The sequence below is a fragment of the Anastrepha ludens genome, chromosome 3 (assembly GCF_028408465.1).
Source record: "Anastrepha ludens isolate Willacy chromosome 3, idAnaLude1.1, whole genome shotgun sequence".
NCBI lineage: Eukaryota > Metazoa > Arthropoda > Insecta > Diptera > Tephritidae > Anastrepha > Anastrepha ludens.
Window position 1 is genome coordinate 76,059,899 of NC_071499.1, and position 72,089 is coordinate 76,131,987.

Genomic DNA, 72,089 nt, shown 5'->3' on the forward strand with positions numbered 1-72,089 from the left:
ATGGCCTTTGAAATAAAAAATTCGAATAATAAAAATAAAAAAAAAGTTTCTTTGACATCTCATATACAGATTTTTTTTTTATATATCAATATAGACCTGCCTTTATATCAAATAAGAAAGAAAATTTCCTCAATAACTCACACACAGATACCATTTCCACATTGATCCGCCTTTATTGGGAAGCCCTACGCTATCTGCGCCCCCAATTTTGAACCACTTGGCTACTGCTGATCCGAGACGAGAAATCTGTTTTCATTTTTCTTTGCTCCTTAATGCATAACGCAGGACTATATACAGGGTGCGTACGGTATTTGACTACATGCATATAGGTATGTATGTGCATATAACTTGGCGAGACCATTATTTTTACTTTTCCTGTTTTTCTTATTATACTTAGTGTACTAAAATGAAGAGACATGCAGTTATCGTCGCAATATTTGCAACTCACACCCATTTAGAAATCACAAATTTTGTCAAGTGCACGCGTTCAGTCGTTTACAAAGTTCACCGTGAATTAAAAGCATCAGACGGCGATGCAGAGTCTGTTGCAAAACGCAAAAAACACGAGCAAGAGACTGTCCGATCCGCAGAATTTATGTGCAAGCGATTATTGAAGAGGATCCTTCAAAATCAATGAGGGTACTTGCGAGTGAGCTTAATGTTTCTGAGGGTCTTATCCGTCTAGTTGTCCATGAAGATCTCCGGTATAAGTTCCACGTTATCCGCAGAAGATATTTTATATCGGGGCAAATATGAGTAAAGCGAGTAATCTGATCGGATTGCCTTCTAAACAAAAAGAAATACCCTGAAGCGCCAGAGAGCTTTAAACTTATGACCATCTAACCCCCAGACCTTAATCTCCTGGATTACTACGTATTGGGTGAAGTTGAGCGTGAAACCAAAAAGCGTCCTCTTAACACCATTTCTTCTATGAAGGAGGCAATTAATATCGTTATGACCAATATGAATAAGAACCGTTTGATTCGGGCCGCAATAGTTTCCAAGGAGGCCATTGCATAATGGAAATTTCATTGAATAATTTTGGAGATATACAATGTTCTATAACAAATGCTTTAAATTTCATTAAATTTTTTTCAAACTTTCCGTATATTTTCCGTAAAATACTGATCATCCACTATGAATTCTGCGTACGAGCGTTAATACTTAGGTTTTGAAATATGGCTTTACCAGAGTGAATATATAAAATTTTCAAAGTAAATGGTCGTCTGTCTTTTTCCGAATAATTGTGCATGCCGCCACTTTGTCATTCCGGCAACGTATAATTATCAATTCTGAAGGGTATAGCATAAGTACCAGAAAAGTGGGCAAAAAGTATGGGGAACCAATTGCGGAAGGCGAATTATTATCGGAAAGTGTTGAAAAAGAGTAAAAAAAAAATTACGTAAGGCGAGTAGTTTCACCATGACAGTTCAAGCTATCCTTCACCAACTCAAATAAGTGAATTGTTGAGCATTTAGAACCTCGAATTTGGGGGTCATCCACCCTACTGTTGTGATTTATCACCAAATTACTTTTTCTTATCCAAGTAAACGTTTTTCGACGCCTATGGTTGATATGGCTGATAAGTCAAATGTGCAAGTATATCGTCGTAGCATCGTGGCCACTGCGGTCACAGCTGTTAACTTCACTTTACGATCAAAATAGAAAAAATCCTTTTCTCATTTATAACTTAAAAATTAAGCGGAGCAAACTATTTTTGGTGAGCAAAATAAATATAGAGCACGAAGCAGTAGTATAAAATGGTATTTTCATATTTTCAAGGTAGTTACTTAAGTTAGTTACTTAATGATTTTTTTAGCTCTGCTGTAAAATTTTACTTTACGTTAAGAGATTTTAACACGGTGGAAGCGATATTTTAAAAACAAAAAAGCCAATTCCGTTGTCTACATCATTATCCTCCTCAAAAATACCAATTCTCTTATTGGCAATAGCGAATATCAATCCTCTATACCACATGTACTATTGCTGTACAAAGTTTCTGAAATAGTAATAACAAATTAATGAAGTGCCGCAAAACTAATCATCCAAATTTCTGTTTAAAAAACTTTTCATCAAATTAATTTGAGTGATAAACTTCTTTATTTTGACCTTTACGCACTCCATTGCTTGTGTGTTTGTATACTGCAGCTGTTTAGCTCTCCAGTGTAAAATATGATTGACGTACGATGCCATTTGCAAAAACTATAAATCTTCTGAAGGGGTAATTAATTTTGCGCCACTTTGTATTCCAATGGCGGAAAAAAATTGTCTAGTGCGCAAACTTTTGCAGTTAAAGTTTCATTCCATGCATAAAGTCTTATATTTCACACAAAACTAGTTTTGTTGTTCTGGACGGTAATTTTTCTAAAACATTTTTGCTAGCTCTGGTATTCCACAAATAGTGTTTTGGGTCCTTTTATCAAAATTTATTAATTTTTTTTATTATTATGACGGGACTTCGCACAGCGTCCTTAAAAATCTGTTGTCCTCCATTCATGGATTCAAAGTATTTCTTTGAGTCCAATTTCATTATTTGTTCTATATTTTAGAGTTATATTTCCTCTTCAAGTAAAATAAGTTTATTATATTAGTTTTAATGCCATTGGACCCTGTTTTAAACAGTTAAGTACATTTAAGCTGGTGACTTATTCCTGGACACTTATTCCATCTACTAATGATTATCTTTTAATTCAAGCTGACCTTGCAAGATTGCTTTTGTGGTGTTATCAGAATCGTATGTTTCTTAACATTAAAAAATATCATCAAATGAGCTATTCAAAATAAATAACACCTCTATTGATGTCCTGCCGCATTACCGATACTCGCTTGGAGTCTCTCAAAGAGGTTAGTGAGCTTGTGATTTTTGTTGCTTCGAAGTTTATTTGATCTACGTACATGCATATACATATTACGTTGAAGCTAAATCATTTTAAATACCTGATTTTGTGCGATTCTGTAGCTTCATTTTTTCTGAATTTTTTCGATGGAAATTCGAGTATTGAATAAATACACAGAGAAGAGGAGAATAATGTATGCTCTACTATAAATTTGATGTGGCGCAGGTGTGCGCAAGAGTCCTGTCACATTCAGATGCAATTGTCACGAACTACTCAGCAAGCTTCCTAAGTCATGTTATGATGCTTGGTGTAGGAAGTCATAAGTACTAGTACGAGAATGACTGAAATTGCATTAGTTGAAAATTACCAATTAGAGGTGAATGAAACATAAATATTCTGCTTTTTCTTACTATAAATAAGGTTGCTTCAAAAGTGAGCGAGGCATGAAGTTAATATAATATTAGTTAATTCAAAAAATCACACTTATCATTATTTCAAAAATTGGCAGTCAATCGAAAGATAAACTAAAAGTTTAAGGGTATTGGCAAAAATGTTATTAAATAGCAGAACTTAAATTTCATTATAGGCAAATTTTTAAAATAAGTTTTCATTCAACCATTTTTATTTAAATGCTTTTTCAAGTCGTTCAAACGAAGTGATTTTCGCCATAAGTCGGACTAGACTAAATTTTTCTGCCTTTGATGAACTGGTATCTAAACTGATTTAATGCTGATGCATGACAGAAGTTAAATTCAATTTTATAAAACGTTCATTGAAAAAAATTAAAATCATATTAAGTCGAAAAACCGATACAATTTTTTTTATTATTATTTTTTTTTTTTTTTTATTGGAGGTTGAATTAGTTTTAAAGGTGACACACAGATGGCGCTATTTATCACTTTATCGCGTTGGCAATACTGAATATATATTCATGATAAAGCCTCATCCCTAGGCTTTGTTTATCAGTATCTGTCATTTCGCTGAAGTATAAACAACGCAGTGTTTTCGTGCTCCGAGTATGTCAACTTTCGTGCCGTCGAAACGCAATTTGCGGGAAGCTTTGCTTTTCTGCTTCAATTTGAAAAAAAATACAGCCCAAGCCCGTGAATTGCTGCAGGAGGCCTACCCAGACCATACTCCGTCGATTTCAACATGTGAGTACTGGTTTCGACGATTCAAAAGTGGTGATTTTCACACCGAAGACAAGGAGCGTCTTGCCCAGCCCAAAAAGTTCGAGGACGCGGAATTGGGGGAATTGGTAAACCAGGACTCGTGCCAAACCCAAGAAGAGCTTGCTGAATCATTGGGCGTTGATAAATCAACCGTTTGCAAGCGTCTAAAAGCGATGGGAATGATCCAAAAGCAAGGACATTGGGTCCCGTACGAGTTGAAGCTGCGCGACGTCGAACGGCGAGTTTTTACGTGCGAATTGCTGATCGAGCGACAAAATCGGAAGGGTTTTTTGCATCGGGTGGTGACTGGCGGCGAAAAATGGATCCACTACGATAACCCAAAACGCAAAAAATCATGGGGTTTGCCCGGCCACGCATCAACGTCGACGGCCAAGCAGAATATTCACGGCAAGAAAATCATGCTCTGCATTTGGTGGGATCAGGTCGGCGTCGTATATTTTGAGCTGCTCCAACCGGGCGAAACAATCACGGGGGATCGTTACCGACTGCAATTGATGCGTTTAAGCCGGGCATTGAAAGAAAAACGGCCGGAAACGGTAAAAAAGCACGACAAGGTTATTTTGCCACATGACAACGCTCGGCCGCATGTTGCTCAACCTGTCAAAAAATACCTTGGAACGCTTGGCTGGGAAGTGTTACCCCACCCGCCGTATAGTCCAGACATAGCTCCCTCCGATTATCATTTGTTCCGGCATATGAGTCTCGATTTGGCGGACCAGCGGTTCTCCTCGTACGAGGCTACCAAAATATGGGTTGAGTCATGGATAGCCAAGCAGCGGCCAGAATTTTGGAGAAACGGCATCCGGAAATTGCCCGAAAGATGGGCGAAAGTTGTAGCTAGCGATGGCCAATACTTCGAATAAAATATTTTGTACCGTTTTTTCACATCTTCGAAAAAAACCTTTAAAACTAATTCAACCTCCCATATTTTGATTTACAATACAATATTTTTGAAGCTTTCATCTAAAATTTTATTTTTTTAATTCAACTAGTCCGGAACTAGTGATTTTCGGAATAAATTTAGCTGGTGCTTTTCGTGTTCAAAAACATTTTTTTTAATTTTTAAATCGAAAAACCAATTCATAAAACAAAAATTTTTCTTTTTATTATTTTGTTCATATTTGTTTCACAATAAAATATTTTTGAAACTTTCATCTATAAACTTTCATCTATAGTCCGAAACTAGTGATTTTCTGCACAAACTTAACTAAAGTTTTTCGTGTCTAAAAAACTTTATTTTAATTGTTTCAGTTTTAAGTGGAAAAACCAATTCATAAATAAAAAACGTTGGCAATGGCGAATATCGCAGACGATGGAACGATGAGCTGTATGAGCTTTACGACGACATAGACATAGCGCAGCGAATAAAGATCCAGCGGCTACGTTGGCTGGGTCATGTCGTCCGAATGGATACAAACGCTCCGGCTTTGAAAGTATTCGATGCGGTACCAGCTGGTGGTAGCAGAGGAAGGGGGCGGCCTCCTCTGCGTTGGAAAGATCAGGTGGAGAAGGACTTGGCTTCACTTGGTGTGTCCAACTGGCGCCGGTTAGCACGAGAAAGAAACGACTGGCGCGCTTTGCTAAACTCGGCCAAAATCGCGTAAGCGGTTATAGCGCCAATTAAGAAGAAGAAGAAATAAAAAAAAAGTTTTTTTTTTATTATTTTGTTTAAATTTGTTTCACAATAAAAAATGTTGGAACTTTCATCTATAAATTCTTTTACCATTGCAACTAGTCCGAGACTAGTGATTTTCGGCACAAATTTGACTAAAGTTTTTCTTGTCCATAATGAACTAGTTGCTTAACTGTTATAATGCCGCTGCGTAACAGAATTTACATTCGGTTCTTATGAAATGTATAATTATAAAAATTAAAAATAAAATAATGATAAGTCGAAAAAAAAATTTAAAGAAAGTAAATTTAATGTTTTAGTTCATGATAAAAAGTGTTTTAAGTATTTATCTATCAATGTTTTTACTAGTCCGAAACTAAAGGTTTGCGCTACTTATTGGACTAGCTTTTTTTGTGCCCATTATGAACTAGTTCCTTAAATGATATTGTACAATGCTAACACATCATATTAAGTAAAAGAACAAATTCATAGATGCGATATAAAGATTCAGAGTAACATTTTTTTGTACACTCTCATATTATATATACATTTTTATTTACTTTTTCAACTTGCCCAAAACCAGTGACTTTCGGTACAAATTGGACTAGAAATGTTTGTGTCTATAATGATTACTAATTCATTAACTGCCCTAAACCATGGCATGTTAAAAATACTATTTACTAGCAGTGAAAAAGTTAGAGGAGTGGCTACTTCAGTTGCAAAGAAAGCTGGTCGTAAGGTAATTCGGAATTAGTAGATTTGCCTGCAGGAATATTACTTTCTACATACGTATGAATTTCACTGACCAGCTTATGTTACTAGACTTATTTAACTGTCAATTTGTAATATTCATGGTTCATTTGAAATGCTACACGAATACATATAAACACAAATGCATGCAAATGGATTGTTGTCCAATTATTGCGAATCCATATTTATTTATTATGTCGATATTCTGTCAAGTGCCTTATTTATATATGTTACTGATAATGAAACCTACCTTCGAACTATAGGTACATACCATATGCACGTGTTTGTGTGTGTGAAGCCTATAGGAGTAAATGCATGGTATCGGATTTGTGCACTCAAGTGAAGTCATATACTTAATAGGTAAGTGCATTGGTTTGTGGGCACAATCAGCAATTCAAATCTAAATTAACTTCCAGTTAATCACTTTTGCAGATCATTGAAGTGTAAACCAAAGTCGATTGCAATTGAATTTTAAAGGCTTCTAGATACTTTGAGACTTTGCTAAAGTTGAAAATTTGAAGCTAAGCCTGTCTTATGGTAAGAGAATCGTGCGTTTGATTTATGTACAAAAACTATTCATTTGTACTTCTACACTAACGAATATTTATTTTCTTAACTTCGTTGGTTCCAATCAATGTTGCAAGATTCACAATTTTAACTTTGACAGCCTGTTTTTTAGTTAGCTCATAACACAAATTACAGTTTTTTCAAAATTTCAGAAACTCTCTCGCCCAATTCATCGTTACGATGTATCGTTAACGATGTAATCGATATCGTCTGGCGTAATAGAAAAACATTTACTTTGTACGTTTGCTGACCTACATACATTTAAGCCCTTGGTCGATCCAACTATCCAATCCTGCTTCTGGTATGTAAGTAAGTTTGTAAGTAAGTGCGGTATAAGTACATATACGACCCACCACACATTTAACTATTTATGTTTTTGAACAAAATTAAAATAAAAGAAACTGTGAAAAATAACCAAAGTAAAAAATATAATTGAAAAATTAGAATAATTTCATTTCAGCACTTTTCAATAATTTCCGGTTAATATGAACCCTGTATTTTAAAAAATGGATCAGTTCATGGGCTCACATTGCGCGTAGAGCACACTGTACCCTCCTCCTTTATCGCCAGAGAGAGAAACCTGAATAATATATGCATTTGGCGTCTTCGTGAATAGATCTAACTGGCCTGTGATCTTGTGATGCCATGTATTACGGCGGCCGCCGTAGCCGAATGTGTTGGTGCGTGACTACTATTCGGATGTGCGTGGGTTCGAATCTGCTTGCATGAAACACCCAAATCGTAGGAAAATTTTTTATCCTATATTCCGAATGTGTTTCTGCAATGAAAAAGCTGCTCATAAAAAATATCTGCCATTCGGAGTCGGCTTGAAACTGTAGGTCCCTCCATTTGTGGAACAACATCAAGACGCACACCACAAATAGGAGGAAGAGCTCGGCCAAACACCTAACAGAAGTGTACGCGCCAATTATTTATTTATTTATTTATATATATATATATATATCTAATCACAAGATCTGAGTCAGTTAAAACGAAGTGGTCATCACTTGCCGATGAAGTTCATTCTTCTATATGACTTTTCTTTGAGGAATAACGTTTTAAGTGAGTTGTTTGTAGTTTCTATTGTATATATATTACTTCTTTTAAAATATATTATCATTTCTAATACCTTTTTCAAGTTCTGGTTTTTCCTGCTTGACATATGTTACTCTCCCTTTGTTTTCATCGTAGACTTTTTTAAAGTCTGCTTGGATGGTGATGGCGGAGAAGAGCTGATTCTTATTTTTCCTCTACTATTTCACGTTTGCTTTATACGGTTCGAAAGCGGGGGCATTATATTGCCTTGAGGCATTATGTGAGACCTTGATCTTACCCCAGATGGTGTAGAAGGTTCGCAAGAAATGGGGTTTGGAGATTGTCGTTAATATCATTGAAAAATGTTTCTTCACCGTATTGGAAGAAGTATAAGTTTTGCAAATGGCATCGTACTTCAATTCTGAAACAACACTAACTGTGTAACAGATTCATTTGACATTTACTCAAAAGACTTTTTCATAAACTAAAAAACATCTTACCGCTTAACATATTTAATACCCTTAAAAGCTACATAACTCACAAACACTTCTTCATAAAATACGACGATGAATGCTCTGAAATCATGCCAGTGACAGCTGGAGTACCTAAAGGAAGCGTATTGAGCCCCATATTATACCTAGTATACACAGCAGATATACCAACGCCAACTACTCGAGGGACCCCATTGCCTACATTTGCAGACGACACCGTTTTAATGCCAGCAGGGAAGAAACAGCAACAAAAATATTGCAAGATACGCTGTCAGCTGCAACACTTTGGTTTGAAAAGTGGTGCGTCGAGGTCAATAAAGACAAAACAGAACATACAATATACACGAAGGGAGAATTCAAATTAACGAAGAAGATATAAAAATACACTGAAATGCAAAGTATTTAAGGATCGCGATAAATTCAAAACGCACATAGAAACAGCAAACAATGAGAGAAAACCAAATTGCGACCAATTTACTAGCTACTAGGAAAACAATCAAACTTAAGTAACCCTAAAATATGGGAGAATGCCAGTAAATCAAACCTACAAATTATACCGAGAAGTCCATTTAAGATACTAAGAACAAACACAAACGCAGATTGGTATGTAAGAAAAGACGTTATTCACCACATCGGCATAGACACAGTAAAGAGAAGCAGCAGTAAGCATATCTTCCGACTATTACAGCACAAAAACCAAAAAATGAATGTAATAACGGGAGTGGTACTTTACCCAAAAATACTAAAGCGCAAAACACTCCCAGATCTTGCTCATATTTTAATATAAATATAATTGTAGAAATCAATGCTGCATTGGAAAAATTATAACTTAATACCACTAAAGCCAATAATGCTCTCTTGCAAGGGGAAGGGTCATTTTAACTCAAACCCCTTACACCAATTACGTACTTTTAATAAAAATATTAAGTAGGGGAATAAGTTCATAGTGTTTTTATATTTTCTTTTTTCTTTTATTTTACAACGCTTTGTTTGCTGTTTGGCAAACGGTAAGTATTCATTCGATAGAATTTTTTCTGCTCTACAAAATTATGTTAATTTTATTTTTGAGTTATTTAATTTTTATTAGTTTTATGGCATAGAAATAGAATTCCTAGGATGCAAAAATATACCATTTTGAACACCTGCTCTTCTTTGCTTTTCATCGAGGCAAAAATGGCAACTTACACGACGATGACACGTCCCGCAGAAAAAGGTCTTCCGAATTCAATCAAGAACGTCTCAAACCACTTTTGAAGCAGAACGGTCGCCAAACCAGTTATGAATTGGCGGAAAAAATAAACTGCAATCATAAAACGATGCTCAATCACCTTCATTCAATGGGATTTATAAAAAAATTAGGAGCCTGGGTCTCTCACGAGCTCAACTAAAAGAACAGAAAAAAATCGCCTTCAAATTGTTTCTCTGCGTCTCGCCCGCCATCGAGCAACACGCGATCATAAACAGCGCTTTTTGTACCGAATCGTCGCGGGAGATGAGAAATGGTGCCTATACATAGAAATGAATCAAAGAAAAGAGTGGGTGGCTACAATAGATAGGCAAAAGCCGAGAGTCAAGCCGGATCCTCATCCAAAGAGGATCATGATATGTGTTTGGTGTGGCTGGGAAGGCATGGTGCACTGGGAAATGTTCAAAAAGAATGCCACGGTCAACAAGGAGCTCAGCTACACCGCGTGAATGAGGCTATTCGACTGAAAAGACCAAACCATACTCCTTCACGACAACGCCAGGCACCATATCACACAAGTCGAACGGGAGGTTCTTCAGCATCCACCGTATTCTCTGGAACGTGCACCGCCCCATTACTATCTTTTCTGCTCCCTGTCAAACCATATGAAGGGTATTACCTTCGATAATAAAGAGGCACAAGAACTTCTTTGACCCCAGACCAGGCGGTTTTTGGCAGAACGGCATTAATAATTTGGGATGAGGTTGTAAACAGCAACGGCGAATATATAATTTATTAAATTATTAATATAACTATGTTATTTGTTTAAGTAAAAGGCTTCGGTAAAAACGCTACGAACTAATAGATTGTAATTTATTATGGAAATAAAATTTATGGTGGGTTCATAAAAAAAGTTACTGATCAAAAATTGTTAAATTTTCAGAACTACTTCAGTCATTGATGTATAAGCGGAAATATTTTTTGCAGTTGTTCCAGTCGCGTGACATTTAAAAACAAATAAATTTCGTCACATAAAAGTTGAGCAGTCGTCATTTGCTTTGTACTTGAAAAAAATAAAAAATTATCCTCTTTATGGCATCCGCAATAAAGAACCTTTTCAAAATTTTGCTGCAATTCACTGCCCCATTAAAAAAAAAAAATGGCTCCAAATATATTTAAGTTTTTTGCTGCTCCAGTGTCCAACCTCTTAAACGAAATATGCACTTACTGTATAGCAGTGAGCACTAAAATGTGATTGGCCTTCTAATTTTGCAGCAGAGTGTGTTAAAGAAAGTGTTGGTCTTTATGCAAGCAAATTATAGATATGTAGAAATACATGTATGTATGTATGTATGTATGTATGTATGAAGAATATGTACTTTCCTATATGTGCATATTTACTACTCCTAAATATTTATATGCTCGTTCAAAATGTCTAAAGTGAAAACATAATAGTTTAAGAGTCATGCAAAGGCGAAAACAAACAAAAAACACCACAGTGCTACATTTGCCATTACGGAGCTTTTCAGTACTTTTGACACTGCAATTGAGTAACAGCTGATCCATTTGCTGCATAAGTGAATTTAAAACTAAAATTTTCTGCGCCGAAGTCAACAAAATCAAGGAAAATCGATTTCGTAAAAACTTGAAAACTCTTGAGTTGCTTTGCTTCGTTTGGTGGATGTGTTGAGTTGTAAAAGCTGCAGGCTCTTTTGCTTTTTTGCATTTGGTCTGCGTTGCGCTGTTCATGCATTTTGCGGTAGTGCAATGGTGCTTGCGTTTTCTTACTGATCCAGTTTTAGTCTGTAATTCGTTTGCTCTTTACTTGGCTTAGATTTCTTTTACTACTACTTGCTATTTCTTGGTATTTTTCTCTTCTTTTTTGTTTTTTATTTTTTTATTTTCTTTTACGTCTCTATCTGCATCACTGTCTGTGTCAAATTTTCGCTTGCGTTTCTGTCCTTGCACAAGTGTTTGTGCTCGTCCTGGTTATCGCTGTCTCTCTGTTTCTCTGTCCATCTGTCACCGTCTCCGTCTCCGTCTACGTCGCGTTCACGTTCGCTGCAACAGTCATTGTAGTGCAGTGAATTTAAGGCATTGGGTAGTGATTCTGTTCGAAATCTTTCTGTCGCTCCAGCAGCGCCTTCTTTGTGGTCTCCAGCCGGCGATCGGTGATAGCCACAAATGGCAATCTTTGCTTGCGTCCCGTGGCGCCGGTACCCACCAGACGCGGTGACGCATCAATTACCCGATGATAAACGAAGGAGCTGATTGTGCGACCCACTCCGCCGTTCGGTACACCACCCTCTGCACCATCTCCGTCGTCGCTACTACTGCCCCCACTCGGCGTCACCGTAATCGCTGTTGCTGCGGTTGTCAAGCCATTACCATCCATATCGGCACCTGCCGCATGCCACAAAAATGTTGGCGCCGTAGTGCTCGTCGCGGTTAAGGCGGCTGCAGCTGTTAGTGCTTTATGCGCGTTCGGTTTGTAAGCGCTGAAGCGGGACAATGATTTGTGATGATTGCCACCAATGCCAAGACCAAGACCGAGACCATTGCTGTCTCCTCCACCACCGTAATTGCCAATTATTCCACCACCTCTGCCATAAATATTGCTCCAACGATTACTATGAAGGTCATCGCCCGCTGCCGCCACAAAAGCAAGTTTGCCACGACTGCCGCCGCTTGGCGCAAATTGTGCGCTACGACTGCGTGGCTTTCCAATAAAACTGCCAGCAATAGCAGGATATGAGGGCAAACGGTAAATAGCTGGCTTTGGTGTGCTCGGCGTTATAGGCAAGTGTTGCATTGGTTTGGGTGTTGTTAATTTTTCGATTTGCCATGTCATTTGCGCGCTTCCTGTCAATTCGTTTGCATTCGATTTATTTTCGATTTCCTTTGGCCAAATGTCAACGTCGGCATCATCGGCAGCATAAGCATCGATGTCTGTATCTGTGTCTGCATCTGCATCTGTGTCTGTCGAAATGCTAACATCCTCGTCTGGCAGCTGGTTAGTTGATTGCGCTGCCTTCTCAACAGTACTACGAATATTTGCCTTATTCTGCACCTTTTTCGTTGCAGAGCTATCTTCTTTATTAGCCGACCCACCTGCTAGTGTGTCTGGTATCTCTGTAGTTGTCGTTGATGGAGGTCGTTGCTGGGCAAATAAATCTTGATAATGATCTAAGTCCTCTTTTCGGTTATTGTTGTTGCTACCGCTTACACTGCTGGTGCTCGTGCTGCTGATATCACGATTGTGATAACGTTTGCGTTTCTCTTTTAGGTAATCGTCATCGATGCGTACTCGACCCACACCATTGCCACCACCGCCGCCAGCGCTCCGACTGCTCGCATGTGGTCCCGGCTGCAACAATGAACTCGACCAGCTGCGCATAATAGCGGGTGGGGGTCGAGTCGGTGGCGCTAGAGTGCCTTCTAGCAAATTCAGTAACTGCTTATTCCGTCGATTGTACTTCTTGATGTACGGTGGCAAGTTTGCATCCTCGTCGTGACCATTTTGTGCCTCCTCTAACTCAGCAGCGCTCTCGTAGTCATCGTCATAGTCTTCATCAGCGTCATCCTTCATCTCTGGATATAGCTCGGGGTGTGCTTCGCGGTAATGTTCATCATATACTTGGAACTGCACGCGTGCTAAGTGTGGCCATTTGGCGTAATAACGTTCTAACTCCTCCAATTCGGTAATCTGATGGCCCAGTTGTTGCGCGCCACTACCAACAGCTTCGGCTTCTGTTTGTTGCTGTTGTTGATGCTGTTTTGTGTACGAAGGTGGTGGTATGGGCGTTTGCACCATGCCCATTTCCACTGCTGCTTGTGTGGCTGAGGCATGTGGGGATGGTGGAGAGAGTAGACTTGTCGGCAATATGCGTTGATATGGATTGGATGTATGTTGTTGCTGTTGTAGTTGGCGTGTGTCAGTTGATTGATAATGTTTACCATGTTGACGATGCTTGTGATGATTGCCACTACCACCACGCCGATGTTGATGTATGCCATGGTGTTGTTGTTGTTGTTTATATGCGTGCATATGCGGGTGTGGGTGCTGACGATGATGTTGTTGATGCTGATGTTGATGGTGATGTTGGTGGTGTTGGTGCTGGTAGTGATTGCGCTCGTAATGATGTGTGTGCTGTGCGTCATGTTGCTGATGCTTTTGCTGTTTGTGCACATTTTGTTTTTGGTTGCTTGTCGCCTCCCCACGCAGGTGTTTACCTTCATTGCTGAAGACTTTAATGCCATTACGCAGCACTGGGCTTACACGCTGATACCAGTTACTATTGTCTGCTGCTATCATACGCTCCATGCTGCCTCCATGCGCACGCAAACGCTCCTCTCGTTGCTTTGCCCCCGCTACATCAGCATTTTCTTTACCCTCTCCATTCCCATCTATGGTTTTGTTGTTTGCCTCGGTTGCTGCCGTACCCTCCGTATCCTCTTCATCTCTGGTTTCTAGGTAGTAGTTTATTTGTCCTTCATAGAAAGGATTTGCGCCTTCTCCACTCCGACTGCTACTGCTGTCTATGGTTGCAGCTACCGCGCCACCATTTCGATTGCCTACAACAAATATTGGTGATGCTGGTAATCTACGTGATTTTTCCGCTTCAATTTTTCTCGCATATTTTCTTAGCTTCTCAGCATGTTTTTGCGCTCTTACAGAAATGGGCTCTTCTCTTTGCTGTTGCTGTAGCTGTAGATGTTGCCGTTGCCATTGCTGTTGTTGTTGCTGTTGTTCCTGATCTTGTTTACGATAGTAATCGGTGTAGCTGTTATTTGTCATTTTCGCTTGTGTCGAGTTGATTGTGTGCTCTGCACTCATTGCAATCACATTTGCCTGAGCCGACAACGCTGTTGATATTTCAGGCACCGCTGTTGTTGTGGCCTCAATTGCTATTCCCATCGCTCCAGCTGTCAACGAGGACATTGTTGCATAGCTCAGGTAATCTTTGTATTTCTTCTTGTACATTTTATGTCCGTAGCGCCGACTATTGCGGCGTTGTGCCTTGTAGTGTTCAAATGCTGACATATGGGTGGCATAGGATTCACCAGCGTCAGGCGTTTCGTCTGCCATTGAAATACGGTTGCACATTTTGTTGTTACCATTGCACATTCATTGTGTAAGCCATTGTAAATTTGTAATTAGAAATTGGAAATTATTGTATGTTGCCGTTGGATCGCATAAAAGAGGAAGAGCGCGAAGGAGAGAAAGAGTAAGAAAATAGAAATATACAGAATAGCTGTTGTTAATAAATTTACTTCAAGTGTTGATTGTATTTCGTTTTAGACGATTGTTGCAACAGGCAATTCGATTTATTATTCTTACACACATGCATATGAACAAACAGACGTAGAAACACATACATACATTTAATCAGAAAAGTATTTGCATTGGCTACAAGTGTTGGCTTCGCTTTTCACTCGCTGATTAGTTTTCGTTCAATATTAAAGTCTTTTATGAAACATACATATGTACATCATCGCATCATATTCTGCCACATAATAAATAAATACTTGCTATAGTTGCATAATTTTGTGAAGCTCAAGTTACGTTTGCAAAAGGTGGCGAAAAACTTATCATCCAATCTGGTTTTTGAATAATTTGTTTACTAAATAAAAATAATGAATTTGCGTGCTGGACATCTTTAATTTGAGCTTTAGGCGTTCCATTCTTTATCTCTTTGTATACTGCAGCTGCCTATTTCACAAGTGTCAAATATGATTGCAAAAATTATATACCTTCCGACAGGCTAATTAATTTTGCGCCACCTTGTATAATGGGTGCTAAATTTTCTCGTATAACTCGTATCCATATGGAATTTTTTGATTATTTTTATTTTTTTCTTTAAGGGGCTAGGTGTAGTCAGAATTTTCCAAAAATTTGATTTTTTTGCATTTTCTTAAAGCTTAATATCTTAAAAGTATTGTGTGAAAACTGAAATGAATCCAAAAAATACTTTTCGAGTTATTCAACAATTAACAAAGGACGCTCTTTCGCTCCGGAGCGTTCGAGAGCAAATAGCTATCAGCAGCTGCAAGCGACCGACTTCTCGGGATTTATTGTAATGAATGTAGAATGATACGTAGGCAACAGCAACTCAATAGTTTGGAAGCTACTATGACGGCTGTACAACTAGTATATGGTCCAGGAAAATATGACACATTGTAAGTAATTAAATAATTCGAGACATAAATCGAGGGTAAAACTTTAAATTCGTTTTTCTCAAAACTATGTTTTTTGAACTGGTGATCACTGTAACTTAAAAACCGCTTGGTAGATTTCCATAAAATTTATACTGCCTTTGAAAAACATAAAAAACTGATCGAAGGCGTTTTTTTTTTTAATTTCGATTTTTTTTAAATAATTCGTTCTCGGTTTTTTTTCTCGGAAATCTGAAAGATATTTCCTGAGGTCGCCATATTGTTAATTTTGAAAAAAAGCTTAAATCAGGCACAAGATTATCTATTAATAAAACTAATTTCTCTGGTCCGATTGATTCTAAATGAATCTCCAAGGACTTGTGATGATCACCGCAAGGGACTTCTGGAGAAACGGCGATAACACAAACAGCGAAAAATGTTACAATTATAAATATCTTCTTTTGAAATTTTGCTAAAGTCAAGTCGAAACATGATTTTTCGTAAAACAAAGTAGTTCACAAGCAAAAAAAAAATTATATAAAATCATGATTTTTTCAGGCGTCCCTAATCCCTTAAGCACATTTTTTTAAATTTTTTATTTTATAAAATTTTAGTTCATGCCAAAGTACATTAATGAAGTATGGCTGATCTTTAGTTCCTGGGTGTTGCTACGTGCCTAGTCAACTTCGATTATTTCTGTGATTTTATCGACATTTTCTTTAACAATGATGCCGCAACCGAATCGCCGAAGTCAAAATTGTACCTAATTTGCAATTGCAGTATCGGCACCATAAACACCATTCACAATTTCAGCGACCTGGCTTGTATTTTCGTCTTTATCAAAGAAAAACTGTAAAAAGTACCGGATTTTCTCTTTTTGACTTCCACTGTTAGCACCCTGTGACTCACAACTGAATCGAATTTTTTTAGTGCGAAATATCACCTTAACAACGACATAAACTTTAAATTGTTTGATCGCTACTACAGTCAACTACCGAGAAAATAATGAATTCCGTTTCAACCAAACTATATTTTATTTTGTTAATATATTATTATAATATTTATTTATGTACTAATACAACTTTTCAGGGAACGGAGAGGTTAAGGTAATTGAAATTTTTAAAATGAATGCAGGATATTTTAGGAATATTTCAAGTCGATCGGAGCAAACTTTATGAAATTATCAGTATTTGATATACCATTGCTACAGGCCTGGTTTCATACCTGCTTGACTTCAAAACAGTTTTTTAATTGTTAGTTAAATAAATATACAATTATTTAAAAAAAAAATTAAATATATACCATATTTAAGACGGAATATTCCACTTTTAAGACCAGGCAGTCGCTTAAAGATGTGCACTTCAATATTTCCAGTTAAAGCTTATTTCATAAACTAACATAAGCCCGCTAATGGACACTCGCTTAAGGCCAATCCGGTAAGGTTTTTATGGGAAGTTAGAAATAACACCCATTAGCCATTGCACAAGGTTTGCAGCAAATAAGTTCTTCTACTCGTTATGCCATTAGTGCACATATGCACTGACTAGCTAAAATGCAGAAAATATTAGTTTACCCGTTCACATATGGCAGATTTGCTGCAAAATTGGCAATCAGCTGCCAGGACTGTTTTGAAAGTTTTTTCTTCATAGAATTTGATTTGGTGCAATATTTTAGTATTTTTGGTTTGTGTAATTATTATTAGCGATAAGAAGAAAGGACAAGGAGAAGCAACAGCTAATTTAACTCCCCGATGTGTCACTAGTAATAGATAGTTGCAGGAAATCCGTAAACGCCGTTTACTGAGGTGACAAAAAATTATGGCGGCAACACGCATGTGAATTTCATTTTGTGATAAGCAATATTTGAATTATGTTTGCAAATCTCTTTTTTCTGCCGGCTTCTATTTCAATTAGTTTATACCATCCATGTTTGATGACAGAGGGCGTTCCTGAGGGAAGTTGATGCCAACTATCAAAATAAACAAATTTCAGACTGATTGATAGCTTAGTTTGGATTTGGCAGCTTTCGAGAAAGACGTACTTTCGCTAATTCGCTTAAAGCAAAGTAGGATGCCGTCTATGGGAACTCTTCGGCATTTTTTTGTTGTTTTTGTTTTGTTGGGTGAGGTAGGGATCAAAAAAAAAAAAAAAAAAAAGAAGCCGAATGGGGTGGTGCGTGACTCCATTCGCAATTCACAGAGAGAAAGTCAGTCGAATCTCGGGGAAACACCAAAATTAAGAAAAAAACATTTTTCTAATAGCGGTCGACCCTCGGCAGGCAATGGCAAAACCTCCGAGCATATTTCTGCCATGAAAAAGCTCCTCATAAAAATATCTGCCGTTCGGAGTCGGCTTAAAACTGTAGGTCCCTCCATTTGTGGAACAACATCAAGACGCACACCACAAATAGGAGGAGGAGCTCAGCCAAACACCCAAAAAGGGTGTACGCGCCAAAAAAAAAAACAAAAAAAAAAGAGGTAGATTTCAAATGCCTTCGCACTTACAGCGACCGTCGTGTACTGCGTCGTGTGATGCGGCCACTACAACGATTCCTCCCTCCTCTCCTTTTGGGGAGACACCCTTCCCGGAACTGCTTTCTATGCGCACTATGTCGTGGTCAATAGTTTTTTTCGTAGTACGTTCTCGATGTATTTCTTTACCGAGTTCCAGCTGTCCTCGCGTTCGAGCATTTTGCTGATTATGTTGCTTGGCGCGATGCCGCCAATCTTCTCCCTCAGAGCATTTCTTTCCGCGAGCCATCTGTTACAACTGAAAAACGTGTGTTCAGCGTCATCGCTCAGAGCTTCGCAGTATATACACTTGGAATCGGTTACCTTGCCCATGCGGTATAGGTATCTCCGGAAGTATCCGTGGCCCGAGAAGAACTGAGTTAAGAAGTAGTTCACTTCCCCAAAGTTCCTATGGACCCATTTGTCAATTGGTGGAATACGTTTCACCGTCCATCTGCCACTCGATTCAGTGTCCCATCGGCTTTGCCGCCGCAGCATTGTTTGACATCTCCGATCTGAGAAGCTTGTGATGACGTGTTTCTTCTTGGAGTCCCACGCATTCATTCGTTTCCGGTCCATGAGGTCCAGATACCCGCCCGCTGATCACGTAAATTGCTGCGCCTGAGACAGTGCGGTAGGCTGAGGCAAATCTGAGTGCCGCTGTTCGTTTGGAGCATAGGACTCTCTGATGACGTTATTTATATAATTTCACGTGGGTACTACTCCATTTTGCATAGAAAATATAGCACTTTCTGTTTTCGCGCAAATTCCCTTATTGATTAGCCATGAGTGCGGCAGTTTCGCGTCAACATGCGTGCTTTTCAATTCGTTGTAATACACGCCATGTATTGGCATTCGTGACCATTGTTCAACTTTGTCCATTTGTGTTGTAGTGTTCCTGCTGTTAAGCTCGTGCATCATTCTGAGCGGTGTAAATTTGTCGTCAGCTGCACTGACTGCATGGTGATGTTCAGAGTTTCCGGCCTTTCCATAGAAGTAATTTCTAAGTTTCAGGATCAGCTTATCGTGCAGTGCTCCAACGTTAATTTCACCTCTACCTCTATCTTTTCTAGACAGTTGAAAACTCAACACAGAGCTTTCAGGATGATGGCATTTAAGTTTCGTTATCATTTATATTATTAAATTTATTTTTAATTTTTTATTAAAGTTATTCTTATTAATAATTTCTTATTATACTGCAATTTTTAAATGGCGATGTGACTTATTTTCTGATTTAAAATTATTAGAATTGTCTTGCCGAATAGCGATTTTTCAGGCCGAAATGAAGGCTTACGAATGCCTCTGATGAGTTTTGCCCGTCACCGTAGTCGAATAGTATGATGAGTGACTACTATTTGGTAGCGCCCAAGTTCAAAATGCCAGGCATGAAATACTAAAGGAAAAAGCTGTATCTAATAGCGGTCACCGCTGGGCAGGTAAGGGCAAACCTCCAAATGTATTTCTGTCATTTTATATGAGGAAAGTAAGGAAGGTAAATGCAGAGAGCTTTTGTTTGCCTTTGCTTACATAAATAAATGCTTGAATATCAAATCCAAAAACATTCTTATATTTTTTGGGCGTAGCAACGTGCACAAAGCACCGCCAGTTGCAAATAAAAAAAATTATTTAATTTTAACAATTCTCCGACATGCACCAAAATGCCATTTGAATTCGAGAGTATGTTCGTTTTGTTTTTGCAATGAAAATAGAATAACAATGGAATAGATAGATAGAAAATATAGACAATAGAAAATGCTTTCGTTCAATCATTGGAAGCTTTTGAATTGAATCTGGTGAATACGTGTGTTCCCCACGGCCAGTTTATGTCGGTTTATTAAAAAAAACTTTGTTTTCGTTTTACAACAATGAGATCATGTCTTGTTAGTCGAAATATGCAAAGTCGTTTCAACAGTGGTAATAGAAAAACGAAAGGGCCCTAAAAAACTATTTGTGTGTATAGAAGGCGTTGCACAAAATTAATTCATATAGTTTTTTTTTATTAACTTTTTCCCTAAGTGTCAAATATGATTGACGTACGACGACATTAGCAAAAATTATAAATCTTCCGATAGGGTGATTAATTGTGCGCCACCTTGTATACGTGCACTGCATAAAATAACAATAGCTTAGGGGATTACCTACAAGTTTGGACAATTTGTTTGCTTCTTATTAAAATAAACGCAAGTAAAGTTAACTCTTATTTAAAAAAAATTATCAAGATACTATAGAAATTTCAAACTTTTTAATCAAATATTTTAGTAGAAATATTTCATGCAGTCTCATAGCCACTTTAATTTTAATTCCAATATTATGCAAGTCTAAAGTAGTCCAAAAATCAAGTAGAGTTTTGTCAATTTTGATTTTGATGGCGGCTTGCGCATTTACTCCATATAACAAATGAATGACAAAATCAAACCAAATTCAAAAATCAATCTAATTTTTTTGCCACCTCAAACTTATATTTTAATGTACAATACTCAATAGGGTGGATCGATTTAAAAATCGCTCATTGCTCTGTGAAAATCGTATTCCAGGGATCAAAATAAGAAACTTTGCCGAAGGAACCATACCTCTAACACGAATTCTGATGTCCCCCCAATTTGGGTCGAACGAAAAATCCCACTTTGACCTATTTAGAGTGCTCCAATCGAGTCCAAATGTATGACCGACCCCCACTAACTTTGGACGGCCGATCCACCCATGCCAGTGGCACACCCCCTGGAACTCCTCGCGGGGGGGGGGGGGGGGGGGGGTTCCCCATACAATAATTTCAAAATATCACCATTTTTGGCCTTTACATGAGAAAAGAAACTAAAAAGTTCGACCCAAATTGGGGGACATCAGAATTCGTTTTAGAGGTATGGTTCCTTCGCCAAAGTTTCTTATTTTGATCCCTAGAATATGATTTTCACACAGCAATGGGTGATTTTTTTGCCTCCCCACAAATCGACTCGGCCTAATATTCAATGAAATATAAAACTGCATACCCGAAACTTATCTAAAAATTCTAAACTTCTACATTCTAAAATACTTTTTGGAATTTTTTAACATGCAAAAAGCTTGAAGCTTGAATTAATACGACCATCGGTACAGATTTATCGGTATTTGTATTAAAAAATATTTCAAGTAAATAACAAAAGCAAAAATAAATAGTCAATGCCTTTAAATATGTCGTGGTTCTATAATTTTCTATAATTTTGCAACGAAATATAAACTCGTTTTTATATCAAAAACACATCTGCCACAGCAAATTTCATTATAAATGCCACGATTTTATCACACTACACAGCTCATTACTTTGAAAAAAGGTATTTCTGCCACATTTCGAAAAATTTATTGCGGCTTTTAAAGTGGTATGAAATAAAATGGCAAATTTTAAAACTTTTTTCACGTTGAATATTTCTTAACGGTAAGCTGCAATTCTGTGAACGTTTTGCCATAAAGGTTTATGTCAAATCCAACCGAATAACAACTTTTTAAATGATTTACAAAAATATAAACTGTAATCGTATTAGACTTCTATTCTATAAATGCTCTGTTCTATATCTTCTTGCTTATCTATAAATGCAGTTGTGGTGTGTCAGACGCAATCATTTCAATCAATATCCGGGCTGACACGTTTCGGGGTAGCTCACTAACATTTTTCAAGACGATTTCCACACTTCATGTACAGACTGCACACACATACGTACATAATTCACTGTAGCAAAGACTCGACGGAATATCAATTGGGCTATGTATTCTAATATGTACCCATTTATATCCATATATATATATAATCATATATATATATATATATATGCAGGTTAGTACTAGTTTAGTTTTATTCGCACGAGTTTGTGTCAATCACCAAATCACAAGCTTGCCGACACGGCGTATGAGCAACAAAATCGCGTATCTGCGGCTGGGTAACAAAATCGGCTTGCAACCAGTTATGGCACACAAATAAGGCCATTGAAACACGCTAGAAGAGCATAATATAGTACGATGTACGTAAGTGTGAAATGTGTCGACGACTGAAACGAATTCACTGGCTGTCACTTGGCATTCGAATGTAGCCACAATTTCTGTTTGTTATTGATAGATTGGCGGGTTGGGTAGAAGGTCCTCGGTGAAAGACAGGAGAGAGCTCCAGCGCTACGGTGGGCTTCGATGTGTTACATAACTCACGTATCCTCACGTACTCAACTGTAGATGGCATGTCTTTATTTTTAGCAACATTGTCTGCATTGCTGATTTGCTGAAGTGAAGTGCTGTGGCGCGACCAAACCGGCTTCGCCAACCTTACACAACCATACTGTGGCAGCTACTGCGAGTCGGAATTTTGTGTTGTTTCTTTTTTTTGATTTTTTTTATGTTCGGCGGCGCTATACAAACAACACGTACAGAAAACAACACTCAGTCTACATACCGTCCATTGTACGGTAATTGTACGACGCCAATGACTACTACAACTGCATAGTTGGTTACAATTGCCGACGCTCAAATATGGACCGGGCAATGGTAATGTGGGCCAATGCACACCAGCTACGTGATTGGTTTCCACAATTGTTCACAAAGGAATACTCATTGCCAGCATTTCAATTTATATTATTTATTTTGTATATTTTGTGGCTTTATTTTGACGCAAAGTTGTATAGCGGCGCGAGGTTTAAGTGTCAGTTTGCTCGGGAATACTCGTAAATGCCTAAAGTAAATTGTAAGGCAGTACTTTTGCAACATTTTTAATTACAATTTATCCCTTAAAGCGAAAGTTTTGTTTTTGTAACAAATTAAATATTTACTTAGGATTTACTTGATGCTTTCCCTTACCCACGGACTGTTTATGTCCGGCATGATAATTGAGAGAACTGAAAATAAGTTTTGCATTTTCTTGTTACTTATTCTTGGAAGTTCGCTTTAATAGGTACCTTGAGAAATGCTCGAACACCTAATTGCTGGGAGTTGTTTCTGGTTTCTACTTTCCGAGAAAGAGGGTACGCAAAGCGGGAAAAGCTGCCTATTAACTTAGAGTATATTTGTATTTTATAGGCTCTTACTTATTTATGTACTAACATGTAGTATGTATGATTGTAGCTGAGACCATTTAAATTGAATTTATATTAATTCATTAGTAAAAGGAAGTATACTGAATTTTATTATGATTCAGCAATAAGTGGCATCAAGCTCGAGCACCAATAGATACAACTAACAAACTTACCAGAGACTTTAGTCGGAAATTAAAGAATTTAAAAAAATGATAGTTTTTCTCGTCACTTGCATTCATTGTCCAACAATCATCGTGTGAATTACTACTTTTGTAAATGCGTTAAATTCTTAAAAACGGCACAAATGCACTGTCCGCCTGTCAAGTTAAAAGAAGGAAAATTGGGTAAAAACAATTTCCAGAAAGCAGACCTATATGCAGATTATCCCGCTGATGTTTTTACACATCATGAAGCAACATGTGAAAGGCTGTGTACATCCACGCGCAAAGAGTTTGAAGAAATTCCACGATTTACGGGCACCGATCTAAAAAAATAAATTAAAATGGTAAAAAATAAGAAGACCTCTGACTTCGATTTAGGTTTGGTTAGGTTAGCCTGGTTGGCAACAAGCCACGCATAGGCCTTTTGGTCCCTAGCGATACCAGATGGAGACCGACTTCTATGACAACCGAAAGCAGACATAATGTATGATGTCAGCGCTTTTAACAAATCTAAGCAGCGCTGGGAGATCCGCTTTTGAGACGTCCTCCAGACCCTCAAACAATGGGGTTCCTAGGCATTTTTAATGCGTTTTTGATAATGCCGGACAAACGCACAGAAGGTGTTCTAAAGTTTCCTTAACATCCTCTCTGCATTTCCCGCATTTGTCCGTGTTAGCAATACATATCTTTTACGCATGTGCAGCCAATAGATTATGACCTGTTAGCATACCTGTACCTATGATAGTTCTGCAGCCCTTTCGCGAGAGTGTAAGTACGAATTGAGTAAGTTTTTTGTCGTTAGTTCTACACATGACTTTCGCTGTTTTGCATGCGGTTAGATTAGTCCACCTATCTTTCACGCGCCTTTTTATGTAGTCGTCCATTTCATTGTATATTGTATTAAGCGGTTTTGGTTTGTCGTTCTCTTGTTCAAAAGGTAGTCTAACAGAACTTTTTGCTATCTCATCTACTATTTCGTTCCCCATAATGCCTTTGTGACCGGGTACCCAGTAGATATGCAGCCTATTGTTTCCGGCTAGCCTTTCTATGTCCTCCCTGCTCCGTCGAACATTTTTGGACTTAATACAATATGAGTTTATTGCTCTTATTGCTGCTTCACTGTCCACGTATATATTAATTGTTGAGTTCTTTCTTGTTCTAGAGTAGGCTAGCTCCGCGGCTTTCCCCACTGCAAAAACTTCCACTTGAAAAATACTGCTGTGGTATGGCAGCTTGATAGGCTGCCTTATCTCTAGTTTTGAACAGTAAATACCCGCTCCCACTCCACTTGAAGTTTTAGAGCCATCTGTATAGATGTGAAAAGTTCTATGGCCAGGCTTCATGCCTTTGTGCCATCCCTCCTCTTCAATTGTAGTGCGAAACCTTCCCTCCCAACTAAAGTACGGAATCATGTAGTCTGTTCAACCTGAGCTCTACTTTCCTATTGAGCTGTGACCGAAGTTCTGCAAGTGAATACTCCAGCAGCCACCAACCTGCTCGCGGATTTCGCTGCCAGGTTTTTCGCCATAAAGTCAATAGGTGGCATGCTGAGTATCGTTTCCAGCGCCACCGTTGGAGTGGTTTTCATCGCTCCTGTTATACACAGAGCAGCAAGTCGTTGAATCCTTTCCAGTGGCATTAAGTATGTCAGTTTTCTTGTCATAGTCCACCATGCTAAGGCCCCATACAGCAATATTGGTATAACTACTGCCGTGTAGTACCAACGCACCAGAGAGGGTGATAGACCATAAGTAACGCCCAGCATTCTTTTACATGCGTACAACGCGTTACTGGCCTTTTTCACCCTTTCCTCAACATTGCGCTTCCACATCAATTTACTGTATTACTCCGAGGTACCTTGCATGATCTTTGAGAAGTAATTCGTTGTTGCCTGACTTCGATTTCATCTCTACAGAAATACTCAAACAGCTTCCACCTAAAAGCATCCCAATTCTCACTAATTACGTCATTATCTTTTAAGATTCATTCGTTCCAATTTACTGAGAAACTGTGGAGGCTATTTCTCTTCAACGTAACGAACCAAAACATTAGTTTGGTTTTCGAAGCAAACACAGGGTTATGCACAAAATAGAAGAGCACTCGAAAACAAAAAATATTTTCTGGCGTATTCCTCAATATGGCAAAGCCATTCGTTAAAGTTTGTCACATAGGCTTATCAGATCGCTACAGTCAAACAAGATGATGCTCATTCAAGTATTCGACAAATAAAGGCAGCAGTACTTCAAGACAACATTCTTGTGTCTCTAATGCACTTTGTTTGCGCACATGACCTACCGCCTGATCCTAATTATGCCATAGCAACATTTGCGGATGACATCGCGTTGATTGAAAGTGAATCGGCAGCAACATTACAAGATCAGTTCTAACTATGGAAAACAAACTATTAATGTACAAACAGATAATAAGATTAGTATGGAGTTTTGGTAGCAGCTTTGGGGGTGTACTACTTAAAGTTTTCGCTTGCCCTGAGTTGGACCTCCAAGGTTTGCCATGAGCTTGCTTAGCATGACTCTTACTTTGGCAACTTTTAATGAACACGACGAACTCGATTCTTCTATATGGATGCGAAATATAGGCAGATTCGCTAAGGGTGCCATGCCGGGGAAAAACTTTACAATCTGTGCAAAGTACCTGCGCTCTCAGAGGGGCTTCTTCGTACAAAACAGTATTAGAAGCAGCGGTTTTAGTTATCAGCGGAATCTCAGTACCATGCTTCTTTGCCATTGGAATTCAAACGTTCACACTTTGGCAGGAAAAATGGAACTCTCGGACGGTACAGTAGATGGACGGGATGACTAATGCCTAAAAAAGTGGGTAGAAAGAATTACCTCATACAGTTGTTGTCCGGACAAGGGTCCTTTCGCAAGAATGTTTGGAGAATGATTGCAATGAAAGCAATGAAGGAATGCAAGTTGCATTTATGGATATACTTTTTTGAAATACGGTAGGTGGAACACAGAGAAAACAGCTCTGCAACGAGCTATTGACTTACACCTGAAGAAATATTCGAGAAAATTATGATAGTTGAGGAAAAATGGAATTCCGCAAATTTTGTGGAGGACATTATCTGCAAAAACAGGCGTGAAATGGAAACTTATGCCGAAGAGCATTGTGCATAGGTTTTTCAAAACAGGATACCCTGAACACAGGCTGAGTAAGTAAGGATCCTTATTAGGACGCCGTTTGGACCTTTTAGGACGCCGTTTTGGATATCGAAGCAATGCGAAGAGGAGGGATGTTTTTAATGGAATAGCCACACACGTAGTAATCACGGTTGCTATATGGTATGAAGGCATTTTTAATCCAAACTTATCGCAAAAAAAAAATAAAAAAAAAATTAATAAAAATTGGGTGCGCCTGTTACAGTACGAATTACCTATTTCAATAGTTCCAACATAAAGTCCTTAGGAGCATTGTCAAGACACCATGGTACTGCAGAAGCTCCGGTATTGAGCGCGACCTTAAAATAAACTCCGTCAACACTGAAACTGCAAAGATTGCAGTGGCCCATAAAAAAAGCCTAATAAACAATATCAATGAAGAAGCACGGATAAATACGAAGGCTCAGACACACTAAGCCTAGTTATTTTTTACTTCCATGAAAATGCTTTATTTAGGTTGGTTGTTAGTTTTTAATTTGTAAATATTTATGAACAAGTCACAATAAAAAAAAATTTGCTTAAAAAAAAAACAATTTACGCTTCAGCAGTTAGCATCAGTTTAGTAGGGACACTTGAACAAATACCTTGTACTGATAGCACTGAATGATCATCTAATGGACTATGAATAAGTTCGTGCGGTTTTTTTTCGAAATTTGAAACTTTATTGACGTAAAATGGTTACAAATTTAATATTCAAAATATTGTCCATCGCTTACTACTACTTTTTCCCATCTTTCTGGCAATTCACGGATTCCCTTTGTGAAAAATTCGGTCGGTTTTGCCGCAATCCACGAATCGATCCATTTTTTGACTTCATCGTAATTACGGCAGTGCTGGTCAGCCAGGCCATGTTGCATCGATCGGAAGAGATAGTAATCGGATGGCGCAAGGTCTGGACTATACGGCGGGTGGGGTAGGGCATCCCATTTGAGCGTTTCTAAGTATGTTTTGACCACTTGTGCAACATGTGGCCGAGCATTGTCATGTTGCAAAATAACTTTGTCGTGTCTATCGGCGTATTGCGGCCGTTTTTCTCGCAGTGCTCGGCTCAAACGCATCAATTGTCGTCGGTAGACATCCCCCGTAATCGTTTCATTCGGTTTCAGTAGCTCATAATACACAACACCCAGCTGGTCCCACCAGATACACAGCATAACCTTCAGGCCATGAATATTCTGCGCCGACGTCGATGTTGAAGCATGGCCAGGGTATCCATACGTTGCCCGACGTTTTGGATTGTCGTAATGGACCCACTTTTCATCGCCAGTCACAATTCGATGCAAAAAACCCTTTCTTTTGTGCCGTTGAAGCAGTTGTTCGCATGCCATAAAACGGCGTTCAACGTCTCTTGGCTTCAATTCATACGGCACCCAATGGCCTACCTTTCGGATCATTCCCATGGCTTTTAAACGTTTGGAAATGGTTGATTGATCAACTCCTAAAGTTTTTGCAACCTCTTCTTGCGTTTGAGCCGGATCTTGATCGAGCAATTCCTCCAATTCGGTATCCATGAACTTTGGCGGCGCACCCTCGCGTTCTTCGTCTTCCAAGCCAAAATCACCACTTTTAAAGCGTGCAAACCACTTCTGGCACGTTCGCTCAGATAGAGCATGCTCACCATAAACTTCCACCAAGATACGATGACTTTCGGCTGCTTTTTTCTTCATATTAAAATAATGAAGAAGAATTCCCCGCAAAAACACATTATTTGGCACGAAATTCGACATTTTCGAGTGTGGTAAAAATATTGTTGTTTACGCTTCAAATAAAAAACTTATACTGACGTTTGTGCCTTACGACAGTAGCTCTCCAATGAATGTTTGGAAATGTGGATCGATGGAATAATAATCAAGTTACGCCATCTGTTGTAAAACCGCACGAACTTATTCATAGTCTTATTAATAACGGAGGACATGATGAATTTCAGGGAATCAGGAGTAATGTTGATGTTAATCGCGAAAGCAAGAAATAAGTTTAGGGGAAAATATTAAGATTTTAAAAGTTTCCAGCAATGATCTTATTTTTTTTATTGCAAATCTAAAAACCTTGCATAAATTCAAGTTCTCACACCTCTAAACTTCTCTTCTTTTGCTGATAGATCTAAATGTTCAAAGCTGATTAAAAAATAAATACTATTCTTATTCTCCAGTGTCGGCCAAAGCTTTCGCAATGTTATAATTCCTTTAAAATTCTTCTCTTCTCTTTCCGCTAACACGATGCAGACAGATAGACTAGAAAATCTTCCAAAATTGCTGACAGCTATTTTTGTTTTATTTTCTATGAATTTACCAACATATGCTCTAATTCTTATTTATATGTATGTTTGTACAGATTACAATTACCAAATATTGCTTTCTAAATATTTACCCAAATTAAACGCACTGGAAGAAGCTTAAAGGCAACCAACATTTTCAGCATGATTGCGCAGCCAACACTTGTAAAAACAATAAACCAACAAAGTACTTAAATTCACACGCAAACGTAAACGCAAACACAAACGCTTGTTAACAAAGTTCTACACACCTGTGTTCACAATAATAGCAGCACGATATAGTGCATAGTTTTGAAGGCTTATTTATGTTTTACATATTTAACTTTCTTATAAATTTTTTTTTATAAAAATATGGTTTATACTTCAAAAATATAACATATATAACATATCAAATACAATATATAACTTAAAGCTTCAAACTTTGTAAAAAATTTGCAAATCTTTAAAAAAAATCTCATAGGTTTTAGAAAGACCTTTTAGGAAAATTCTGGGTATGCAGTGTTTTAGCTTATTAAATTTTAATACAAAATTCTGCTATAAAATTTAAAGAAATTCAAAAATTTCCATTAAAATTTTCATCTTTTTAATGAGAATCTTCTGAAATATGTTGCGTATGCAGTTTTATTATTCCTTGAATTTTGGTATAATAGAGTGCCAATTTGAACTGACTTAAAAATCGTGCCGAGTTTTGGTCACCTTTTTCTTCCAAATAACGAATGTTCGTTTCTTTTTTATTGGACGAAAATGCACAAGTCTACGACCAAAAATTAAAATCATTACAAATCAACGCGATTTTCACTTTCACATTTTACCAAAATTCAATGGACTACATACACAAAATTTTTTTTATTCTATTGTAATTAAGTTTTTTTTTTATTTTCTAAGAAATCTGAATTTTTAATATTTAATCCATATTTTTATTATGGTCTATGAAAAGGTACCTTACGTGTCAAAAAATCATTTTTCACTTTTTTGTTGATTCGAATAGTGTGTGGAAGGCTCTTTAAAATGGTGAAAACCAGAAAGTCATAATTTGTTTAAAAGTTTGTTAAAAGTAAAAAAACAAGAAAAGTACAAATACCAAAATACAAAAGCTAACTTATTTTTTAAAACGATTTCTGCGATTTGCATTAACTTTTTCTTATTCATTTATATATAAAATAATGTTTTTCACTGCTTCTGTGATTTTATTGATACTGTGATCTATGCTGAAGAAAATAAGCCAAACCGGATTGAAAAATATTAATATTTAAAAAAGTTACAAGGGTTTTTAGAAGTTGAAACTTTAACTGCTGTTTTCTCGAAAACTTTTTTTCGCACGTAAGGTACCTTTTCGTAGACCAGGTCACATATATAAATAATCAAAACTTTTCAATACATCGCGCTGCTATTATTTCGCACACAGGTGTACAAACATACATTCATATGTACGCATACTTTTTCTAGCCACAATTTTCAAAGCAACAACCGCCACACGCTCATAAGTATAGTATGCATGTATGTTTTGCTAAAACCGTCTAAAGTCAAGACTTACCCGTTAGCTGGTGTTGCTGCTCGTACTGTTGCTGCTGTTGTTGATTTCTTGTTGCATGCACAACTTCTAGTTTAGCCGCATCATCGCTGTTGGCAATTTTCGCAACAATGTTTGTTGTTTTGGCTGAATATTCGGAGGCGTTCAGTGGCAGCTCCCTAACATAATCTTTCTCTTCTTCTTCTTCGCGTCTCTGCGAGCTGTTTGTTAAAATGCCAAAATAGGTTATTGAGTAATCGGTTTGTGGCCCCTTTTCATCGCTGCTGCCATTGCTGTCAGCAACTTCAAGCTTTTCTTCTATTCCTTCATCTTGTTGCTGTTGTTGTTCATGTTGTTGATTTTTCGGCATAGCAACTTTCTCGGCTACTGGCTTATGTGCGAACGTGTTGCCATACTGTTCATTCTCCTTGTGCGGCTCCCCATAGTGATGGCGTTTGTACGTGTGCTTGTTGTGGTTGTTGCTGTTGTTATCACTGTTGAGATTTTTATTATTTTTACTTTCATCATGGCTCGCAATGTCTGCTCTTTCATGTCGTTTGATTTTCTTAGCTACAAATTTTTCACTTTGCTCCACATCTTCATCATCATTTTTTTCCATGAGGCCAGCTAGTGCTACCTGTTCACTTCCGCCACGTCTCCCTCCGTGACTTGCCGCATTTTTATGTTCCTGCTCGAGCTGTTGCTGTTGCTGTAATGCATCTTCATCTTCGTTACGAAATTTGTCCTCGATATCGCCGATCGCTATTTCCTCCAGTTGATTACCGTCGGTGTACTCCATTTCTGATTTATTGTTTACTTGTTTACTTATATTGTTGCTTGTATTTATGACGCTGTTTTTATTGTTTTCATCTTGCACGTCAGCAGCATCATCATCACCATCGTCGTGGCTATTGTTCATGTTGCTCCTGCTGTTATTATTGTTCTTCCCGTAGCTATAGTGTGTATCTTTCGCTTTTTTCTCGTTATGTATTGTTTGTACCGACGCTTTATTAAATTTTTCCGCAACTAAATTTTCCATAAGTTGCACATGTTGTCCAGTCACGTCCCTGACCCCTTTCTCATCACTGTCTTCGTCTTCTGCTATTAAACCCTCATTTTGCTGTTCTTTTGGATCTTTCGTCAAACGAAAACTTTTCGCTTCATGCGTGCTAGGCAATGCCAATGGCTCCTCATCCGAAACGTCCAACCCATCCAGTTCGTCCATTTGATCGTTGTAGACAGCTGCGTTGCCATTGTCACTGTCATATTTATTGTTGTTGTTATCACTATTGTCTGCATCGCTTTTCAATTTGTTGTTTCGCTTTCCCACACTTTTCTTCAGATGCACGATTTTGTTGTTATTGCGTTTGTTATTGTCGCCGCTGTCATTGTTATTTTGCTTTAGATATTCCTCTTCTTCTTCTCGATTACTTTCTGAAGTGCTGAACTTTTGCGCTGCAAGAATCTGCATAAATTCCAATAAAAATTAAGAAGAACAAAAAAAATTAGCGAGCAAAGCACTGATGTAAATGTAAATACATACATACATAATATAATGGGATATTGGAAACTGGAAACTCGAAGGAGATGCAAATTTTAAAGGCCAGAGGTGGAATTGTATTTTCGAAGTTGTATGAGTTGAAAATAAGCAGAAAAAATCACAAGCGTAAATATTTGCACAAAGGATTGATGAGCACTATAGAAACCATCTCCAGTTAAGACAGGCTAAGCCAGGCGAAATTTACCACTTCCTGTTTTCTGGGTGATGTATTGCGTGCTGAATACTTTTCGCTATGAAAATGCTTCTCACGCATTGGTGAAGTAACAAGTACGTATATACAATGTGGCGCATAATTATTCACCCTATCCCAAGGTGGCGGCCGCCGTAGCCGAGTGGGTTGGTGCGCGACTACCATTCGGAATTCACAGAGAGAACGTCGGTTCGAATCTCGGTGAAAACACCAAAATTAAGAAAAACATTTTTCTAATAGCGGTCGCCCCTCGGCAGGCAATGGCAAACCTCCGAGTCTATGTCTGTCATGAAAAAGCTCCTCATAAAAATATCTGCCGTTCGGAGTCGGCTTGAAACTGTAGGTCCCTCCATTTGTGGAACAAAATCAAGGCGCACACCACAAATACGGGGAGGAGCTCGGCCAAACACTTGAAAAGGGTGTACGCGCCAATAATATATACATATGTATTTATATATTCCAAGATTTATAATTTTCATAAATTGCGTCTTTCGTCATTCACATTTGATACTTGTGAACTTGACATCTGCAGTATACAAACAGACAAGCAGTGGAGCGCGTATAGGTCGAAGTAAGAACTTTCATCACTCAAAATAATTTTTTAGAATATTCGGATGAATAACCACCATAAGCCACATTTCATTTCCATTGCCGTTTTCCAATAGATGACTTAAGTATATTTCACGGTATATAGTACATTGCATTCATCCTTGTATTTTTTCAGAATATAATTTTTTATTGATTTCGTGTGGAGTGTGAAATTTTGGAAACCATGTTGTTCATACTTAAAAAAAACCGGCAGCTCTTAGAAACAATTAGGCACTACGAAAGCGTTAAGAATGATTCCAACCGCGACCAACGAATTCTTACCTGACCTACCACTGATAGATATTTTTGCAGAAAACCTTGTAGTGGAATCAGTAGGAAGAGCAACAGCCCTAAACGAACTCTCTTATAGGATCTACGGCCGCAGCTCAATAAACCAGAATAATACCCTATGATGAAAAAGTATCGGGAAGGTGATGTTGACTGTTTTCTTCGATTACCAAGGCCTTCCATCGGGCCAGATAGTCAATAAATTAAATTATTTATCCATTTTGAAGCGTTTGAGAGATATTGCATGTCGCAAACGGCTGGAAATGTAGGCAAACAATTCTTGGATTTGCATGATCGCACCGAGCCCAAATTGTGCAGGATTATTTGACCAACCACCAAGTAAATACCATCATGCAAGCACCATATTCACCTGGTTTGGCCTCGTGTGACTTCTTTTTGTTTCCCAAGTTGAAGTTACCACTTCGTGGAAGGAGATTTCAGTCGATAGACGAAATCGAAGAGACTGCGACGAAGGAGCTGAAGATCATCCCTTCTCCGGTCTACCAGGGGTGCATGGAGAACTGGGTTAAACGTTGGCACATGTTGTTGCTTCAGGCGGGTCATATTTTGAAGGAGATAAAATAAATTTGCCTGAAATTTAACTCTGCTTTGTTTTGCTAAAATATTCCTAGTACTCTCTGATCATAGGGTATAGTCAATATGTATTATATGCCTCCGGTTTTTAAAGAGGAAAAAAGTTCAAGATCGCTGCCGAAAAAGAAAGATGGCGTGCGGGCTTTGGCTCGAAACGCAATGCACTTAACTTTTATACGGTCGCTTAAAAAATGATTAGTGGAGTACGCGCTGGGATATATTGTCCAGAGTTTGACCTAAGAGAGTCGCATTAGCTCCCAGATTACTGAGATATATTCCAAGCTAAAGTTTTCGCAGTTGGGAAAGCAGCAGACTTAGCTTGTGATACTACCGAGACTCCAATTGTAAGCTACATTTCTATAAAATGGGTTCTATTGTATCCCGGTCATAAAGGCATTGAAGGGATCGAGATAGTCTATGATATAACAAAAAACGGGACTCTCTATCCTCAGATTTGGTCAATGAAATACCAAAGTGAAAATTAAGGACAATATGAGAGAGCTTGTAGAGGCTGTACAACTAAAATAGGCGTGCTGACGAGACATTGCTCGGATAGGAATCTCGTACCGCAAGGAGTGCAGGTAAGGTTAAGCAGGACTTAAGGCATGTCCTTTGCGGATGTCTTGCCTTATGCAAAATACGCTTAAAATATCTGGGAAGACAGTTTGATGGATTGGAAGATAAGTCAGTAGCAGTTAGGAAATGCTTCTTTATATTCGCAATACAAGCAGGCACCACGAGGGTAGACTATTTCAAAATACATAACTGATCAACTCTATTTGGTATAGCTATGGATCGAAACGGTCTATGTGTGACTGAAATATAACCTAACCTAGAACAAATATGCAATGCAACGAAATGAAAAAAATTGTTTAGTTTTTGGGTGCTCACAGCATTTTTCTGATAGATTATAGAAAAAAAGAAGAAGAATATATAATATTTCTCTTAGTAATTTTTTTCATTTTATGCCACCTCCTCATTTTATATGAAGTTCTCGTACATTATGGCGAAAACCATATCTGATATTAACCGAAACTATTATAAATATTAAAAACCTTCTCTTGAAAAGTTTTTTATGTTTTCACCTGTAATTTGAGCTACAGAACCTAGTAATGCGCTTACTATTTTTTCTTTTATAAAAAAAACTGTAAAATATTTTGCTATTTCTATGTATGAAATTCATGCATGGCTCTTTGTCGGTGAATTTTCTACAAATATACCTAAAAGGAATTTATTTATTACACACTACACCTTTTATTTATCAATCAAACATACAGCCATAATTTATTTTACTGTGTTTGAGTAATTCTAAAAGATTGAAAATAATATTAAAAATATAGGTGTTTTAGGGGAAAAGACTTGGCATGAAGAAATAGTAGGCTGTAAGAAGTGGAAGTAGGTGGAGAAGAACAGGGAAACATTAGAAGAACATGTACAAGTATATGTACGTGCATATAAGCACTTTAGTGCATAGCACTACGAATGGTTTTGATCTTTTGTGGCAGAGCGGATCCTGACTTAGGTTTCAAAATGTTATTAAATGCTTTCCATTTCAATTCAACCGGGCTATTCGGGTCATGTTCTTCGATTTCGATGTAATTCAAATATGTTGCTCTCTGATCAAAATAATGAGACACGTATTTTTTGTTCGCCCGAAATTTTTTTTTTCAAGATTTATCGGCAATTTTGTTTTTCGGCTCAAAATCGATTTTTTTTATTTATATAAGAAACTTTTTTTTTAAATGCTCATAACTTAGTCAAAAATTAACCGATTTTAATGATTCTGGGGTCCAAATGATCATCATTACTTGCACGAGCGACTTCATGTAGAAACAATTGCAAAACAGTAGTTGAAAATTTTTTATTTTGCAAAAAAATAAAAATTCGAAATATTTTCGAAATTCAATATTTCAAAAAGTGTATTTTTTTTTTTTTAACTTTTTCCAAATTAAGAGGACACCACAAACTTCAATTGAGCTGAATGCCCAGTAGCTAAGTATCGAAATCGAAGAACATGACCCGAACAGCCCGTTTGAATTGAAATGGAAAGCATCATTAGTAAACATCCGTCCATTCCGTAATTTCCAGGTTTGAGTTTACGGGCATGAAACATTAAATTATAGAAAACGTTTTTTCTCGTTAGGCAATGGTGAACCTGCAGTCGGTTTGAGACTATAAGTCCCTCCATTTGTGAAAAAATATCAATACGCGCACCACAAATAGATGAAGGAGCTCGGACAAATACCCAACAAAGGATGTAAGAGCAAATTAAATATATACATATATAATATATTACGAGTATATGTAAACATAGGTAAACTTTACTTTTTCAATTAAATTGAGCACCTTCTTCTTGTCGTCATAGCTGTTTTCTTTCCACAAAAATGCTCAAACTTGTGAACATTGCCTTGTTTTTATTTTGTATTGAATTGTTTAAAATTTTGGCAGCAACTTCTAGATTCCTATATGAAAACTTTTTTCACCTTGGCATTTCATTGCTCACAACAAGCATTGTTATTGTTCTTTTTGTTCTCATAGCTAAGGCATTTTGCAACTTTTGCTCTTCGACTTGCAGCTACATACATTGTCATGTCGTGATGCTTTTGGGGAACTGACTGCGAAGTGACTGCTCTTCTTTCATACACTTTAATTCTTTTATTTCATTCTAGCTTATTTTTATTTCAAGTACTTTACGAATTGTTTTCTTCTGATAAACTTTTCATAGTTAAGACGCTTATGCTGCCAGACCATTGTTTTGTAGCCAGCTGCAAGTGCGCATTCGTCTGTTTGCTCAAGCACTGGTACTTGAAGTTGAAATTTGTGCATGTGCAACTGGGAAAACAACTTAGTTGCTGTGATGGCGTGCAGAACATCGAAAACTGACGTATTTGACTAACCCAATTATAAAATATGGTTTATGGTATATATTTACGTTAAATTTAGCCTTGCAAATTTTCGAAAATGGAATGCATTGTTGAGTGCTAAGACACACGAAGCTTGCAGACTTATAAATAATAGACAAATATTCAAAACAAGAGTGGAAAGCAAAAAAGAATGAAAGGTCTTATATTGTTAAACAATAAAGACATATATACTTAATATGCGTACCCGCCTGAGAACTTCATCCCTTCAATTTTGCTGCAATTTGGTGAAGGTACTGTACAATACAGTACAGTAGCACAAATTGTTATAAATGTGGGGAGGAAATATTTTGTGGTGGCCGAGTTGTAAGGAATCTAGATTTGGTTGTTTTTATTGCTAGTCTTTCTTCATGCAAAAAATTTTCGGCCTAAGAAAAATTAAAATAAATGTTTGCTATACGACTTTTCTGTATTGTTTATTGCACTATTTTATGTAGGTACTTAGCGCACAAAAATATTGGGCCGCCAACAATTTTTTGTTTATTTTCTCAGACCTATGCCTAAGGAGATTCCGGTAATGATTTGTTCATAGGAGAAAGAGTTTGATGCAATATTTTTGGCAGTAGCACGCAGTGCACATTTTCTATTTAAAATTTCATAGACCAATTGAGACTCGCAGCATTTATATACTAGGAAAATCAAAATTAAAAAAAAAAACGCAAATTAGTGCATTCTTGCTGGAGAAAAAAAGTGGGAGTTTTATGAATTTGCTGAAGTATCCGATGAGCCTAGCATAAAATTCTACTACACTTGCGGTGATTTTTCAATTTGTAACGCAATTCTATTAAGTATTGAGGGGGTGATGTCTTCCCTGACAATTATGCTACCTCTTGTTTTCATTACTTTAAACCAAGATTTTTGAGTTGTGCGTGAATCCAATTCATATATATTTTAAGAAGGTATATAAGACACCTTGGAATAACAAACGGCTAATGCATCTAAGGAATCTGAAAAACAAATTTTGCAAACTGTATAAAAGAACTGGGGATCCAGTACATTATTCTAAATTTCAGTGCCATATAAAGGAATTTAGCTGCTTGAATAAGTTTTTATACAGAAATATTTTGAATTTTGAAAACAGTATTATTTCGAACTCGAAGGCCTTTTGGCAATTCATCAAGTCAAAAAAGTCTTGTTCGACTGTGCCATATATTTTATTTACAATATTAAATGTGCGAAAGCCTGCTAAATTAAATTTAGCATTTATTTTTTGATTTTTTTTTTGCTTTAATTTTAAACTCGACTTTGACTTAAATTCTAATTTGTCTCTAACATTTATTCCTTGCTTGATTTCGGGTCATTATGCTTATCTGTTTTTGATGTCGTCAATATTATTAGGAAGCTAAAGCCCATTTCTAAAACTGACTCGGATAGCCTATCGGCTATGTTGCTGAAGAATTTTTGTGTCTTGCAGAGTCTCTCATAATTATATTTAAAATATCGTTGTCCTTAATATCTTTGTTAATGACTGGAAATTGACAACCAATACTCGCTGCCTGCTAATTTTTCGAAAATTGTCTGATGAATCTGCCCGATCACAATTCACATAAAAAGATGGATTTTTTATGGATGCTTCGGATTCTACGAATGCGAAAATATCGCACCCTAAATACAAAAGGGTCACAACTCAAAATTTTCCACACCCGAGCTTGACTTGTTTACAGTAGCACAGAAAACAAACTATGTGACATATCACGCTGAAATTTGCCATGTAAGCTTATAACAGTCCTACCAAAAAACAAAAAAATTATTTTTGCCATATGTCATCCGCGGACCGTTTTATTGATAACGTCTCGTTCATATTTGAGCAGAAGGAACGTTTTGAGTTGTGACCCTTTTGTATTTAGGGTGCGATATCATTTGTTAACAAAGTCGCTGAGGCGAACGTGAGCTTGAGAAGAAAAGAAATGATGATTTAGACAAATTGGTTCTCACTAAAACAACAATGTTGCGGATGTAGGTGATACTTCAATTAAGCTCGTGAAAATGTTCTACTCAGCTCGCAACAAATCTGCAATTAGTCTAGAGTCGTTATAAACTATTTTCCTTTCCTTATTCTCTTTTTCCTCTCTCTGCTATCTAATGGTACCCGATTCGACTGCTACAATGCATTATTCACTGTAAGCGTGAGTTTGGGGTAAAAATCTTGTTCAAACTAACACAAAAGAACGAAAACGTGTAATATATCGACTTAGTCCTAATTCCATATTCAAAATGTGCACTTCTCTTCAAAACCAATGTTTCATTACAGCGTGCGTGTATCGGCTTTTAACTAAGCAACGCCTTCTTGCGGTTATGTTTGTTCATCTTTCTCGGCTACATGAAACTTTCACACTAATTCTATTACAAAAAAGTCTGTATCGCACAAGCAGCACAAATGCGTGCAATATTTTATTTATTCCCTTTGAAGGTATATTGGGCAGAGCTTCAACTTGTTTTTAAAGCAATCTTATATCCACTAGAAGTTGTATGTCTTTGTGTGCGGTTATGACCTTACTCTACTTACAATATCAGCTTCTGGTTCAATAGCCGCATAACCATCTACATCGCTTTCACCAACATATTGCATACTATCTTCTGCATCAAAAGCATCGACATCTTCTATATGTTGTTGGTCCAAAATATCCTCGGGTATAGCAGCCTCTGCTTGCATATTGAAATCTATTGGACGAGAATAAAGTGAGAGAAAGAGAGAAGGTGAAAAAATGAAAGCTATAAAAAATTACAATATTCAAGATAATTTGATCGAAAGTGCATTTACATATGAGTGTGCTTGTATGTGTTTGTTTGTATGCCATTGTAGGAGAAAATATAAACTAAAACGAAACAAAATCGTTAGATATATATGTGTATGTAAGTTAGATATATCACTTGCGGTAATATACTGCACCATACTGCCAATATCTACAAATATTTTCAACTATACAAACGTATTTACCACTTACATACCTAAATATTATATTCATGTATTTGTATGTATTAAACGACTTTGCAACTATTCTTATTTATAAGAGCTTGCACTTGTGTGCATGCCTTTTGTATGGAAGCGCAAATTTACGTAGTCTGAGTACCTACAGAAGTATTTAAAATATTAGCAGAACGACATAAGTATTGCTAACTTTGACTTCTTATTTTATATAATTTTTTTTACAAGATTACAGTTTATATTACAACAAGCACTACAGAAATTCAATTTCTAAGCTTTGAGCAAATTTAGAAATATTTTAATAGATTTGTATTAAAATTTCATATCTTTTAATCACAATTTTGAGAAAATTTTGGAGTATGGACTTACACCACTTTCAAAGTCAGCAAAAAGTACAAATTTTACAAAATATTAATTATGGGATCTCATTTGAAACCAACCAGCTTTTTTTTGTGATATTCTCTAAATACTTGAACAAAAAAAAAAAAAACATAAAAGGCTTTATTTCAACATTCATCATCAACTCATCATCATCATCATTATAGCATCACAGTTCGGGGTGAACCATTGCTTCCAATACAATTCGCCTCCATGCCACTCGGTCATCAGCTTTTCTTTTGATATCAATATGCCCGTAACTCCAAAGTCACCATCGATGTCATTTCTTCATCGTTTTCTCGGCCGGCTTCTTCTTCTTTCATCTTGTGGATTTGTTTCGAAGATCTTTTTTAGAGTTCTATCGTTGTCATTCGTAAAATGTGACCGTACCATCAAATCTTTCGCTCCTTGACGTACCTGACTACATTTGCACCCCTGATAAATGTGTCTAACTCGTCGGTGTGCCCAATGCGGTAAGTACCGTCTAGGAGTCGTGCAGGTCCATGCATATTTCTCAGAATCTTCAACATTTACTATTTAACTAAAATTATTTATACCTTTACTATTAATTTATTTTAACTCTTTTAGTTTGAAAAATTTGTTATTGAAAATAGTTATGATGATTGGATGTTTAGTAATAAATCAATATTATCTTTAAATTTTTCGAATATCATGGGTCTGGAATGGTGAAATAAACTGTTAGTGCAAAATTTCCGAATTGCTATGGACTTCCCCGTGAGAGCAATAAATTTATCTTATTCTTAATTGGCGCGGTAACCGCTTACGCGATTTTGGCGGAGATCAACACAGCGCGCCAGTCGTTTCTTTCTCTTGCTAACCGGTGCCTGTTGGAAACACCAAGGGAAGCCAAATCTTTCTCCACCTGATCTTTCCAGCGCAGACCTTCCACAGGCCTTCCTTTATCTCTGCTACCACCGGCTGGTACCGCTTCGAATTCTTTCAGAGCCGGAGTGTTTATATCCATTGCGTTACGCAAGTGTGCCAACTAGACCCATTCGCTTTGCTTCTTTATCAAGTTCGGCAAAGGCAGAACTAATAGCATGGTTGTTAAGACCGATGATGTCAATATCATCGGCATACGCCAACAATTGTACGCTCTTATAATATATTATGAGCGATTAAGTTCTGTGACTCGCACGATCCTTTCTAACATCAAGTTAAAGAAGTCACACGACAGCGAGTCACCTTGTCGGAAACTTGGTTTTGTATCAAACGGCTCGCAGAGGTCCTTTTGAATTCTAATGACGCTGCTGATATTGAGAAACGTCATCTTGCAAAGCCGTATTAGTTTTGTGGGATACCAAATTCAGACATCGCGGCATACAGGTAACTCCTTTTCGTTCTGTCGAATGCCGCTTTGAAGTCGACGAAAAGATGGTGTGTGTCGGATCTCCTTTAATGGGACTTTTCCAAAGCAACCTCAAGAATCCGGACCGCTCCGGGACTCCAATTTTAAATTATCCAGTAATTTTCTATTCGCAACGAATGTTTTTGCTAACGTCGAAAGGAAAAGAAGATCAACATTGCCTTCAGTCGCCACTTGGATATTTTGGCTTTTCAGCCTTTTCCACTCACTACTGACTTTCTTTAAGAGTTTCGGGTCATACTCAAATATGCCAATCTGATCTGCAGTGTCAACTTAACTCATCTGATCTTTGCCGTGACCAGATTTCCAAAAAAGTTGGGCACGTTGCTTTTATTGTTGGCCATTAAATTTTACGATGTCACAAAAAGAGTTTCTTTGAAATAATAAGCAGAAAACATTAACCAAATTCGCTCTCTACTTTAAATTTCAATTGTTACTAAAGGATGAGCGCCCCTTGGATTTGTCAGTTTTTGAGTTATAACTAAATTATTGGTACTTAATTGCCACACCTCGTAATAATAATAATAAACAAAATTGCCGCATCTTCGTATACAATATTTTGTAAAATGTACGCATATGTACAGTCCTGTCCAAAAAAAACCGGACAGTCTGAAAACTCCATTTTTTGAAGTAGAATGGATTTAATCAAATATGTTTGAATGTGGTTATATTCCATTTTGTTTTTAATACAAAAGTACGAAATAAAATCAATAAATTTCATACGTGTTTTTAATATTTTCATACTTTATTTGTTTTAGCATAGTCAATAACGAATGTTTTATTATTAGTTTATCCTTATTATATAATCTTACAGCTAATTAATTCAAAACAAAATTAATTATTTCATTATAAATGTACGTCTCGGCATTGATGTAACCAGGGTTTGCAACAATTCCTCCGAAATATCGTTGTGCCAAGTGTCCATTATAATGTTATCCAGGTCAGTTTTGTTCTTCGGCTTTTTTTCAGCTGCCTGCTTCTTTACAATGGCCAAGAGGTTCTCAATTGGGTTTAGGTCGGGGCTGTTACCCGACCATTCCAATTGGACAATTCCGTTTTTTTTCCATAAATTCTTTTACCTGCAACAAATAAGGAATAAATCATTGGTTTTTTGATTCGACATTTAAACAAAACACTCAGTTAACAAAAATCATAACTTACTTTGTGAGATCGGTGGCATGGCCCAGAATCATCCTGAAATATAACGTCCGTTCTTAGAGAATACTGCTCCTGAATGACAGGTATTAAATGCCTATTTAAAATTGAAATGTAAGCATCTCCGTTCACCCGACCATCAATAAGAGTCAGTGCTATCGTTCCGTCATAGCTGAAGCAGCCCCATACCATTCTACCAACTGACTGTCTTACAGTAGGCAGTATGCATCCAGTTTTATATCTTTCGCCAGATCTGCGCCTCACATGGTGGATACCATCGGATCCAAAGAGGTTAAACTTGGATTCATCCGAAAAAATCACATTCTTCCAGTGCTCGACAGTCCAGTTTTCATGAGTTTTGGCCCATCGGTATCGTTTTTGACGTTTTTTTTCGTTCAAAAACGGCTTTTTTGCGGGATGTCTTCCTATAAAACCGGCATTTATCAATCTCCTACGCACAGTAGATGAATCTATTTCGACGCCAGTTGCATCCAAGAACTCCTTCCTGATGTCTGCCGAAGATTTGAAACGGTCCTGGATACACATCCGCTTAATCATCCGGTCTTCAGCAGGCGATGTCTTTTTTCGTCGTCCAGATCCTTTCTTTCGCTCCGTTGAAGCCGTTTCTGCAAATTTCTCTAAAAAATCGGCAACAGATGATTTTCTGAAGCCTACTTTAGCAGCAATTTGACGTACGGACAATTTTTGCTGTGATAGTGCAACAATTTGCCCCTTAACGACAGCTCCCATTTGCTTTGATCTTGGCATATTTTTGATATTAACACTTGCCACGTATCAACTATTTCACTTATTGGTTAAATTACACTGTGCAACAAATTCAGGTTAGCATAAATTAGGTCCATTCTGAGAGTGGCGGGTGAAAATAGAGGCGAAATTAGAAGACCCGTATCGCGCCGTTTTTTTATGTTAGTTCGAATTTTTTTTTAATCGGCCTTTGAAGTTCGAAATCGGAGCAAAATTCTTTATATGGTTTTTTGGCTATAACTCGTCGACTAATTGATATTTTTTCAATCTGTAAAAGCCAAATTATTGCTAGAGACCTGTGCAACAATTACAATTTTTGAAAAAATTGATTTCGAAAATTTTTGTAGTACTTATGAAACAATATACCGAAAATCGGCTCCGATTTCGAACTTCCAAGGCCGATTAAAAAAAAATTCGAACTGACATAAAAAAACGGCGCGATACGGGTCTTCTAATTTCGCCTCTATTTTCACCCGCCACTCTCAGAATGGACCTAATTTTTGCTCACCTGAATTTGTTCCACAGTGTTATGATACAAATTAATTCAAAACTGTTCTATTTATACACAAAAAAAAGCTACTTACCGCCAAGAAGCTTTATACTCAAGCTATAGAAATTTAAATAGGGTAAATTAGCTGTCCGGTTTTTTTTTGCACAGGACTGTATATATGTATTTTATATGTATGTAAGCAACAAAAATTGGAAATTGTATTCCTTGTGGATAATATTTCCATAAAGTTTTGATGATGCTCAGATTTTTCTATTTGATGCACCAACTATGTGTAAGTAAAAGTTTGTAATCTCGATATTTTCTTTCAAGTTTTCTAATAAAATTTTAAATAATATTTATATATTTTTCAATAACTCAACTAAGTGGCTTTGAAGCATCAGACGCATGCTCATGTTGACCACAAACTTCTTTCATTTTGTTACAAACGAAAATTGTCGGAAATTAATTAAATATGAAACCTTTGGGAAAGCTCTAACCTGCAACTCAGCTGCACCGACAGAAAAGATTTTAATTGCGATAAGAGCTAAGGTGAATGCAGCTGCGAGAAAAATTGTAAAAATTTACGTCAACACTCAAAGGGATACGCAAGTTGGCCGGAGATGGGTTAAGCGTGCTGACGTTTGCCATTTGCAGCATCAGTCAACAAGAGCGGCGCCCAACTCAGCCTCGCAATTCGAACAGTAAGTACTCAAGCAAAACAACAAAGATACTATAGATGCATCCGATGTCCCAGACATAATCATAGTAATTAAACTCTAGAGAAACCAAACGAAACCAAACGAAACCTGATGCCGTTGAGTGAGTGCGCTCGCCACATTTCACAGAGTGTTGAATCTGGCAACGTACGTGGGTGTGGGTATGTGACATTCGCGTTTTTTTGTTTGTTTTTTATAGATGTAAACGTGCAAAGTGGTGGAACTCCCTGCTATGTGGTGGCACGAATGCGGCTTGTGTCCGTGTCGCCGCCGCTTAATGTCGGCTCTTGGTTTACTTGGCGCTTGACTGGTTTTTGTGCGCAGCAGTGCAAAAGTAACGTAGAGCGCAAAAATTAAAATGTTAGCAAATGCCACAACGGCGCAGTGTAGGTGGATGGGTGTATCGATGCAGTGGAACAGGGAACAGTGTGTGGTATCAGGCGGTGACCAGAGCAGCGATTTTTCGCAAACTTCTCTTTCTTCGTCTGCACTGAGGCGTACAGGCTGGCATGACAGTGACGTACTACATAGTTGTAATAAGGATGTGGTATTCATTTTGCTGATGTTGGTGGCGGCGGTGCACCCCTGGGGTGTGAATGTGACATTTACTACATTTAGTAATATTGTCTAGCATAGACTGCACTAACACTAGGCTCGCAGGGAAAGCTATTCCATGTACGGTGTGCTCTAAAATCAGTGGACATACAGCCGGTAGCACAGTGCTTGCTCACAATGCCTTCAGCTCTAACAAATTTGCTCTTCCTCCATCTTCTACTAATACTCTTACATTTACGTCTATGGAGCACCTACACTTGCATACTTGTATAAGCGTATATTTTACTAGAGAGTATGAATAGAGTCAAATATACGTAAACATATTTCGGTACTCTTATTGAAAGTAAATTTAATTTAATCCTGTTAAAACAGCGCAATTAATTACTTTCAATGTGCTTCGTTTGTGTCTGTTGTTCGTGTACATTCCATTGTTGGTGTTCAGTTTGATGGCATCGTTCTCGAAATTGTTAAGAATATTAAAGTATACTTACGAGTATTACTTTCAAGTGGATATTGACACTCCTCGTGCTGAGCACCCATTCTTAAGTTTGTTGCTGTTCTCTGAATAAACTAAGTAATAATTAGGGAATTGATGACTGAATTTTCGTCAGCTCGTTAAATAAAATGATGTCGAGCGAACCCGACTGGGGTAAGCTCTCTAGTTTGTTGAAATGTTCATAGTAATAAAAAGAATTTGGTATGGTTTTGTGGATGGTAGTACACACCATCAGTGGTGTGCCGCGCATACTAGGTGGGTCCAATTACATGATGGTAAAGTATTTCGTACGTATGGAAAAAATGTGGTTACAGATATGCATACCCTCTACATTTATGCCATTTAGGAAAAATAATATGCATGTAAAAATGTATAGCCGTAGGATAACGATAACCTTAGCCGATTTTTAGCTTAAGTTTTGGATCATTATTTTTATTATTAGTTTGGGCGCATGGTGACAAAATAGCTAAACCAAATCACCCATTAAAACTTTGAAAAAGCAAAAATTTCGACATATTTCTTAAAACTAAACGTAGTTATAGTACGTTTTCTGACGATTAATAACTGAGCGCGAGACATGTGTTAGTACGGGTTAGTGTAACGGCATGAAATTATATTTCAATGACAAATACATAAAGTTAAGGTTAACAAATTAAATAGTATGTTGGGAAATAAGTTCTTCCCACCTCTCGACCAATTTGTTGCTGCCGTTCCGTCAAAAATCGCCTATTCTGGAGTGAAAGTAATTGTTAAGCCAGTATTTAAGGACCTCTTTGTTATCGAAGGTGACGTCTTTCATATGGTTTGACAGGGGCGGAACAGATAGTAATCGGTCGGATGCTAAAGGACCTCCCATTCGAACTCTTGGAGTGTGGTTTTGACGACTTATGCAACATAGGGTCTGGCTTTGTCGTGAAGGAGTATGGTTTGAGCATGTCGATGAGGCCTTTTCAGTCAAGTAGACTCATGCACGTGGTATAGCTGGGCAATGTAGAGCTCCTTATTGACCGTGGCTTTCTTTTCGAGCACTTCCCAGTGCACTATGCCCTCCCAGTTCCACAAAACACATGTCATGATCTTCTTTAGCTGAAGATCTGGCTTGATTCTTGACTTTGGCGTATCGCCTGTTGCCACCCACTCTTTCTTTGCTTCATATTGGTCTATAGGCACCATTTCTCGTTTCCTGTGATGACTTGGTACTAAAAGCGCTATTTATGACCGCGTGTTGCTTGATGGCGGACGAGATGCAGAGAAGCAATTGAAGGCGAATCTCTTTGTTTTTCACATCGATCTAGTGAGGTGTCCAGGCTTTCAATTCACGACTGGTTTGGCGTCCGTTCTTCTTCAAAAGTCAATTGAGATATTCTTTATCAAATTCAGAACGTATTCCGCTACGGGACTTGCCATCGACGGCAAAATTGCCATTTTTGAACTTTGCAAACCATTTCCGTGTTGTAGACTCTTCTATGATACCTTCTCCATACACGTTGCAATGGTCCGGATTGCTTTGGCATCTTTTTGACCTCGATGAGCAGGTATCGAAAATGTTGATTTTTACCTTCTGGTGATTTAATTTCTAAGCCTCAAAACTAATAAAAAACTAAATAACTCAAAAATATAGGGTTTTTCAGTAAGAGCGTTTCAACTTTTGAACTTTTTTGAATAAAACACAAACGGTTTGACTTTTTTAACTAATTTTTTTTTATTATCGAGTTTGAACATATACATTTAAGTATGAAATTCGATTTCTTTTGCATGACCACCGCGTGCACGTTTTACGAAGTCCAATCGTTGAACCCCATTTTCGACCACTCTTTTGCATAAATCGGCCGAAATTCCAGCAATTTCGCGTTCAATATTGGCTCTGAGCTCACAAATCGTCGCCGGCTTGTTACTGTAGACCAATGACTTCACATAACCCCAAAACGGGACGGCTTGTTAAATGGACCGTAAAATGGCCGTAATGCTCTTAAAGTAGCAGCAACAGAACGATTATTCTCATAAAAAATTTGCACGATTTGCAATCGTTGCTCAAGTGTGTAGCGTTCCATGATGAAATGTATACAAATGAAGTTTACAAATGACAAGCGAAAAATAAAAAATATTGCGTCGTCCGCCTTCCCTATCGGAAAAAAGTTGAAGCGCACCTATTGAATAACCCTATACAATTAACATAGTTTTATAAAGCGTTGTAAAGTAATAGAAATTATAAAAACTATATGAACTTATTCCCCAACTCAATAATTTTCGATTTATTGAGACTTAACAAAATAACTAAATTTACGCGCAAAATCCCTGCGCCCGCCGCGATTCTGCTACGAAATGTGCGATTCTGCACACAATGTCTTAATAGGGCAGCACAATGTCCTAATGGGACATTTTTCCCAAATACATCGAAAAGATTACTAAATGAAAGACGTACAGTAACTTTGTATAGGTGTATTATACAATTTTTTTGTACATTTTTTACTGAAATGACAAGGCGTATGATGAACATTAAATTATTAAACTTATCTTTTCTATTAAATTATTTATTTTGCAGTTAATCCTTATATTTCAACAGACCAACACGGTTTTATGAAAGGTAGATTCACTGTTTCAAATTTTACAGTATTCCTTGCATATTCATTCCACTCTTTTAAAATAAATTAAATCTTCTCTCGGAAATGGGTTGTTAATGTTGATGTTTATTTTTTGCGTACTTTGGTGTAGCCCAGGGTAGTACACTTTGATGTACTGGGTCCCCTACTTTTTATAATTTTTGTTAATGACATTTCTAGTTGCTTGAATTGTGCAAATTTTCTCTTGTATGCCGATGATTTAAAGATATACTCGGTGATCGCAAGTACAGTGGACTCTTTAAATCTTCAATCTGATCTAGATAACGTCGCTGCTTGTGTAAATATTTAGTAATATTGTCTAGCATAGACTGCACTAACACTAGGCTCGCAGGGAAAGCTATTCCATGTACGGTGTGCTCTAAAATCAGTGGACATACAGCCGGTAGCACAGTGCTTGCTCACAATGCCTTCAGCTCTAACAAATTTGCTCTTCCTCCATCTTCTACTAATACTCTTACATTTACGTCTATGGAGCACCTACACTTGCATACTTGTATAAGCGTATATTTTACTAGAGAGTATGAATAGAGTCAAATATACGTAAACATATTTCGGTACTCTTATTGAAAGTAAATTTAATTTAATCCTGTTAAAACAGCGCAATTAATTACTTTCAATGTGCTTCGTTTGTGTCTGTTGTTCGTGTACATTCCATTGTTGGTGTTCAGTTTGATGGCATCGTTCTCGAAATTGTTAAGAATATTAAAGTATACTTACGAGTATTACTTTCAAGTGGATATTGACACTCCTCGTGCTGAGCACCCATTCTTAAGTTTGTTGCTGTTCTCTGAATAAACTAAGTAATAATTAGGGAATTGATGACTGAATTTTCGTCAGCTCGTTAAATAAAATGATGTCGAGCGAACCCGACTGGGGTAAGCTCTCTAGTTTGTTGAAATGTTCATAGTAATAAAAAGAATTTGGTATGGTTTTGTGGATGGTAGTACACACCATCAGTGGTGTGCCGCGCATACTAGGTGGGTCCAATTACATGATGGTAAAGTATTTCGTACGTATGGAAAAAATGTGGTTACAGATATGCATACCCTCTACATTTATGCCATTTAGGAAAAATAATATGCATGTAAAAATGTATAGCCGTAGGATAACGATAACCTTAGCCGATTTTTAGCTTAAGTTTTGGATCATTATTTTTATTATTAGTTTGGGCGCATGGTGACAAAATAGCTAAACCAAATCACCCATTAAAACTTTGAAAAAGCAAAAATTTCGACATATTTCTTAAAACTAAACGTAGTTATAGTACGTTTTCTGACGATTAATAACTGAGCGCGAGACATGTGTTAGTACGGGTTAGTGTAACGGCATGAAATTATATTTCAATGACAAATACATAAAGTTAAGGTTAACAAATTAAATAGTATGTTGGGAAATAAGTTCTTCCCACCTCTCGACCAATTTGTTGCTGCCGTTCCGTCAAAAATCGCCTATTCTGGAGTGAAAGTAATTGTTAAGCCAGTATTTAAGGACCTCTTTGTTATCGAAGGTGACGTCTTTCATATGGTTTGACAGGGGCGGAACAGATAGTAATCGGTCGGATGCTAAAGGACCTCCCATTCGAACTCTTGGAGTGTGGTTTTGACGACTTATGCAACATAGGGTCTGGCTTTGTCGTGAAGGAGTATGGTTTGAGCATGTCGATGAGGCCTTTTCAGTCAAGTAGACTCATGCACGTGGTATAGCTGGGCAATGTAGAGCTCCTTATTGACCGTGGCTTTCTTTTCGAGCACTTCCCAGTGCACTATGCCCTCCCAGTTCCACAAAACACATGTCATGATCTTCTTTAGCTGAAGATCTGGCTTGATTCTTGACTTTGGCGTATCGCCTGTTGCCACCCACTCTTTCTTTGCTTCATATTGGTCTATAGGCACCATTTCTCGTTTCCTGTGATGACTTGGTACTAAAAGCGCTATTTATGACCGCGTGTTGCTTGATGGCGGACGAGATGCAGAGAAGCAATTGAAGGCGAATCTCTTTGTTTTTCACATCGATCTAGTGAGGTGTCCAGGCTTTCAATTCACGACTGGTTTGGCGTCCGTTCTTCTTCAAAAGTCAATTGAGATATTCTTTATCAAATTCAGAACGTATTCCGCTACGGGACTTGCCATCGACGGCAAAATTGCCATTTTTGAACTTTGCAAACCATTTCCGTGTTGTAGACTCTTCTATGATACCTTCTCCATACACGTTGCAATGGTCCGGATTGCTTTGGCATCTTTTTGACCTCGATGAGCAGGTATCGAAAATGTTGATTTTTACCTTCTGGTGATTTAATTTCTAAGCCTCAAAACTAATAAAAAACTAAATAACTCAAAAATATAGGGTTTTTCAGTAAGAGCGTTTCAACTTTTGAACTTTTTTGAATAAAACACAAACGGTTTGACTTTTTTAACTAATTTTTTTTTATTATCGAGTTTGAACATATACATTTAAGTATGAAATTCGATTTCTTTTGCATGACCACCGCGTGCACGTTTTACGAAGTCCAATCGTTGAACCCCATTTTCGACCACTCTTTTGCATAAATCGGCCGAAATTCCAGCAATTTCGCGTTCAATATTGGCTCTGAGCTCACAAATCGTCGCCGGCTTGTTACTGTAGACCAATGACTTCACATAACCCCAAAACGGGACGGCTTGTTAAATGGACCGTAAAATGGCCGTAATGCTCTTAAAGTAGCAGCAACAGAACGATTATTCTCATAAAAAATTTGCACGATTTGCAATCGTTGCTCAAGTGTGTAGCGTTCCATGATGAAATGTATACAAATGAAGTTTACAAATGACAAGCGAAAAATAAAAAATATTGCGTCGTCCGCCTTCCCTATCGGAAAAAAGTTGAAGCGCACCTATTGAATAACCCTATACAATTAACATAGTTTTATAAAGCGTTGTAAAGTAATAGAAATTATAAAAACTATATGAACTTATTCCCCAACTCAATAATTTTCGATTTATTGAGACTTAACAAAATAACTAAATTTACGCGCAAAATCCCTGCGCCCGCCGCGATTCTGCTACGAAATGTGCGATTCTGCACACAATGTCTTAATAGGGCAGCACAATGTCCTAATGGGACATTTTTCCCAAATACATCGAAAAGATTACTAAATGAAAGACGTACAGTAACTTTGTATAGGTGTATTATACAATTTTTTTGTACATTTTTTACTGAAATGACAAGGCGTATGATGAACATTAAATTATTAAACTTATCTTTTCTATTAAATTATTTATTTTGCAGTTAATCCTTATATTTCAACAGACCAACACGGTTTTATGAAAGGTAGATTCACTGTTTCAAATTTTACAGTATTCCTTGCATATTCATTCCACTCTTTTAAAATAAATTAAATCTTCTCTCGGAAATGGGTTGTTAATGTTGATGTTTATTTTTTGCGTACTTTGGTGTAGCCCAGGGTAGTACACTTTGATGTACTGGGTCCCCTACTTTTTATAATTTTTGTTAATGACATTTCTAGTTGCTTGAATTGTGCAAATTTTCTCTTGTATGCCGATGATTTAAAGATATACTCGGTGATCGCAAGTACAGTGGACTCTTTAAATCTTCAATCTGATCTAGATAACGTCGCTGCTTGTGTAAATAAGTTAGATTCAAATACGAACAAGTGTTTTTATGTCTCTTATTCTAAATCTTGTTCTCTTATACCCACTTCCTATCACATTTGTGGTTCTAGTTTATCCAATAGAACTGCTATTACTGATCTTGGTGTGGAATTTGATTCTAAATTTTCTTTTCAAAGGCATTTCAATTACACCACTTCAAAGTCGTGTTCCGTACTTGCGTTCATTCGACGTTCTAGCTCGGACTTTGTTGATCCATATACTCTCAAGTTGTTAAATACGTCTCTGTTGTGTTCGAAGTTGGAACACACCGTCTTTATTTGTATACCATATTATGCTTGTCATATTAGTATGCTTGAACGTGTCCTGAAAGCTTTTGTGCGTTATGCTTTCTCTTCTTCTTAGTTGACGCTATAACCACTTACGGGATTTTGGCCGAGTTTAACAAAGCGCGCCAGTCGTTTCTTCTCATGCTAACCGGCGCCAATTGGACACATCAAGTGAAGCCAAGTCCTTATCCACCTGATCTTTCCAACGCAGCGGAGGCCGCCCTCTTCCTCTGCTAGCACCAGCTGGTACCGCATCGAATACTTTCAGAGCCGGAGCGTTTGCATCCATTCGGACGACATGACCCAGTCAACGTAGCCGCTGGATCTTTATGCGCTGCGCTATGTCTATGTCGTCGCAAAGCTCATATAGCTCATCGTTCCATCGCCTGCGATATTCGCTGTTGCCAATGTGCAAAGGTCCAAAAATTATCCGCAGAATCTTTCTCTCGAACACTCCAAGAGTCGCTTCATCGGATGTTGTCATCGCCCACGCTTCTGCGCCATACGTTAGGGCGGGCATGATGAGAACCTTGTAATAAGTTAGTTTTGTTCGTCGAGAGAGGACTACGTTGGATTTGCGTTATGCTTTGCGTTCTTTAAATTTCACTGCTTGCTCATTAATCGGAAAACACTAGATATTAGTTATTCTCTCCATAATTTTTCTTTTCAATTTGATAAGTGGGACGATTAACTCCCCATTGCTACTCGTGAAAATCAATTTCAATACTCCTCAGCGAACCTTAGAGCGTTATGAGTTTCTCTAGTGTTAATGCTCAAGTGAAAATAGTGATAAGTTGCCACGAAATTCTGGTGGAAATGCTATGAAACTATTTTTTTTTTGGAAATCGGTGGTAACATCTAAATGAAATGAGTCTTATAAAGCGTGGTTAAATTTCAAGGGCCGATGTTGAATGTTAACCACACCTAAACGTATAATTTTTCTGCATTTCATTTCACATTTTTCAATTTCAGACTAACTCAATTGGAACTATGGAAAGATACACAATCAAGCAACGTGTAAAAGCTATTCAGGCTCATTACGAAAACGGGCGTTCAAATCAAAATGCATATCGCGCACTTCGTGATTTTTTCGCTCAATCTAATCGTCCAAATGTGCGTACAATCGGAAAAATTGTGCAAAATATTGAGCAAACCGGGTCTGTAGGAGATGTGCAAACACCAGTACATGCTCATACAGCCCGAACTGCTGCAAATATTGCTGGTGTTCGCGATAGTGTGGTTGAAGAGCCGTCCACCTCAACTCGTCGTCCTGTCCAACAATTGCACCTCTCATGCACGTCGTTGATGAACATTATGCGTAAAGACTTGCATTTATACGCTTACAAGGTGCAATTGACTCAAGAACTAAAGCCTCTTGACAATTTCAAGCGTCGTCAATGGTCAGAATGGTTGCAGGAAATGGCAACAGTGAATGACCAATTTTCGAAGAAAATCATCTTCAGTGATGAGGCACATTTTCACCTCAGTGGATTCGTCAATAAGCAGAATTGCCGTATTTGGACGAATGATAATCCAAGAGTGATTGCCGAAACATCAATGCACTCACAGAGAGAGACTGTTTGGTGCGGTTTATGGGCCGGCGGCATCATTGAGCCGTATGTTTTCCAAAATGAGGCCGGTCAGGCAGATACTGTGAATAATGTTCGCTATCGTGGCAGATGATAACGAACTTTTTATGGCCCGAATTGGAAGATATGGATGTGGACGATATGTGGTTTCAACAGGACGATGCCACTTGTCACACAGCTAACGAAACAATGGCTCTTATGCGCGAAAAATTTGAAGGCCGAATAATCTCACGTCGCGGCGATGTCAATTGGCCGCCAAGATCATGTAATTTGGCACCGTTGGACTTCTTTTTTTTAGGTTATTTGAAAGAAAAGGTGTACATCGATAAGCCAGCAACAATTCAAGAGCTAAAGGATGAGATAGTTCGGCGCATTAACGGCATAGAACCTCAATTATGCATCAGCGTCATCGAAAATTTGGACCATCGGATGCAGGTGTGCCGCCGAGACCGCTGCGGCAATTTGCCCGATATTTTGTTTTATGCGTAAGTGAGCCCTATTGTTATTATCATAACAAAGAAAAATGGTAATAATTTCTTAAAAAGATTGTATTTTATTCAAAATCAACATCGGCCCTTAAAATTTAACCACCCTTTATATGCATATTTCGATTCGACAGATTTCAATAAATTATATATAGTAGCCTTTGGAGTGAATTTTTCTACAATCCTTCCAGGCCCCATCTAAATCTATCTAGCAGACAAAAAAAGCAGAAAAAGGAAAGCGGATGCAGATTTCTTATACGTAATAGGTCTATTTATAAGTTCGTGCGGTTTTACAACAGATGGCGTAACTTGATTATTATTCCATCGATCCACATTTCCAAACATTCATTGGAGAGCTACTGTCGTAAGGCACAAACGTCAGTATAAGTTTTTTATTTGAAGCGTAAACAACAATATTTTTACCACACTTGAAAATGTCGAATTTCGTGCCAAATAATGTGTTTTTGCGGGGGATTCTTCTTCATTATTTTAATATGAAGAAAAAAGCAGCCGAAAGTCATCGTATCTTGGTGGAAGTTTATGGTGAGCATGCTCTATCTGAGCGAACGTGCCAGAAGTGGTTTGCACGCTTTAAAAGTGGTGATTTTGGCTTGGAAGACGAAGAACGCGAGGGTGCGCCGCCAAAGTTCATGGATACCGAATTGGAGGAATTGCTCGATCAAGATCCGGCTCAAACGCAAGAAGAGGTTGCAAAAACTTTGGGAGTTGATCAATCAACCATTTCCAAACGTTTAAAAGCCATGGGAATGATCCGAAAGGTAGGCCATTGGGTGCCGTATGAATTGAAGCCAAGAGACGTTGAACGCCGTTTTATGGCATGCGAACAACTGCTTCAACGGCACAAAAGAAAGGGTTTTTTGCATCGAATTGTGACTGGCGATGAAAAGTGGGTCCATTACGACAATCCAAAACGTATGGATACCCTGGCCATGCTTCAACATCGACGTCGGCGCAGAATATTCATGGCCTGAAGGTTATGCTGTGTATCTGGTGGGACCAGCTGGGTGTTGTGTATTATGAGCTACTGAAACCGAATGAAACGATTACGGGGGATGTCTACCGACGACAATTGATGCGTTTGAGCCGAGCACTGCGAGAAAAACGGCCGCAATACGCCGATAGACACGACAAAGTTATTTTGCAACATGACAATGCTCGGCCACATGTTGCACAAGTGGTCAAAACATACTTAGAAACGCTCAAATGGGATGTCCTACCCCACCCGCCGTATAGTCCAGACCTTGCGCCATCCGATTACTATCTCTTCCGATCGATGCAACATGGCCTGGCTGACCAGCACTTCCGTAATTACGATGAAGTCAAAAAATGGATCGATTCGTGGATTGCGGCAAAACCGACCGAATTTTTCACAAAGGGAATCCGTGAATTGCCAGAAAGATGGGAAAAAGTAGTAGTAAGCGATGGACAATATTTTGAATATACAATTTGTAACCATTTTACGTCAATAAAGTTTCAAATTTCGAAAAAAAACCGCACGAACTTATTCATAGTCCTATTATATATATGTAGATATACATGTAAGTATATTTGGTGTAAACTAGAACAATCTGGTTGAATCAAATTGTTAACAGTTTTTTTTAATTTGTATATTTGTTAGTTATTCTTTTTATTTGGCTTTCCGATGCAGAAAATAAATAGATGTAGAATATGATTAAAAAAAAAGTTGGTAAACAAAAGCAATTTCATGCTACAAATTAATTTCCTTATACCTATTATTGCACTACTTTTGCTCTTCATTGTATATTTGTATGTGCAATAAATGTGTTTTCTTGCTGCAAATCGCTGCAAAATAATTAGGCAAAGTCACCGTCAGCCAATCAGCAAAATAATAATAATTATTACAATATTATACGAGTTTAGGCAGCAGCGCTATAAATACAATACACATTTACTAACACATACACGCACACCCAATACAAACACTTACATAGATACATAAAGGTACTTATGTGCTAACTTAAATTGGCTTGCAATCTCATTCGGAGCGCTATTGTCCTGGTGGACATTTTAATTATCCTTTGGTGGTTTATGCGGTTGCTTTTGTCTGCATTAAATAATTTGCACAAACAGCATAAAGTAGGTACAAAAGTCAGGGGGGTGGTGAAAGGATACAATAAATTAATTTATAGCCAGTTGTCGGGGCACATACATATACTCATATGTAAGCAAACATACATACGTATGTGCACTTAAATGCACTCACGCACGCAATCAGGCCGCAACGACAGTGAACAAAACTAAATTCTACTAAAAGCTATGCGAAAATTCTAAGCAAGTAATTTTGTATATGCAAGCTGGAAAATATACAAAAATAAAACAGCACGCATTCTGGTGGAAAGAAACGAAAATAATTCAAGCTGTCAGCGTGATGCGACGAAAAATGTGCCAAGTGGCGTACGTGAAGCGCGTGGAAAAGTTAGATATGTAGAGCTTAGCGTGAGTGCAAAAAAGTTTACGAGCATCGTGGAGAGTGTTTTTTATATGCGACCGTTCGTCATGCAAGCCATGCGTTTTTCTGTCCTGTTGACATGCACACACACACACACTCACACCTATTCATGTGTATGCTAGTAGCGAAGTCATACCGAGCGTTATACCCATGTACACCTTAATAGCAAGCCCTGCAGGCAAAGTACGAAACAATAAAAATAAATGCCTGGTCCAAAAAAAGTGCAACTTGGTCATTTTCAAAGCGCTTTGATAATCAAGTGAAGAGTAGCGACTCTGCCTTCAGATAGGAAATTTACTTATTTTACTTATTTAATGAACTTTAATGAAATAGAAAATTATATCACATTTTATATTTTTGAATACGAACGATTTAAATGAAACATTCCTAAGAACTTGCAATATATCGAACAAAATATTTAAAAAGACAAATTTTGAGAAAGATCTTGGGGCCAATAAGAACCAAAGGATCTTACTAAGACCGAGACAGCTGTGCGATTTGTTAAAGTACAGCGTATGTGGCTAGGTTACGTTACCCGTATGCCTGCGGATTGTACCGTGAAGAATGCCATGGGAGGAGGGCTAATGTGCGTGAAGGTCAAAGGAAGACGGAGGAAATGGTGGATAGTCGCAGTGGAAACCGTGCTGAAAGATTTGGGAATTCGAAACTAGGAAGCAAACGCTCACGATCGACCGTTTTGTAGAACTGTTGTGAAAGAAGCTTTAACGCACCCCTACGTGATCCAAGTATTTTGGACATTGTTGTTAATTATTCTCAAAATTGTTTATTTGTAGGCTTCAGTAAAAAATAAGTAAACTAGACAAATTTTGAAAAAATTTACAAGTTCCTAGATTTATTTCATGTGGAAAATTTTTGTAAGAGGTTTTTCAAGTGAAAAATTAAAAAAACAAAATATTTATAATTTTAAAATTTATTCAATGCAGAGAATTGTTGTAAAGAGTCTTTCAAGTGAAAACATTAAAAAAAAATGTTTGGGGATTTATTCAAAGCTGAAATTTTTTTTTTATTTAAAATTGGAAAAGTAATTAATTACAATCACAATGATTTTAAAGCATTGGCGGCTAGGCCATCAGCTTACTGATATTTTTTGTAAGGAGTTATCTAGTGGAAATACTAAACAAAATTTTAATGGTGTGATTTGTTCAAAGCTGAGAATCTTTGTAAAGTGTTTTTGAAAAAATTAAAGAAAATTAACTTTAATTAATAATTTAATAATTTTTTTAATTAATAATTAATTTAATTTAAGTTTTTGGCGTTTGTTATAATTAAATATCTTTGCTTCTTTTTAATATTCTTATAATTTTTTTTTATTATTATAGGATACTACGAGTATTCTAGGGTAGCCCAACATACAAACGTACTGGCATATTACTCCCGTTTGCAAATCGACTCAAGCGTCACCATTTACAGTGGTAAGTAGATACGTGATATTTTTGTACTTTGTATTTGAATGTACCTCGAAAAATTAATGGAATTCGACTATAGAACTGTAAGGAATTAGGGATGCTCAAAATAGTCTAAGCTATTTTTATTTTAGTAAAAAGGTATATTTTATCATAAGAACTAAAAAACATTGAAATACTGATTCTGTCAGACGAACACTTGCAAGACCTCTTAAGAATGTATTCAAATTTAGATAGTTAATATGTATATGCTATTTTTTATTTTCTGGGTTTGTTGCAAGGAGACCATATATAGAGTAAAGTCGGGTATTGTGGTTACCATTTTGCTTTGATATTAATTTCTACCAAAATAAACGTAATGGGAAAGTGATCTTGTTTTCTTTCTAACAGATATTGAATTATCTTTACATTTTTCTGCAAAATATACCCTAAAATAATCGTTTTCGTCTAATAATACAGAAAAACTGAAACCACCAAAAAATTTGATGAAAAGAAAAATGGGGGGTAAAGTGGGCCACTAGATAAAATCATCATAAACAATTGTAAGTGTTAATAATAAGCCAATGAATTTATTCATAAATTTTTTTTTTTATTTTAATTGATGACCTTCTTGGTTGACTATTTGAAAAAAAAAATGATTAAATTTAGGTAAATATAAATCCACATTCTCTATAGCAGATGGTGGGAATTTGAATTCTCATATTCTTGCTTAAGTAAATCTAAGAACATGTTTACATTTTCTTTTGTGAAACTCATTGCTACATTAAAAGACGATCCCGTTGGAGAGCGAAAACTAAACTGATTTTTATGCCTGCACAGGAATCCATGCAGCCAACCTTTCCCTGCACATTGCTTAAGGACCGAAAATTGTTTGGGACTTTATTTCTTTCCACCAATTGAAACGCCACAGAACGAATATCATGTCCTGTGAGGCCGCAAAGTCTTGATTTCATTTCTAATGTATATTTTACAAGGTCTTTTTCTGTGGCTTTTTCCAGTATTGGCTTACGTCCAATTTGGAGTTTTAAAAGCAGGCTATGGGTTGCATCAAAAGTCTTTGATGCAAAAAGTGGGCCCATCTCCTCATTCCTAACAGCTACAATGGCTTTTTTCATCATACCGGGGTCCCTTTTCCTTATTTCTCCATTTTTGGCTAGACAGAACAATTAACGAGAATTAGGAAAATACTAAGGGTGTAATGTGGGCTACTAGTTCACAATACATGACGCTGACTAGCCCACATTAGCCACTGTACCACGTACAAGAAAAAAGTATCACAATCTTTTGTTTAAATTATTTAAAAAGAGTTTCTTACCGCATTAAACCATGCAGAATAGTTTAGTAATTCTATCTGAACTAAAAATAATCATTGCTAAAAAATACCATTAATATTACACACCACTGAAAAACAAATCGACTGCACTTTACAAAATATTTTGATCAACTGCTCATCAGTAAAGAGTCCAATTCAAAAGGCGTCCGGCGTAAAACACCCGTTATATGAATTTTAAAGTTCATAAGCAATCTTTCTAGAGCATGTTCATTATTATGAAAAATACAGACGTTGACCACATTACCCGAATAGTCCACAATACCCGATCTTACTCTACTTGTATGTATGTATAATTGGCACGTACACTCTTTTTCTGTGCTTGGTCGAGCTTTTCCTCCTATTTGTGGTGTGCGTCTTGATGTTGTTTCACAAATGGAGGGACCTACAGTTTCAAGCCGATTCCGAATGGCAGATATTTTTTATGAGGAACTTTTTCATTACAGAAATACACTCAGAGGTTTGCTATTGCCTGCCGCTATTGGTCAAAACTTTTTCTTCTTTTGGTTTTTCACCGAGATTCGAGCCTACATTCTCTCTGTGAATTCCGAATGGTAGTCACGCACCAACCATTCGGCCACAGCGCCCACGAGGAGACTATAGATAATAAATTTGAAGGAAGCCATGCTTCCACTTCAAATCTATTTATCTACATATGTATTTATTGTTCAGGTAGTGAAATTAAATTATTTTATTTACCAATTTTATTTGTGATGATTCCAATACTCGCTTGAGATCATGAAGGTACCCTTATTGGTTGTCGGGTAATTCAAATAAAATCTACCGAAAACTAATATCAGGGTACTCAATAACTTGGCCAGTCTCTACTTGATTGCGGAAGATGCCATATCCAAAGTGTTTGGCCGTCGGTACAAATAAATGGTGATATGTTTGGCTCGATGGTATCGTAATTTATGCTATGCTGTGCAAAATATGACAGTTTTTCACAATTTTGCATGAAAAATACTCACGAAATCAATTTTAGGTTGAAGTGAGTTTACTATTCTTTTTAGAACAACAAGGCACCTTGAGATCGAAAATAAAATTTTTTCAAAATAAATTATGAAGTTCCTCTCTTTGTTCAATATCACTTTTAAAAACGAAGAACAAAATTTTATTTTATCTAAACATGGCAGTTGATGAGTATTTTGCAGCTTTGGGCTTCGAGATGACGCCAATTCAAAGTCGATCATCAAGGCTGCAGAGCGGCTCATATTGCTACGGCTCACATGCATTCATACAACTGTCTATTGGCTCATTTGCTGGTATGTCAGATGGGCTCGTTAGTCCCTTGAGGCAGAAAGCGCTACGCGTATTGCAAACTAATAAAAAACATTCACCATTTCGTTTATGAAAAAGTGAGGTACTAAAACTAGTCCAGCTTCTTAATTCACGAAGAAAGGCACCAGTTGGTTACTTGTGGCCTCCTTTGCAAGGCACATGCAGGCATACTTATACAAGTATCACATACAGCACATAAGCGAACTACACTTTTCATGTTTTTTAGCCACACGAGGTTAATTTGAATTTTAAATGCGGCCGAAACTGTTTTTCTTCATTTTCTTTCAAATATTTTTTCATTGTTTCGGACAAAAGAATTTACTGCCGACGTCCATTACCGTCCTCATGTGTTCATAAATAAATATATATATACGAGTATATGAGTATATACATATATAGGAATATATTGTACTTATACCCCGCAATAAATAAGAATTTTACAACTTTCGTAAGAGAGTAGGTCGTAACGAATATCTTACGGTCGAACTTCCGTCCCAAATTCCGGTGTTCGTTTTTTATGTTATACTACAAATAGGGAGACTTAGAGGTTTACGTCGCTTTCGGATGGCGGTTGGTGGGTTGGTTTGGTTATTATAAGGGACCCATTTGTTTCATTAATGCACTCAGTTACTGCTATTAGAACAAATTTTTGTAGAAATTGATCTTTCATGTGAATATCCCACATCAAATTCAAAGCCAACCGGATGGTAGTCACGGCAACCGATTGATATCTATTTTCTACAAAGGAAGGTTATTACCGTAGAGCTTAGCATGTAATGACTCAGAGAATACCGATAAAGACAATTTCAGTACGCAAAGTCTTTATCATCTAAAAGTACACAATTAAGTGTATTTGTTGGGAGTTAAGAATTGATCAGTAACGCGCTACAAAAGGCTAGTTTTTGTTCATACGCAAGCTTGACTTACCGAAGGGTATATTATAAGCATATGGTATACTACTCACGCATACCATAGGGACACAATAACTTGTCCAGGCCACATGTATTGGCTTCATATGTGCCTCATGCTGCTGTTCTGTTGGCCACAAAAGTATAAACAACATTTGCTATGACACGCTAAGCTCTTTGCACAGCAGGCGCGCTCTAACTCACAGGATGTCGGAAAAATATCGTTTTTGTGTGAAATTTTAAAACAGTTTTTACTTAGTATGAAACTTATTTTATATAGATTTTTAATTTGTTTCAATGTGAAACGACAACTATTTCTCTTTCTGCTTCTACTCTCTTTTTACTTTCTCTGTGAAAGAGATACTTTTTCCATAAATATTTAGTTACAAGTTCTCGGCTACTATTTATACGTAAGAATTAATTTTTGTTCTCAAATCTGAATATGAAAGCATAAAAAAAAATTTTGTACAAAAGCTTTCTTTACGACACCCTGTATCTAAAGTGATTTTGACTACTACACCATGCGACAAAAATCAGCTTTTTATCTTTTCTAGGAAAAATTCCATATGCTACTGAAACTACAGATTTTTCATAGTAATGCTGCATGCTCCGTTCTTCCTTTTCTCGCTAATTTAAGCTTCAAAAGATTTTAAAGTTTTAATGGTAAGGCACCCAGTGAAGATGGAATCCAACCGCAGACCCGCAAATAATGACTGAAATACTACATCCGCTGCAACTTTTGTTAACCAAACACATCATTGTCAAGCTTCCGAAGAAAGCCGACCTACGCGACTGCGGTAACTGGAGAAGCATAATGCTACTCAACACCGTCTGCAAAATAGTAGTAACAGTTCTTTAAGAAATAATCTTTTTGAGTAGATGACAATAGTTCGCCTACCTAATGCGTACCCTAAATGACGCATTCTCAACCAAAACTGAATTAAGAGAAGGATCTGTTCTATCACCCCTCCTTTTCACCATCATCCTGGATGAGGCGTGCGCCAACTCACCACGCGCCTTAGAGACATTACGTGGTTTCTCATCAGGCAACTGGAGGATTTGGATTTCGTTGACGATATTTGCCTGCTATCGCACAAGTTGACTGATATGCATGCGAAGGTGGACGAACCAGTAACGCTGGCAAGTAAGGATGAGCTGGAAGTAAACTTCGCAAAACCTAAGGCATTGAAATCGACTACAAGAACAATAACCACGTACTGGAATTCGTTGATAGCTTCTGCTACCTGGGCTGCATTATAGCAACGAACAGTGTTCGTCTATAACAGATTACCCAGGCAAGGACTAAATTCGGGTGCTTATGAATAATTTGGGCAAACTCGCCAATTTCTGGAAACACCAAGCTTAAGATATTCAATGCATGTGTCAAGTCGACGCTGCTATATAGAAGTGAAACGTTGTTTGTTTCGAAAATGATCACGCAGAAACTTCAATGCTTCACCAACAAATGCAGAACATCCTGACCCAACAAAATATGTAATGAAGAACTCTGGGGACAATCGAACGAGGAGTCTATTTTACGTCAGCTAACACGCAGGAAATGGAGTTGGATAGGCCTCGCTCTTAGAAAATCGCCCTACAGGGTGAGGTGAATGCTCTAGATTGAAATCCTCAGGGAAGCAGAAGCCGAAGAATACATGGAAAAGATCCATCCTATATGACTTGTCCTCCATGAATACAAGGTGAAGCAATGCTAAGACGATGGCATCTAACCGTGTACGCTAGAGAGGCCACAAGCTCTTTTCAAAGGGAGAAAAATAAAAGATCTAGGACTAAATTTTCAACAATTTATTTTAAATACTTATACTTTATGATATGAATATGTATATCAATCGCAAAAGGATATAGGTATGTATTCAACTATTAAAAATTGCGTATACTTTACCTCACAAGAGAAAATTTCGTCTATTTGTAGCTTTTTTTTTCTTTTTATAAAACAGCAATAAGAACGAAGTTCAAAAGTAAAAATATATATTGGTGTGCAACTAAGTTTTAAAGGAGTTAAAACATATAGTAATACTAGTGTCAAATTGTATTGAGTATTTGTGTAACGAGTTTCATGTGAAAGCGTCATCATTAAGTGTCGTTTCTTAGTTTGTGTCATTTCGTCGAAGTGTAAACAAAAAAATTTTTTATACAAAGACTATGTCCGCTTTTGTGCCTACAAAACTTCATTCGCGGGAAGCATTGCTATTTTGCTTCCATCTGAAGAAAAGTGCAGCGGAAAGTTATCGGATGCTGTGTGAGGCGATAAACGGAGCACTCTACAGACAACAACTTATGCGATTGAAGCGAGCAATTGCGGAAAAACGTCCGGAATGGGAAACCAGACATGAGACATTGATCTTTCATCATGACAATGCTCGGCCGCATGTCGCACAAGTAGTCAAAACCTATCTCGATGGTAGCGGATGGGAAGTTCTACCCCACCCGCCTTATAGCCCAGATCTTGCATTACCATTTGTTCCGGTCGATGCAGAATGCCCTTACGGGAGTGCGTTTCACTTCGGTTGAAGGTATCCAAAATTGGCTTGATGAGTTCTTCACCTCCAAAAGCGAGCAGTTTTATTGGGACGGAATCCATGCATTACCAGAGAAGTTGGAAAAAGTTATAGCTAGTGATGGACAGTATTTTGGATAAAATAGGTTGTACCAATTTTTAACAATAAATTTTTGAAATCGAAAAAAAACCCTTTAAAACTTAGTTGCACACTATATTTTGCACTTGAGACATATGACATTTGTCAATAACTTTTAGTGTTGCATAGTGTTATAGAGCCTACGGGTGCTGGCAAATAGTAGAGTACAACTTTGGCAGTACAAATATTCATATATACATATAATCATACTTCTGACATTTGTACTTTTCTGAACATTCGTTTATGGGGCCCACAAGCATGCAAAAAATTGTGCGCAATTTTAACAAATTGACGTGTATGTGGCCTTGTTTGCTACATATTGAAAGTTGATAAACATTTTTCGTGCAATGGTGTGTGTGGCGTAGCTGACGCTTTTTGTTATTGTTTTTGAGATATCGAAGTACTATATACCTGAGCGGCAAAATGTCGATATTCATAATAAATACCGCCATGTACATGTCAATTATTATTTTTCCACGTGAAATGAAAATTGTCAACCGAACCAAGTCTCAACCGATTGCCGTGATTTGTTGCGTATTTGTGGCCCAAGTTATGTAAGTTGTTATTTACTACACGTGCACGTAAGCAGCTGTGTGGATTCGTAGCCATTTTGTGTGCGCCTAAAAACAAGCAACACACCTCAACTCTACGGCCCATGCTTTTGCTTAGTGCGCACAAATTAAAATCTAAGCCTGCCTGACTGTAGCCACAACTAGCACAGCGGTGCGCGGTAATAGCAACCGTAATAACTGACATAACAATGGCAGAAACACAGGAAACTATGGAGAAAACATACATCAAAACCCAGAGTAATAATGAACAAAATGAATGAATGAAAAAAATAATGCAAATAAAAGGAAATAAAATTTGAAGTATTTCAAGTTAGTGGACAAGCTGGTATTATTTTTTAGGTGCCATTTAAGGCCAAGAGGTCAATAATACAGAAAGATTTTTCTTATTATTAACTAGTATCCTTAGGAGCTTGCTATCCCAGTCTGTAGCTTCAAGGTGGTTTCCGAAGTTCCAGTTTGCTAATCTATGCATTTTGGCCATGCCGTTCAACGTGTAATGAAAGAAGGGGGGAAGCCATCAGGACACAAATCTAGAGCCTGCCATTTAGTTCGGATAATATGTTTTAAACCCGCGCTTCGCCCTTGGTATTCAAATTTTGTTTACATAATATAGTTATTGAACTTTTCTTTATTATTTTATTCCAAAATATGATATCCTTCCTAAATATATGTAAGTAGATATACACATATTATTGCAAACGCTGGACAAACCGTAACATTAACTATGGGACGAGTGGACGGTTCAATTGGTTTCGTGGCTAAACGAACATAAATCCTTGCAAATCCCCATGTAGCAATAGGTACATGCGTATGTGTGTGTGGCATTGCTGAACTACATTTATGCATACACATTAATATATGATACGTATGTTGGCTTATTTCCACAAATATTTGCAGTAAATTCCACCAGTACGGAACTGGTGTGCTTTTACGTGAATTTAAAAGTACGACCAGTTCGCTTAACTCGCTTTTTTCACATCAGCAACTGGTGAGTTTTGCACGGCTCTATCTTAGCAAGTATCAATTGGCCTTCCACCACACTTTCTTTTTCGAAAAAGTGGAACTAGTTCTTGATACGCGGAAATGTGTGCTCTCCGACTTTCACTATGGATAAAAATATCGAACAAAGGATTTGTCTTAAATTTTGTGTTTTATAAACACATCATAACAAGTGATGAGACGTGGGTATATGAGTTTGACAAGCAAAACAGTCATCAGGCGGCTGAATGCCGCTATCCACATGAGCCAAAAACCACGTCAAGGTCGGTCCAAAGTGAAAGCCATGCTACTCGTTTTTTTATTAGCATGGTGTTGAGCACTCTGAATTCGTTCCAAATGATTCTACGGAATAAAATAACCCTATTTGTGGAAAGAAAACAGTTATTTTGCGTTTTATTGAACAGTACCGGGTACTTTCATAACAGAATGTACAGGGTTGCCCATATTTGACGGACCCATCTGGCAACCCTGTATCTTTTGACACAGACGTCAGATCGCTTAATGGCATACCGCGTTGGAAGCGTCAGTCCATGCAGATTTTTACCATGGAACAGTACACGCCACCCGAGCGCTCCCAAATTGTTGAAATTTACATTCAACAAAAGAAGTCAATTGTGAAAAGAAGAAGAAGACGAGGAAAAGAAGAAAATTGTGACTCCAATTATTCGGCGAAAGCGTATGAGGCAGTTCTGGTTTCAATAAGACGGCGCTCCACCACACACAGCTCGCACCACAATCGATTTTTTGAAGAAATTGTTCCTCGTCGTTTGATGTCGAAAAATGGCGATTTTGACTGGCCACCGCGTTCGCCCGATTTAACGCCACCTGACTTCTTCTTGTGGGGATATTTAAAATAAAAGATTTATATTACTAAGCCAAAGACCATAGAAGAGTTCAAGAACAACATCCAATAGGAAATAGCCGCTATTCCAGCCGAAATATTAGCTAAAACTATGGAAAATGCTGCAAAAGGGGCACAATACGCCGTACAGGATCAAGGCGGCCATTTGAGAGATATCATATTCAAAAAGTGATGTCAACAAATCTACTTGAACTAAATAAAATGATTATTATCGTCAACATCAAAAAAATTGTGTTTTTCTTTGATGTAAAAAAAAAACACATGGGTCTGTCGAATAAGGGCAACCCAGTACTTATTGTAAAACTTAATGAGTTCAACTGAAACGTGATTTAAGTACGAGCGACAAAGACTATTATTTTCTTTCTTTGTGAACGTCGAGTGATCGATGTTGAAGTTCGTTCAGCAAAACTTTGCGCTACAGCACCAATATTCTCGAAAGAAAGCACTGGTTTTAGTCTGTCTTCTCTATCCTTGGCAGAATCAATTTCTTGAAATTTTTTCACCAACCTTTGAATTGGGGAACTCGATGCGGCCGATTATTTCCACCAAAAAATTAGGAATGTTGCGATACGTTGTTCTTAGAGATCGACAATTTTCATAATAAGTCTCAATGATTTGAACGCGTTGTTCTATCGTGTAAAATTCTTCATCTGTATACTGTAAGGTCTCTTTTTATGCGGATAATTTTTAAGCGATTTTAAAGTTGTGTGGTTTGTATTTCATACGAAAACTTCTTGGCTACGAAAATAAATTATGAAAATCCATCGCCCTTAACTATAATATTATTACTCAGATAGTCTCTTCTGTTGATGAAGGTGATTTGGAATCACTTTGCAAACGGTGCAAGCCATTTGAAGATAGCGATAATGATTAAAAAATTTAGAACTATATGTCTTTTCAATAAAATAAAATGAATTTCAAACTTAACTATAAGTTTATTTTAAGCTTTTATGTGAATTTCTTTCGGACATTCGAAATAATTTATTAGGTAGCCTATTTCTTTCAATTTCTGAAAATTTGTTTATGCGGTCTTGAGTAAATTTTAGCTCATTGTTTTGGTTTTATGCGATTTTGGAAAATTACGGAACGTATCACTAAGGCAAGTAAAGTCTTTTTAACACACTTTTATTAGGTCGGGTTGTATGTATGTATGTATGTATGCATGTAACGGAATCTTTGAGCTTAATTTTCACTGGCTTCTAAAAATCTGATCGACTTGAAATTTTGCACACCTATCAAGGACCGATGACAATGCAATAATTTAATAAAAGTTTTCCATTATCCTTATTAGGATTGCCAGGATTAATATTTTCTCTTTTTTACTGTGGGCAAAAAGTAAGGTGAATACAACCAAAGGAAAAATCTCTATTTATTCTTGTAAATCAGTTTCTCAGGCTCCCTCCACGAAATAAGTTCTTCATTCCGATTACTTCTTTATCACGGCCGGTAACTGCATAGCTTTAGACTCACAGTCGATAAGAAAGGAATTAAATATAACACGAATATATCGAATCATTTATTCACTGACTGCAATGATAAGAATAATTTTCATTCATAATAAAAAAAAATAGTTTAACGAAACTAAAAAACACGTTTTTTTGCTAATCGAACTAAAAAGTAGAAAATAAAAAATAGTTTAAAAAACTAAAAAACACGCTTTTATTGCTAATCGAACTAAAAAGTAGAAAATAAATTTTAATGACAAAGAGACCTATTATGAAGTAATAGCAAATCGAACGATCAGTCATAGTCAACTACCTCAGAACAGAATTATAACAAAAATTAAGATACAAATAGAGTAATTCAAATTAGAGTTAAAAGCGTGGGATGCATTTTGCTTCACTTTCATAACCCTCTGTACATAGGTAGTTGCCAATAGAATGATTGTAATATTTACTATATCTGTATCGCTTTTCTGTAGAAAGTATCTCCGCATAAAACAAGACCTTACAGTACTTGACTAAAGTCAAAGATGACATAAAGAAGGTACCGTCTAGAATTTGTTCGCTGCTGATAACTAGGCGTAACTTTTGAAAGAACCTCTATAATAGAATTTCATGAGGACTATTTCTGTATAATAGTTCAATTCATGAGCTTCCTAAAATTATGGGGTTTTTGGCCCTTTTCGAGAAGTTTAAAAAAAATGCATTTTTGAAGTTCCTAGAGGGTAAAATGTTCCAGAAAATGAGTGAACGGGATATCTCACACAAAATGTAAATAAAAAGAACGTTAAAGCCTAAATAAATTAAAACAGAGAAGAGCCCCCAAAGTTCCCCTAAATATTTCGAATGCTGTTCCATTCCATTCATTCCAGTGTATTTTAATTTCTTTCAAATACACAAAGCTGTGATCTGTGTTGGTAATTGTATCTTTGGTGCCTTAGAAAAGGGTTGGCTTGTTCTTAACTATTTGTTCTTTTTTCTTTGTATCTGATTATAGGTAATAAATATCCATGCAAAAATATATTCATCTTTGGGCCATTTCTTCAATAGGACAGACTAATATGGATGGCAGCGACTAACTTTAGTTCCATCAGACCAATAAGATCTTTTCTTGTTTATACCAATAAGATATGTCGTTTAATCAATATTGCTTGTTTTTATTTATTTTCTTATGGACCACTCATTCTCTGACTTCCATTGATGTTTCCTATTTAGAACGCAGATTTATAGCATTCTTATTTTTTATCGGATTCAACTTATGTCTATTGCATTCAAAATAACACAGCATCTTACAGCCCGCATGTGCCAGCAAATTCATTAATCAATCAAAAGCCGTACCAAACACATGCCGCTAAATGGTTTGCAATTGGCCAAATCACAATAGTTCTGAAACTTCGAAACTTATTACAGTAGTTGAGCATTTGTCTGCAGGGTAAACTAACACTCACTCCAAGCGAGTGTTAATGATTGGTCATTCAGTTTGAGAAAAGTTGAGTCTTCAATAAATTACATGTCTCAAAAGTAGCCTAACTTTGTGTGTTTTTGTTTTGTCAAATGGTATGAAAAATAACTACAGCAAGTAATCGATAAGTAGCAGAAATTCGAAAATAAATATAAAAGCTTGTAAATAATTTGGATTAGCTTATTGAGGTCGACAAGTTTGATTGCTGTGACATTTCGGATCAGTTGCTTTTTTATAATCCTTATGGTTGAACGAGAGGAAGTCAAAAAGTTCACGAACTGCAATAGGCTTTGGCTGAAAGCAAGTAACTACATGGTAAGAAACTCCTATGTATTTGTTAAATAGCCCGTAACCATTTTGGATTAGAGACTTAAATAAATATTTGAATAAATAGAAAGGCAGAAATAGCTCATTACTAAGAGGCTGTTGTGAGGCACTTAAGGAATGAAGACAAAATGCATTTCTATTTTTTTTAGTAGCCTCACATTTATTTTGGCTCAAACATGAACTTTAACTGGATGTTTAAGTTAGACTGTAGATCAAATTAGTCAAACTGTAAATCAAATAACTGGGCACAAATACCATGAGATCGAAGTGTAAACCTCCAATAAATATAAAATCAAATAATAATAAGTCAAATAACAAGTAAGCCGTATTGAATGAATAATCTATATTACTTGTAGAAGAAAGTTGAGGAATCTTTCGAAGATGAAAATTATTTTAGAATTTTGCTAGCGCGTGCTTTTCAAATTTTACTACATAACCATTTTCACTGTAATAATCATCATAATCAATCACTTATACGTCAAACACTGAATCTGGTGAAATTTATCCAGGATAGAAGGCAAAATCTCTAACAATCTCATTCAGTTATAGTCCATAAAGTTATAGAATGGCGGATCCACTGAAATTAGTTTGTAGAGCGTCGGCATAGAAGGTATACCAGAGAACTCCAACGAACAAATTATGCAAACTACATAAAGTATAATAAATTTGTGGCAGATTTGAAACCCGGAAAAAAGAAATGCATGCTGTAGAAAATAAAAAATCCATACTTCTTCCTTGGTGAATTGGGTAATTGAGTGATGTCGGAACAGGAAAAACAAACATATGCACGTGCAAATGTATGAGCGCACTATTTATTCCATCATTCCTGGCTACCCACTTATTTTCGCTTTCTCTTCCTCTTCCTTTCGTTTATTTATTTTGTAAATGGAATGGCGCAATCTTTTATTCTATCAGCTTTCAAGGCAGTGAACTCAAAAATAAGAGGATACAATTTTTTTTTCTCAGAAATGTTGCAGCTTATTTGATGAAAAATTGTCGATTTCTCAAATAAAACACAAACTTTTATTCACGAACGAATTGCCTTATGTTCCATTCAAGAAAAGAATGATCAAATATATAATTCTGCGTACTAGCACGCACATGGTGTTAGAAATATTTCAAAGAGGCTCGTTTTCGAAATAAAAATACTGAAATTTCCAAAAAATTTATTTTTGATATTTTTAGAAAAAATTATATAGCTAATCCTCCTAACGTGACCCATTGAAAGATGATAATTTAAAGACACTTTTCATCTTAATTTTGTGGAAACCCGATTTATAGCGTTCTCCCACGATTTTTTGAATAATCGCAAACCTAGAATACTTATAACTGCAGCACGCACTTTGTTGCGTATACGCAGTGGAGACCGAAAGCCCCAAATTGAAGAAAAGAGTGGCAATGGGAGCAGTCATCAATTATTACAACATTTTTTTACTTTTTTCTAAAAAAACTTCAAATCATCATGCAATTTGTGTTGATAGCACAGATCTTCACTTTTCGGAGTTTAGTGTTATTAAAAAATATAATAATTATTTGAAATCATCCTTTCAGCGTTTCCGATTTTTCATATTTCGAAAATGTGACACAGGGGAAAATTTGGGCGTAGAATAAAATTTGTTTTTGTATATTCTTTGTTTTTTTTGTTGAGTGAATACTCGGATTTTTTTTATGTGGAGAACTCACAATAGCGCCACAATAAAATTGTTAAAAATCAACACGTTTTCTGAGCCACTTAAAACTTGTATACTAGAATTCAATTGGATATGAAACTGAATATTGGAACAATATTAAAATTTCTGATAAAAGAATTTCAAACTTTTTATTAAAATTTGTTGATTGTTTTTTTTTTAATTTTTACAAAACATGTAATTTAAAATTGTATAATTATACAAGAGCATGAACTACATTTTACTAAAAAAATATTTATTTATTTATTTTTTTATATTACATTACGGAAGGTACTCGTGGCTAATACTATCGGACTAAAAAAATGATTAAAATTAAATAAGAAACAAAATTTGTCAATAAATCCCGGTGTTATAGTTACTTAACGTACTATATATGGCATTTCGTATATATATACTTACTTTGTTACATTCAAGAGAACTTTAACAAACCAGCCATTCTTCTGTGAGTCTATGCAATAACAAAACTTATAGGATACTTTCATGTAATGGCAATGAATGTCGTCCATATGTGGACTGCCA

General features: G+C 37.0%; 1 protein-coding gene across 1 annotated transcript; it reads right to left on the reverse strand.

Annotated features, from left to right (window-relative positions):
• Positions 1–9,250: 9,250 nt before the first annotated feature.
• On the reverse strand, positions 9,251–45,542 carry LOC128857560 (uncharacterized). The gene is made up of 4 exons (XM_054093312.1): positions 45,494–45,542; positions 39,137–39,291; positions 30,513–31,953; positions 9,251–14,753 (listed from the first exon to the last, which is right to left on the reverse strand). Exons 1-4 carry the CDS (start codon positions 45,540–45,542, stop codon positions 11,761–11,763), a joined length of 4,638 nt encoding a protein of 1,545 aa, XP_053949287.1. The 3' UTR covers positions 9,251–11,760.
• Between the last annotated feature and the right edge of the window lie 26,547 nt (positions 45,543–72,089).

What these genes read in the sequence shown, in the direction of transcription:
- LOC128857560 (XM_054093312.1), bottom strand. Translation starts at nt 45,542, where the DNA reads ATGGGTGCTCAGCACGAGGAGTGTCAATATCCACTTGAAAGTAATACT. An exon ending in TCCACTTGAAAGTAATACTC is followed by an intron (nt 39,292 to 45,493) that starts GTAAGTATACTT and finishes CTCGTCCAATAG; the next exon opens with ATTTCAATATGCAAGCAGAG. An exon ending in GCAGCAACACCAGCTAACGG is followed by an intron (nt 14,754 to 30,512) that starts GTAAGTCTTGAC and finishes TTTCAATGGCAG; the next exon opens with ACGAAACGCCTGACGCTGGT.